General features: G+C 35.6%; 2 pseudogenes; both read right to left on the bottom strand.

Annotated features, from left to right (window-relative positions):
• Positions 1-11,367: 11,367 nt before the first annotated feature.
• On the bottom strand, positions 11,368-12,793 carry LOC143620861 (epi-neemfruitin B 7-O-acetyltransferse L7AT pseudogene; annotated as a pseudogene).
• A 29,491-nt stretch (positions 12,794-42,284) lies between these two features.
• Positions 42,285-43,731, bottom strand: LOC143620863 (epi-neemfruitin B 7-O-acetyltransferse L7AT pseudogene; annotated as a pseudogene).
• Between the last annotated feature and the right edge of the window lie 28,358 nt (positions 43,732-72,089).

Here is a 72,089-nt window from a genome sequence, read left to right on the forward strand (position 1 = left end):
GTCCATGACCTAAACCAAACGACCCGAACCGTCAAAACGATGAACCCACTGGCAAAAAATTGCTGGATCCGCTGCTGATTAAACATGCTTTTGTATTTATTGTCAGTTATGTATGTTTATGTCTGTCTATATATATATATATATATATATATAGGGAGAGGATCAAGAGAAAACTCACCTTTAAAAAGAAAACTAAAAAACTCCTAAAAACTTTTAAAGAATTATTTTTAATTAAAAATAAAAAAATATTTTTAAAATTCTGTTTTAGCCATTATTCTTATATTTTCTTATATTTCACTCAAAAAATAAAAAAAAATAAAAAATAAAAAAAAACTGTTATAATGCACATACGTATTACTATGCGATACCGTTGTATTACACATGTGTATTACTATGTACTTTTGAGTTTAATAGTGTTTTATTGCATATATTCAATATTTGTGTATTGTATATGTGTAGTAGTGTTGTATTATATAGAAAAAAAATAATAATAAAATAAAATCCGATGTGGTGCACATGTGCGTTAATGTTGTATTACACATATGTACTAATGTGTATTCGATGTGTCTATTAGTCTTATATTGCATATATAAAATAGTGTGTATCAAATATGTGCAATAGTGTTGTATTATATGCAATACAAACACTTTTGCATATATGCAATACATACAATTACACATGCGCACTATACCAACGAGGTTATCCACAAGTTATTTTTTTTTTGAACCAATAACAATATATAAAAATAATGGAAAAAAAGAAACTACAAAAAAATTTTAAAAAAAGTTAAAAATAGTTTTTTAGAAGTTTTTATGAGTATTTAAGTTTTCTCTTTAAGAGGAGTTTTTACTAGAACCCACCCCTATATATATATATATATATATATATATATATAGTTATGACGCGTGTTCGGAAAAACTTGCATATATTTGTTGTGTTTTTAGTGTTAAGGAAAATCCAGATTTTTTTATAAAACGAGTCAGATGCCTTTAGCAGCGACAAAGTCGGTGCTATTACTCTTTGGGAGTTCGCCGGAAAAGTATTAGCGGTGACTAATTAGCGACGAATTTGACTTTAGTGACCACACCTTTTAGCGGAGACATTATTAGTGGTGACAGATCATCAATAGCAACTAAGAACTAGCGGCAACTCAACAGCGGCGACATGTTGTCGCTAGTACTTTTAGCGGCTACATTTGGGGCTTTAGCAACGAATTTTGTCGTCGTTAAAACTTAAACGTTTCGTAATGATGTTGACAATAAGGGCACATAACTCCTCAGAAACCGTTATGTGTATGTTTAGTAGTGATGACTCAGGATGAGGCATACTGAGTTTGTTGAAAGGATTGGTGATTGTGTCTTAATGGTTTATGAAAATTCTTTCGAGTCTGTAAGCATCATTCACCAGCTTTAGCTAATGTATTTTAAAAAGTGTTTTCAAGTAATTAGGAGTAAGTTAATTACAAGGATTGAAAGTGAGAGGAATAGAAGAATCTTTAGCAGATACATACTCCTCGTGGTTCGACACCCTACTTACCCTAACTAGTTTAAGGTGGTTAGGACACTGATTTATATTGTTTTTGACTAGATAGCGACAGTGTAGCATCAAAATGGCGCCATTGCCAGGGAGTTAGTGCGCTCAATGTTTTTGTGATTAATTTATTTCTTTGTTTAGTTTAGTTTAATTTAGTTTAGTTTTATTTTCCCGTTTTATACGGGGTGTGTTAGTTGTGCAGGTAACAGGTTTATGCACACCCGCAATTCAAGAAAAGGTTCTCCATTGATTTATGAGCCAGAGATTGAACGTTTAGCTCGGCAGAACCGAGCTCAGATCAGGCAGCCAGACACGGAAGGTCAGAACCAAAACCAGAATTAAAACCAAAACCCACCACCCGAGATCAATATTTTCCAATCCGAGCCTAACCCACCGAATAACCAAAATCCACCCACTAATGACTAGTTACCACCAATAAACACAAATCAGCAACCCCAAAATTCAGCCCGACAATCCAGAAACCAAAACCGAAACCATGACAAACCCGGGCCATCAGCCCCGAACAATACCCCTCGTCACCGACAGCCGATTATTCGAGATTTTGACCATGTCAGTATTCATACTGAATATGAAGAAGAGGGAGATGAGGAGGAATGGGAACTGAGGAATGAAGGCAGTAATGGGGATGATTGGAGAATTAGAAGGAATAACGGGTTTGAACCGAGAAATGAAGACGCGGGTTTGCATGTTGAAGAGGTTGTGGAGGTTGAGGAACTGGTCAGGGTGAGAGGTGACAGGTGGAGGAACATAAACCGAGACAGAGATGGAGTTGGAAGATATCGGGAGGAACGAAGACATCCAATTCAAGTTAACCGACCAGCTTTTGAGGAACCGAGGGCCAGACGAAGGAATTATGGGCCTCCGGTTCAGGGTGTTAATAGTCAGTTCAGACCGGCTATTTCAGATGGTGCCACACCGATTGTCCCACAGGTTCACATACGGGAAAACCGACATTCAAATCTCGTCCGTCCTATATTAACATAGTTCCCCACTTTCACGGACTGGGATCTGAAGACCCGTATTCACACTTGTCAGATTTTTCAGCTATTTGCGGGTCTAGCGGTGACGGTACATACGATTAGGATGAGGTTCGGTTGCGGTTGTTCCAGTTTTCACTAAAAGACAAAGAAAAACACTGGTTCAACTCGCTACCGATGCACAATATTGAGAGCTGGGGTAAGATGCAGCAGGTTTTCCTTAACGAGTATTATTCACAGTCAAAGACCATCGAGGCCCGAATGGAGATTCGACATTTTTCACAGTTACCGAGTGAGTTATTTCATGAGTCCTTTACTCGTTATAAGGAAATGATTAGGAAGTTCCCACACCATCAGATCGGGTTGTGGGAATTGGTTAAGTTTTTTATTGACGGGTTGACATATGAGGACAGAAAATATTTGAAGGCTTCTTGTAATGGTCAGTTGTTTAATCAGCCTGAGGAGGATGACTGGGATTTTTTGGAGTTTATGTGTGAAGACTCCAAGTCAGAGGAAGCTGCAGAACGAAGACGGAAACAGTGGTCACCGGATCAATTAAATCAGCCTCGAGTGAATTAGAGAGAATTGTAGAGTTGGAAAGAGAACTCGCGGGTTATAGACGAGAGAAAAAGAAAGAGGTTGGTAAAGTTGGGGTGAAGTTCCCGGTTTGTGCAGAGTCTGGTGAGTTGGGGCATAAGATAGAAAATTGCCCCGAGTTTGATGAGGACGAGTATCCTGACGAGGAGGAGGTTAGTTATGCGTACGGGGATTCCAAAGGCCAAGGGTTTAATTCAAACACCTATCACCCGGGCCTGAGAAACCACCCGAACTTCAGTTACGGAAACGCCGCGGGTCAGTCAAATCTGAACTTTCAGGGGTCTAGTCAAAACCGACAGCAGAACAGCTACCGTCAGGGCGGTTATCAGTAGGGTTTATACAATCAGAATAGCAGTCGGGAGTATAACAGAGATGTTTACTGGGGTAACAGTTCATCGGTTAATCAGAATGAGGACCAACAGAAGGGTAACTCAGGTAATTCAAATGAGTTGGTACATTCGAAGTTAGATGCGTTGTTGAAGTTGGTGACAGATAATCAGAATGAGATGCAGAAACAGTTCGAGTTGAGAGATAAGTCTTCAGAGGCGATGTCGAAACAGATTGGTCAACTTGCAGAAAATGTGGCGAGATTTTAGAAAAACGCGGGTCAGTTACCGAGCGATACCACAGTAAACCCGCAACACTTCAGTTCAAGTTCAAAGAAAGGAAACAATGTGTACATCAATGCGGTAAGTCTTTTACCTCATTTTGAAATTACTAGTGTTGAAGTTGATGCACCACCACAGTTTTTGAGGGGGTGGTGAAAGAGTTTAGTGATGAGAATAATTATGTTGGTCAAAAGAAAACAATTTTCCAAAATGAATCGAAACTAAAAACGAATGAAACGTCTTTTTGTGAAAATTGTACTTGTGAAAACTATTTAAATTGTAAATTGACCAACAACAGAAATGAGGAGGTGGAGGATAATACTACCTCAGGTAAACTCCAGTACCTGGGAGTGCCATTTTTATCAATTCAAATTGGGGAATTTAAAACTGATTGGGCACTTCTAGATCTTGGAGCATGTGTTAGTATCATGCCCGGTAGTTTATATGATTAGTATGAATTTGGCCCGCTAGAAAGGGTAAACACCACCGTGGTGTTGGCAGATCAAACTTATACACTTCCTCGGGGCATGGCTACTAATGTAATGGTCCAGGTGGATGAATTTTCCTACCCAGTTGACTTTCTTGTACTCGATTATGCTAAAGGAAATCATACACAATCTTCAGTCGTACTGGGTAGGCCATTCCTTGCCACAGCACATGCGGCAATTGATTGTGCTAAGGGCGTTTTGGGAATTAAGTGTGGGAATCGTGATAAACAGTTATCATTATTTGGAAATGCTACTAACCCTTTTGTTGACAAGTGTGAATCCTTGAGAAAGGATCATACAAAAGAGAAATGTTTTGTGACTGACAGGAATGAGCTAAATGGTAGCATGAAGGTGAAAGGACGGAATGAGATATTGCATGGAGTTAGAGATAATAAGGAAGTAGCAACAAGAAAGAGAAAGAATATGAAAAGGAAAGAGGTAAAGAAACCACCTGAATTTGATTTAGAATGGAGGTTGGAAATGTTTGGGCCGGATTCTGGTGTGTTAAAAGATTGGGAGCAACCTCTTGAGGATGAGCTTTTATATAACGAGAAGGCTGCATGGAAACGGGCCAGCCGCCCACCTTGAATATCATAAAATTTTCAAAAGGGTGGTAATTGTACATTTTGTATATTTTTAGTTTGCATTTTTTTTATATTACTAATTGTATTTCAAGCGTACCATCATAGCAAAAGCTAAGTGTGGGGATACCGCAAGGAAAAAGTTGGGATTTTGATGTGTGCGGTAAAGTTATTTCTGAAAACGAGGTTTCAGTTAAGCTACCCAAAGTGCTTTCATGTTCTTTTTTGCTGTGGTTAATCCAGGTACGTGTATATTTTGTTGTATTGGAACTTTGTGGGTGTAGTTCACTATAAACCCTCACGAGACCTCACTCGTCCACCCGGGCTACCGGGGGGTTTAAAGGGCTTGTTGCATAAGCTAAATGCAGCCGTGATTCCTACGAAAGTGAGTTAGGTCTTTTAACATTTTAACTCATTTAACAAAATTTATTATGAAACTTAAATAATTCGGCTCGGTAATAAATTTTAATTAAATGAACTAACACTTCATTTTTTGCAAAATTCTTAAAAGACCTATGTCTTACACACGGTGAGAAGCTTGCTTCTACACGTTTTAAGATTTTGTTGATTCAGTTTTAGTCTTTGGAGAAGACGATTTTTCACAAGGGTTTGCGAGCCATTTTTTTTAGTATTGTCTTATTAGCCATATCAGGTGATTGCAGTTTCATAATCTATTTTGTTATTTTAGTTTACATGTTGAGAGTGTAATTGTAGATTTTTGTGTTAGAACTATCACATTAGAGCCCGATTTTTAAATTGTTAAACATTCAATTTCAACCTCGTCCCTCAAATGTTCGTTAATTATTTTAAAATTTTAACATTGAGGACAATGTCAACCTCAAGTGTGGGGATGAGGGAAATTGAAAATTTTAGCCCGATAGTACCTCGAAGAGTATTCAGAAACCTAAGTTATTAACTGTTAGTTATTGCTATTAATGCCAAGTTAGAGGTCTTTGGTCATGGTTGGTTTTCAGCTTCTTGATAGTTTTCCTGACAAATGTTTTTAAAATGAGAAGTTGAAAATGGAATCGTTTAGGCGGGGATAACGAGTCAAGGGGACGGGTATACATGTTTCATATCGGCAGTCTTTATTTCCAGACATATTGTGAGATTAGCCATATACTTAATACACATATTATATAGTAAATATAAAACATGTCTTGTCATTTATCGAGGGAAACCGGTATGTTTTACATAATTAGAACTTGCTTGTCACATGCTTTTCAAGATCTTAATACCACTACCTGTATGGAGATTAGGACTTTAGAAAACCCGTTCCGTACATATTTCCTCACTAAATAAATTCCTTACCCGACATTATCCCTTAGGAGCCCGTTTGGACCTTATCCTTTTTCGTTTGCTAAACTGAACATTACACACCATTGCAGCCTTGGCCTTTATTTTATTTTAACCCGTGTAATGAAATCCAGTTTGTTATCGAGTCGTATATATATCGAGTTGTATTTAGTCAGACGAGTTGAAAAGTTATAAAGTCTGAGTTGTAATTATTAGTTTAAAAAAAAATCTGAAAAATCAGCAAAAAGACAAAAAGAAATTATCAGTTTAGTATTTCAGTTGTTATTAGCAGTTGAGTATGTAAATAGCAGTTGATTGTGTAATTAGTTCGTTTGTATTCGTGAGTCTGTATATTGGTTTGTTTAACAGGGTTTCATCCACCCGAGTCACTAAATAAGCCTAATCCGCACCCAAACCTAATCCTCAGCAAAACCCTTAGTCCGAGTCTTTATGCAACCGGTGGTTAACGGGTGGAGATAAGACTGACCGGCAAGCTTATTAAGTTGTAACTCATATTAGGTATTTTGAGGGCAGAGACATATACTGGCACATCTTTTGCTAGTCCAGATATTAAACCGAGAGGAGTGTTGATAGTGTGAGAGGTATGAACATGTATGCCCTAACCGGAAACAAAGTAACTTGTCTAGGCTGTTCTAAAGTTTTATTGTAACATTAACTTTTTTTGTGGGTTGTCAATCTAGAAAGTGTCAGTCTGGGAAACTGGGTATGACCTTAAACCTTGCTAGTATTAATGGTGATAATTAATATACCTATGATGGAGGTTGATGTTTACCTTAGAGTTTTGCTTGAGGGCAAGCAAAAGATAAGTGTGGGATGTGATGTTCGGGTATTTTGTATATAGATAGTGTGTTAATTATGTAGTTTTGTTTAGTATATTGTTAGAACTTTGGACTTCATACGTGCTTTTGTTTTTCAGGTCATTGATCGTTAAAGATGCTAAATTGGAGACTTGTACGAGCATGGAATGATATCTTGAGATGACCGGAGCATAACTTGAAGTCTTTGGAAGTATTAGAAGGATTTGGGAAGAGTTTGAATGAGAAACCTAAAGCCGATGCTAAAACTGAACAAGATGTGTTCACAAAAAGCGACCATGAAGTAAAACAAGCATATCCTGGGCTAGAAAATGAGTTACAGGACCCATAATATATGAATTTTGAGTTTCTCGACGAGAAGAATCCAAATATGAGGTTATATTCCATCGCGTAGCGCGATGGAATAGGAATATGGCCATCGCGCTACGCGATGGTCCCTATAGTCGGGAAAGTTAGGGTTTGATGTTTTATTTCGTTTGGACGACCCTAGACGCCATCATTCACTATCCAGGCGATTTTCAGAGCAGAAGAGAGGAGAACCATCACTTCCAGTCGTCTCAAGGTCCCGTGCATGATCCTATCCATCATAACCGAAGCCCGAGAGATGCCGAGACGCGGCTAGATCCTTCGAGTGATACCCGGGATATATAGTTTGTAATCTTTCAGTTATTTTCTCTTGTACTAGAACGATTGATTGTAATTATTTTGATGTTAATCTATGAGTATTGATGTCTAGTATTGTTGTGCACAACGTCAGTTTAGGTTTATTTTGATCAGAACGATTAGTGTGCCAGTTGCTATGATAATTGCTTATAGGATTGTTTTGACCTGTTAATAGCAAGAAAACATATGTTTGCCCTTAGTTGAGTCACACTGACAGAGACCGTTTGATAACCAGTGCCGTGTGTTAGCGAGCATGGATGCCTAAGGTTTAACCGGTTAGTCAGTCTGCAGTTGACATAGGATAGTTTATCTGTTAAGTTGCATGAGATTGCTATTTGATTGCTCACTTGGATTCCCGTGTGTGATTTGCTTTGTTGACTGATTGAATCTTTGATTATTTGTTCGTTTACTAGAAAACCAAACTGTTTGATAGTGTGATCAGCACGTTGTTAATTGAATCACTTCATAATGTTAGGAATCGGTTTCGCTTTACACTGACCACATACTCCTCGTGGTTCGCACCCTACTTCCCCTGACTAGTTTAAGGTGATTAGGACACTGATTTGTATTGTTTTTGACTAGATAGCGACAGTCTAGCATCACCGGTTTCAATGGAGCTTTTCCGGTTTATTTTTTTTGTTGGAAGGTTTTAGCTGGCGGTGTGTGGTTTGTTAGCAATGGCCATGAGGTATTGTGTGTTTTGAGCCTCTTCGTTTTGTAATGACTATTCTGATATGTCGATTTGAGTAAATTGGTTTTATTTTTTCTTTTTTCTCTTTTTTTTTTTTGTCAATATGGTTCTTTTCACAGTTTCGCAACCCGTGAGGTCAAAATATCTCCCGCGCAATGCACGGGTTACAAAACCTATTTAATATAAAATACTATCCAATTTTTAATACTAACTAGTTAATTTTAAAAGATTTAGGTTACTTTGAAGATAGGCGTTTTGCATTAAACATGGACCTATATATGGTGACTGAATTACTTGTAGGAACCAAAATCTTGAGGCTGGAGTACTTCCTGCACAGAACGTCTATTTAAAATATGAGAATGAACCGACATATAAATTGTAAATGAAAAATTAACAATGTGGAACCATGGTCGGGTGGTAAGCAACTCTCTTTTCTTATGAAGCACCTGGGTTCAATTCCCTGTTTTAGTAGTTTTCTAATTTTATATTTCATTTTCTTTTCTAACTGGTTGTATAAGTTTTAGAAAACATCACCCGATAGAAATCAAATTTAATTGATTTCATGAAATATACACATACATCTTCTTATATTTAATTAAGTGGTGTTTGCATTTGTAGTCAGTAAATATATGCTTTCATCATTTTAATGACTATTTTAGTTGAAAAAGTTACAATGACTATTTTAGTTGCAACATAAACAATAAACATCGTCTTTTATTATGAGTGATGAGTATTTGAACAATTTTTGCATTTGTTACATTGAAAGGGAGCTCCTTCAAAAAGTTGCGGTCGAAGATGTAATGCAACGTTTTTGAAAGATGAATAATCATACAGAACAACTATAGAGTGTTATTTTCTTTTTTAATTCAAAAGGACCATCGTATTTATATTATGTGTTTTTTTAATTTCTAATAACGATTTTGTTTTTAGTTATTATGTCATATTTTTTTTATGTCCATGACCTAAATCGAACGACCCGAACCGTCAAAACGACCAGACCTTTGAATCGATACGAACGGTGAACCCACTGGCAAAAAATTGCTGGATCCGCCGCTGATTAAACATGCTTTTGTATTTATTTTCAGTTATGTATGTTTATGTATATATATATATATAGGGAGAGGATTAAAGGAAAACTCACATTTAAAGAGAAAACTAAAAAACTCCTAAAAACTTTTAAAGAATTATTTTTAATTAAAAATAAAAAAATATTTTCAAAATTCTGTTTTAGCCATTATTCTTATATTTTCTTATATTTCACTCAAAAAATAAAAAAAAAAAACCGTTGTAATGCACATACGTATTACTATGCGATAGCGTTGTATTACACATGTGTATTACTATGTACTTTTGAGTTTAATAGTGTTTTATTGCATATATTCAATATTTGTGTATTGTATATGTGTAGTAGTGTTGTATTATATGGAAAAAAATAATACTAAAATAAAAGTCGATATGGTGCACATGTGCATTAATGTTGTATTACACATACGTACTAATGTGTATTCGATGTGTGTATTAGTCTTATATTGCATATATACAATAGCGTGTATCAAATATGTGCAATAGGGTTGTATTCTATGCAATACAAACACTTTTGCATATATGCAATACACACTATTACACATGCGCACTATACCGATGAGGTTACTGACAAGTTTTTTTTTTAAATCAATAACAACATATAAGAATAATGAAAAAAAAAGAAACTTTAAAAAAAAAAAAAATTTAAGTTAAAAAATAGTTTCTTAGGAGTTTTTAAGTTTTCTCTTTAAAAAGTGTTTTCACTAGAACTTACCCCTATATATATATATATATATATATATATATATCAATGGTTATGATGCATGTTCGGAAAAACTTGCATATATTTGTTGTATTTTTAGTGTTAAGGAAAATCCAGATTTTTTTTAAAAAACAAGTTAGATGCCTTTAGCAGCAACAAAGTCGGTGCTATTACTCTTCGGGAGTTCGCCTGAAAAGTATTAGCGGTGACTAATTAGCGACGAATTTGACTTTAGTGACCACACCTTTTAGCGGAGACATTATTAGTGGTGACAAATGATCAATAGCAACTAAGAACTAGCGGCAACTCAACAGCGGCAACATGTTGTCGCTAGTACTTTTAGCGGCGACATTTGGGGCTTTAGCAACGACTTTTGTCGTCGTTAAAACTTAAACGTTTTGTAATGATGTTGACAATAAGGGCACATAACTCCTCAGAAACCGTTATGTGTATGTTTAGTAGTGATGACTCAGGATGAGGCATATTGAGTTTGTTGAAAGGATTGGTGATTGTCTTAATGGTTTATGAAAATTCTTTCGAGTTTGTGAGCATCATTCACCAGCTTTAGCTAATGTATTTTAAAAAGTGTTTTCAGGTAATTAGGAGTAAGTTAATTACAAGGATCGAAAGTGAGAGGAATAGAAGAATCTTTAGGCGATAGATATCTAGTGCCTTGCATGATTTTGTGACTCAATCCTTGTAACTTATGTTTGTAAATTTAATCTTTGTAATCGAACAAAGGGTATTTAATTCCCTTGTATTCACTAATATTTAAATCAAATATTTTCCACTAAACTTTTATTAAATGAAAAATTAACACCAACTAACAGTCATATGTCTCCGCCATTGAGGCACGGTGCGATAATAGAAAAATAGAAACCTAAGCTTAAAAGAGCGGTAAAATAAGCAAGAGAGCTTGTAAAATAATAGAATGCAAGAATCTCTAGTTGATGGACGTCTAAAGGCTCGGATGCCTTTGTAACCAAATCCTTGTAACTTATTTTTGTAAATTAAAATCTTTGTGATCGAACAGATGGTATTTAATTCCCTTCTTGATCAACTAATATTCTCAATCAAATATGCTCCACTTCGTAACACACTTTGATTAAATGAAAAGGCAATACCAACTGACAGTCATATGTCTGCGCCCCTTAGGCATGTTGTGACGACAGGAAAATAGAAACCTAAGCTTAAAAGACGGGTAAAATAAGCAAACGAACATGTAAATTTATTTGCCACAATATAAAGTACTAACAACCAAGACGTTGGTTTTTAAGACAGATCTCTAACTCATATGACATGATCATTTGATAGCGGACTTGGATCCACCGAAGCATACGCTAGTAGCTCCGGATTGCACTGTAGAATCTTCAGTTCTTCTTCATCCAAAGTCACCCATGCTTCAACTCCCTCGCCACATTTTGTATCCATTAGAGTCACTAAATTGAAGAACCCCTTGAATCCTTTACCTATGAGGCCAGACACCCAACTTGGCTTTCCCCAACCAAAATCAATATCATTGAAACCCATCTTACACCAACTTGTAAAAATATAATATTCTGTTGGCCCTACCGAGCCGATTTCTCCCATTTGTTGAAGTAACTTCTGCATTGCGACGTACCATTCATCACCCTGTGCTTCGTTTACAAACTCATCGTTGACTTTTACAATGCTATCATGCACCTTGTTCACCAAGCTATGCAATGTGGTTTCGTCGTTATCTTTGCACACTGCACTTGAGACCCACATCATGTTACCAATCAAGTCTTTTGACGTCTTTGTTGGAAGTTTTTTACGAAGATTCAGAGAGTGGTTTAGCCAAGTAGTTTTCTGGATACCATATGCTTCTTTAGATGCTGCTATTGTACACTTCCATAACAAAGCAGATACCACCTCAACTCGTGTTGGTTGTTGCACTCCATTTCTACTAGCCGCAACTTTTAAAGCAGCTATGGAATCCGAACCAAATACGAATCTTTTTGTGATACAATTGCCTTCCTTTAGCACTGTTTGATAGCTAACCTGGAATATGTCTCTAAGCCACAAGCTCTCAGCAGGAAAAACTAATGGAGAAATTATCTTTGGATAGGTAACTTCTTCACTTTTGGAAGCCATGTTAGCCCATCCTTTTAGAAAAGTGTAGAGTGCAGCCCCATCAAGGATCTTTTGTGAAACACACAACCCGACAGCGATTCCACCACATTTGAAAATGTTCACTTGAACATTTGTGACACGAGAGCCCACACTAGATTGATCAAAACTAGGTTCTAATGGCAAGAACCTGTTAATCAATCCAAGGTCAGGTTTGTGCAAAAAGCCATCAAGACGACCATGAACCAAAACTAAGACATAGTTAGCACCAACGTCGTTACATTCAATTGAATCGCCCTTAAGTGTTCCTGCAAGTGGGTAAAACTGAGTCAAGGTTTCAGATAGTGATTTCTTTAGAACCAATGACCTTTGTAGTGCTTGGAATATGTTATTGTCATTGTCATTGTGATTAGGGTAGTAAAAAACGATTGGTACGTAAGGATATCCAACAAGATAATCTAGGAGAGAAAGATTATATGTTCTCAAGTGGTGCGGTGTTGGGGACGATGGTTTAATGCTCTCTTCGGAAATGATTTCAACTTCCATAGCGTAAGTTAAATGACAGGTTAGTGTTATGGGATGTGTCTAGAAAAGAAGGCAATTGCAATAACTATGCACTTCAAAGTTCCTTTTATAGTTCAATTCGGATATATATTATATTTCTTAAGATTCGATTTCAGTGGTTATGATCAACTAAATGGTTCCGATCAAAACTTATGATACTAAAAAGTTGTAACTTCAAAATAAAAGAAAACGAAACGAACAACCATAATATATTTTTCTGTGATTTTAATCTATAAAACTGATCATGTTTCTCATTTAAAATTTGACTTTGTTTACTGAGAAATCCTATTCCAAAAATTTCTACATAAATCCCACCGACTCCATCATGTCCAACTTAAAAACCGGTCCGTCTGTTTTTCTACACCAATAACCAAGCGTCATGTGTAAAAAACCTGCTAAGAATGTTCTCGGCGGCCGGTCAGTGTTCCGACCTTCTGACAAACCAATCCGCCTAGTTTTCAAATCCAGACGCCGTCTAGTTTATTTTGCAATTTCCAGGCGCTTGCATTTCAAATCTCATTTACAAATGAAAACATCCAGAGGGTTGAGAGCCACATCCAGTGGTTGAAGACGACATTGATAATGTCAAGAAAATAAGATGATATATGTGTATTATAATTGTAAATGTTCATGTTAAAAATGACTAATATGTCTGTTGTTCACAAGATGTCTTTCAATGTCCTTTGATTAAGTTACACTTATATATATTAAGGGGTGCACCCACATAGTAACGGTCGGGGTTCCGGGACCCCAAACATTTTCTAAAAATTTTCTTTGAGACGGTATATAAAAATTTTCTTGGACTCCATAATAATTATTAGATTGAACACATAGTATTAATCTTAACTTTAGTGGAGTGGTTGACGTAGGCTGTCGCGGTTTATTCAAACAATTAATTTTAAGACTTAAATACCTATAATAAGTACGGGTAAGTAAGGTCGTCTCCACAGGAACTCAAGGAAAGTGCTAATTTATTATTACTAATTTAATTATTAAACTAATGCGGACAGACGATATCAAGCGCTTTTTAGAAAAAGATTAATTAAAACTAAACAATTACTTAAAAACTTTGTAAACAATATTAATAAAAAGTATTCATTCTAGGTTTAGGTAATGTGCTAATCAACTTAATCCCAGATTTACTTATCTTGATTTCACAGTAATTATTAGACCTAATAGTTTGATTGTGATGACAAACGATACCCTAACCGAATTATTGACACAATTGAACTCGATCTACACAATTACCAATTTATGTTTTATGATAACTAATTAAGTAACATTGACCGATGATTATTAGTTCAATGACAAGAGCCTAACCCTAAATGTTGATGAACAAACCAAACAAGTGATGTACTAATCAAAAATCGCAAACAAAAATTGTTTGAACAACCAAGCAATAATTGAACAAGATAAAAACAATAAAGTCAAATCAAGTTCAAAATATGAAGCATAATAAATCTGGTCTTAAAAGGATTTACACAAAACCCTATGAACAAATGATTTAGCCGAACATGATCATAATGTCAAAATACTTATCTTTGATGAACATGCAAACCCGCGATGAACCGGAAGCTTCGGGATGGCTGGAAACCGTCTTAGCAAAGCTTTTCTGCCTCTGGAAGTCGATCTCAGCCGAATGGGGAGGTTAAGGGGTTTATATAATGCAAACCTAAATTTTTGGCCGACTTAAGCATCTTCGCGTATCGCGAAGATGACAGGGATGCTTCTTCGCGTATCGCGAAGGACAAAATAGTCGCAGCCAGAATTCTACAACTTCGCATATCGCAAAGTTGCCCTTCTTTGCATCTTCGCGTATCGCGAAGATGTAAAACTTCAGATTTTTCTATCTTCTTTTCTTGACTGCCTCGTGATGCGTGCACTTCCATTCTCTCATTTCCCGAACTTCATTTCAAGCCCGTAAATATCCTCGTTAAGCTCCATAGCTTCCAATGTCCTGAAAACACATAATGCTTGAAGTACCAATGTTCATTCATTTATTTACCTAAACATAACTAATTAATATATAATAATAACTAACTTTTACCCAACCATCAGTGGTAACTTTAGTCGGTGTTCAAGGATTGTTGAACTCCTATTCTTGTTTCACTATTTGCATTTTTATTTTTAATCTTTAAATTCTACCCGATAGTTAATACTGAATAATAACAGTTAGGTTTTAACTTATAAATAAACCTGATAGCCTTGTACTCTCGAACAGAGGCATGTTGCACAGCCAAAGCCCAAACATGGGACACACATCGCAACCTTCAAATGTGATTCGCTTGTCGCCGACTTGCCGCCATCCTCTACTAGCGAGTCGAATGCCATTGTGGGAAACAACTTAAAAGTTGTAATGTTAATGTTTTCTTATTTAGAGTGACAAGCATATTGTGTGTTTCTAATGAGTAATGCACATACTTTTTTTTATTATGATCGATCAGTGGCGAAGCTTGGACTAAGACACCGGGGGACGGACTCAGGTATACAAAAATTCACAAACAATGGGGGCCGGACTCAAATTTTTAGCCGAAAACGCCTAAATTTACACTAAACATAAAAAATTTCGGGCGAAAATGGGTAAATTTACACTACTACGCGAAAAAACCCAAGTAAAGCTTCGCCAGTGACCATGATACTAGCTTTTGAACCCCGTGTATTACACGGGAGTTGTTAAATAAAAATAATAATAAATAAGGTACGCTTTTTTGAAAGAAATGAACAAAATTATAGGTAAGAAGAAAATAAAATATATACTACAAATAATAAGAAGTCTGTAATCTCAAATTTAGAAATTAGAATGAGATAAACCATTATACGTTTACAACAATATACAACATTTGTTAAAATTCTTTTGACACATTACCCATGGATAACTATAATAAATGAGATGAGAGGTTATAAAGTTAGAAGGGAAATTATAACCCGTATGTCAAAATTGTTTTGACCAATGACCCATGGATATGTAGGATAAATAAAATGAGGAATTAGAAAATTATAAAGAAAATTATAGCCCTTTTGCCAAAATTATTTTGACTCATGATCCATCGATAGATAAGATGAATGAGATTAAAGATTAGAAAGGAAATTATAACCCATTTAACAAAATGGTTTTGCCCACCACCCATAGATATATAGAATGAATGAGAAGAGAGATTAGAACAAGAATGAATGTGAAATTACCACATCATTCTCATTATTTTCTTTTATTAGTTAGATTAGAGGTTAGATCAAATTAGATTAGATTAGATTGTTTTTTCTTGTGTTCCTCGTCTCGAGTACCCGACTGAACAACAACCGACCTGAAAAATTTGAACACTGAAAAATGAGACCCCATTAGATAAAAGTCTTAGGTCCGCCACTTTTTATATTAATGACGTGCTTGACCATATTTACATTTTGGTTGGTTTCTTTTAATATCATGTATTAGCTTATGTTATAAAATATTTTAATTATAAAATATAATATCTAAAGATAAGTGAAATTATTTTAGTTTTGAATTTAACCTATTAATTTTGATAAATGTGAAGAAAAATGATAAAAATTTGAAAGTACTAAATCAAATTATTTTAGAAAGGCCCTCGGATATTTTACCTGCTCGTTTTGTTTTCAATATTACCATAGAGACATGTGACGATATAATTTAGTGGAATCAATTGGATTAGTAGGTGTTTGGGTGAGCTTTTAAAACTTGCTTATTTACTTGTTTGCTTTTTGAAAAGCAAAATGTGTTTGGCAAAGATCCTTCAAAAGCTACAAATTGGAGCTTTTCAAAAGTTGTTTTTGCTTTTGCTTTTGCTTTTGCTTTTCAGAAAGCAAATAAGCAAAAACCAATTTAAAAAGCTCAGCCAAACACCCTCTTAATATCCAACTGCCGGTGCGTGGAATTGAAAACCAGGCGGACCGGCTTGTCAAAAGGTTTGAAAATCAGGCGGCTACCGAGAAACATTCTTGGCAGAACTTATAAATGTGGCGTTCGGTTAGTGGTCAAGAAAAAATCGACGGGCCGGTTGATTTTAAGCTGGACATTATGAAGCCAATGGAATTTAGGTCTTCAGAATGAAGAATGATCAAATTGGGCACTTTGATCATTTCCCCCGTTTTAAATGCTTGTTCAACAATAGCCGGATTTTATTAACGTTTAAGTTCTAATGTTTTGATTTGATTGCTTGCTTAGTTTCTTTTATTTACGTTTAAGTTCTAATGGATTATTACATACCGGAAGGGATTATAGCTATAATAAATGCTGAGTTAGCAACTCATGATCAAGTGAAGCAGGTTGAAAAAAAATAAAATAAAATAATTGGGGTGGAACTGTTGTTTGGTATGCAGAAATGAATGAGAGTGGAAATATTTATTATGTGGGAGTGAAAAAATTAATGTTTGGTTGCTTAATGTATGGAATCATTCATTACATATAAATCTCATTCCATCAAAGCCATTCATTCCCACTTTTTTCTTCCTTCACCCTACTTTCTTAACCACCACCACCATTACCATTGCCGCCGCCACCGCCACCGTCGCCACCACCACGGCCGCAACCACCACCACCACCTTACCACCAGCGCTATCACCGCCTCCGCCACCAACGTCACGTAACCACCGTAACCATTCACCGTACCGTTGCCTGACCATCACGTACCACCACCATCACTGTTACCGCCTAACCACCACCACTTGACCGACACCACCTGACCGCCACCACCATCGTCGTTGCGCTACCATCGCCATCACTACCAATGCTACCACTGCCACCTCCCCAGCACCATAACCACCGCACTTGCCGCCTGACCGCAACCACCGCCATCGTCGCCACCGCTACCACCATTTTTGTCACCGAAGCCACCACCATCACCGTCGTCATTGCAGTTATTTTTGTATTTTGGTAAAAAAAAATTATTTTGATGTGCGCTCAATTTTATGTGAATCAACTTTCGGTATGCATCTTGTCCAGTGTTTTATATAATTATCAAGTTCAAATTTTATGATTGTTTTGACTTTTGAGAGACTTGGATTTAATAAGGTGGAGTGACTATTTTCTTCGTATTTTAAAATTTTGTAAAATTTTACACGTTTACAACCTTTTACTTTAACAATTTTTATATCATTTTCGAGTTTTATTTGTTCATGAGATACATCTGCTTAAGTTTCATATTACGTTACAAGTTCATGATTACATATTGTTATATTTCAAATTAATGATTAAAAGACATGCCAAGTTTAAGCCCATGCCCAAGTTACATGTTCATGTTTATTATGAATTAGGTTTTACCAACACCTGAGTTTTATCGACTTATTGTTGCAGCGCCCTATATCGACAATGCTCAGAGTTTACCAACTGAACAAATGTCGTTCTTTTATATTTTAATGTTTTATGTGTAATCAACCGGACCCACAGTAATGCACAACTGCAAACGTGACATAAACATATTCGACCTTTCCGATGCGTTATTCGACTTGCCCGGCGCAACCCACCAGGTAAAATAACTTGTTAAAGTATAGTTTTTGTGAAGCACATCGGTGGAATCAAGGTCAAAGGATCGAAATCTACCCCTTCAACAGAAATCTAGGGCTTACGAGGTAACGTTTGCTTTCTCTAGGATCCTGATTTAGTGGATCGAAATGCATGAGATTTTGAGGGATTGATATTTTTAAGATATGGATTCATACATTTTGTAAATCTAATCGATTCAAGGTTTTAGTTTTGAGATTCGCCATTTGAGCTCTAGATCTAGAGTTCTCAGTTCATCTGGTACGTTTAGTATATTTCATGTAGAATGGACCGTCCAAGTTGTCCACCACATAAATGTGGCATATTTAGAATTGGGCTTCATCGAATACACCGATTCTAATACAAAATTTACGAAAAATAAAGTCCAATCATTAATTCAAAAGCGTGTGCAATGTTAATAGCAAATTATAAATTGATAGAAATATAAACTTCATAAATTGTGTCATAAAAGATAGTGTGAACTCGATATAAAATACAAATGATGTGATTGCTTATGAATATTTGTTTTTCCTAAATGCCATGAGTGTCTACTTTTGAATACATGATAATTAATATATATATATATATATATGCAAGAGATGGTTCATGCGAGAAGTCAAGTTGCAGCGAGAAGTGCGAGAAATTAATCTGGGTCACTCATCTAATTTTTAATCTTCCAATATTAAAATATATGAAAAGAGTATTAAAATAATATAAATATATTCTCTCTCTAATTAATATATATAATTAAACCACATTAGTTGCATCTCTAACTAATATAATTAATCTAATAACAATAACTAAAAGATTTAAAAAATTAATAAACTCATAATACAATAAATTTATCTTTATAATTTTTTACCCTATCTTTTGAGTTCACTCTACACAACTATAATTTTTTCCTACACCTCTTCAAAATTTTCCTACACGTCTTAATTTTTTTCCTACACATTTTCAATTTCTTCGTACCTATGCTTTTCGTCTTACACATGTTCAATTGTTTCCTTCGCATATTCAGTTTCTTCCTACACATCATTAATTTTCTCTTACACATCTTAATTTCTTTCTTACACATATTTAATTTTCTCATACACAATATATTTTTTTTCCTACACAACTACATTATCTTCAGTTATTTCCTACACATATTCAATTTATTCCTACACATCATTAATTTTCTCATACACATCTTAATTTTTTTCCTACACATATTTAATTTTCTCATACACAACATATTTTTTTCCTACACATCTACATTCGTCGTACACTTTTTTTGCGTCCTACACATCTTCAATTTTTTCCTACGCATATTTTTTTCGTCCTACACATTTTCAAAATTTTCCTACACATCTTTAATTTTCTCATACACATCTTATTTTTTTCCTACACGTTTTCAATTTCTTCGTACACATTTTTTTCCGTCTTACACATATACAAATTATTTTTTTTCAAAAGAATAATCAATGATGAAGATACAATTTTGCTTAAATCTTATAAATTAAAAGCTGTTTATTGGTGAAAAAAGAATAAAGTTAGATCTTACACTAACATATAATGAAATAAATAAATTGTAACTTACAAATTATAACTTTATAATATTTGTGCTTTGAACTTTTATTTAGGGATAGATGAGATAAATTGATTAATTAATTATTTTATTCTACCTAAACTAACCTTTTCATATTTATTATAATGTCTTTCAAATTTTATTAATTACAATAAATGCAATAATGTTTCAACCATTGATTAATAATCTAATGGTTGAGATCACTTCTTGCACTTCTTGTTATAAGAATCACTTCTGAAATGAACCTAATCCTATAAATATATATATATATATATACACTAGATTTTATCCCCCGTATTACGGGGGTTATCTTACATTATTCGTTTTTAATATTTATATATGTATATTTGGATTTTAATTATTTTTTGCAAGAAAGTTAATAATTAATATACTTGAGGTTTGATGATAAAATGGTTTCACAAATAAATGATATGTTATAATCCGGTTTAAAAGCTATCTGGGTTTGGTGATATACATTACTCGTTTATTTTCTTTATTATAAAATTGTTTTTTAATTATAAATACTATCTTTTTTAAATAAAATAGGATATTAATTTTTAGTATATCCCTATTTTATAGGATTTTCATATCAAATATTAGATGAGATTAATTTTTAATATAGTGAGATGTTATAACTCGTTTAAGAGCTATCTGGGTTTGTTGAGACATTTACCCGTGAATTCGGGTCAAATGCGTGGGAAACTTTTATTTACAAATAAAGCAATCTGATGGCTTAAGAGATTGGTTGTTTTACATTTTTCGTCTCTTAATATTTATTTTTTATATTTTAATTTTATTTATTATAAGAAAGTTAATAATATACTTAGGGTTTGATAATAAAAGGGTTTCATAAATAAATGATACACTATAACCCATTTAAAAGCTATCTGGATTTGGTGACCCATGACCCACTTTTTTTACTATAAATTTTTTTATTAATTATTAATAATATCTTTTTATTTTTAAATTGAATCTTAAATTTTAGTATATCCCTATTTTATTGGATTTTCATATCAAATAATTGGTAAGATTAATTTTTAATTTAATGAGATGTTATAACCTGTTTAAGTGCTATCTGGCTTTGCTAAGACCCATACCCATGAATTTGGGTTAAATCAATGAGAGGCCTCTAGCTACAAATCAAGCAATCTAGTGGCTTCCATAAAAGGAGGGAGCGACCACATCACGACACATAAGATTTTAGGGTTTTCGTTTATATATATTACTAGATTTTATCCCCCGTATTACGGGGGTTGTTTTACATGATTCGTTTTTAATATTTATATATGTATGTTTGGATTTTAATTTTTATTTATTATAAGAAAGTTAATAATTAATATACTTGAGGCTTGATGATAAAATGGTTTCACAAATAAATGATATGTTATAATCCGGTTTAAAAGCTATCTGGGTTTGGTGATACTCATTACCCGTTTATTTTCTTTATTCTAAAATTGTTTCTTAATTATAGATAATATCTTTTTTTTTAAATAAAATAGAATATTAATTTTTAGTATATCCATATTTTATAAGATTTTTATATCAAATATTTTATGAGATTAATTTTTAATATAATGAGATGTTATCACTCTTAAAGAGCTATCTGGGTTTCGTGAGACCTTTACCCGTGAATTCAGGTCAAATGCGTGAGAAACCTTCATTTACAAATAAAGAAATCTGATGGCTTGAGAGAATGATTGTTTTACATTTTTTGTTTTTTAATATTTATTTTTTGGATTTTAATTTTCTTTATTGTAAGAAAGTTAATAATATACTTAGGGTTTGATGATGAAAGAGTTTCATAAATAAATAATATGTTATAACCAGTTTAAAAGCTATTTGGATTTGGTGACCCATGACCCGCTTATGTTTTTTACTATAAAATTGTTTAGTAATTATAAATAATATCTTTTTCTTTTTAATTTGGATATTAAATTTTAGTATATCCCTATTTTATAGGATTTTTACATCAAATAATTGGTAAGATTAATTTTTAATTTAATGAGATGTTATAACCCGTTTAATGAGATGAACACATGAGAATTGAAAATTGTGTATATATATTCTTTCTAAAATACAAAGGCAATGGCAAGCGGCTAGATACTCAAATTCACCACACAACATGAAACTAACATACAAAAAGCTAACCATACGTTTATTCTTCACTCACCTAATTGGGGCATTATAGGAGCAAAACTAACATACAAAAAGCTAACCATACGTTTATTCTTCACTCACCTAATTGGGGCATTATAGGAGCGTTTTATGGATAGATAAAGCCCGTGCATCATCTCCCAGGGCATTATGTGACGTTATAAAGGCTTGGGCGTTTTTACAATAAAACTCATATGTGTCTTTAAGTGGTAAATAATTGAAGAGTATTAAGAGATATTATATATCCATTTCACAAGCTTTTTTTTAATTATAAAAGGTGATAATTATACAACGGAAAATGCCTCTTAAAGGACATTAACCATTACTCATAGCCTAAACTAACGAGTGTAAACAATCATAAACAATGATATAAGTATAAATTTCTATTCTCTTAGTTTGGTTCTTGCTGTAATTATTATGTGTAAGTACGTGGTAGTCAAAAAACACATAATTAGTTTTGAGATTTTCTATACCGTTTTCTGTTTATTTGTTGTTACGTTATTGATTTCTGTATTAATTCTTCATATCTAAAATTGTGAATCTTAGTATACGGTATTACATGCCCAAAAGTATTAAAGGTCATTACTTTTATAGTTTCTAATCAAATTCATTTGAAATCTACACCTATTCTCAATTTTTTTTTTTTAAAATTTCTGTATTTACCCTCTTTTCTAGCATTTTTTTTTATATAAAAACTTATATATTTTCCTTATAATGAGCTCTATCTAAAGCTTCTATCAACAGTTGTCTGATCTGTAAAAGCAAGAATGAGTTAACTCACGTTGATGTTGTGCATTTGATTTGTAGGGAATTAAGTAATCTAAATAAGAGGAAGTCATATTTGCCATTTGATAAACAATTTTTTATCACTAGAAATGGTAAAACCGTCATGCCTTTTGGATTTAAATTTTATATCACTATGTTAGAAATAGTATAATTACTTCCCATTAAGTTCTTGAACCTTTTCTTTTGTACATGAGTTCTTTGACTTCTTTATAGTGAAGACTAACTGCATTTTTGTGTCTGACACTAACATAATAAGAATTTTAGTTTTGTGACCTTAAAATTATGGACGGATTTGTACAAAATATGTTTCTAGCAATCTTTTTGTTATGAAATTGGATCAATGAATCAATATCAAGAACAATCAACACTACTATTATTATCATGAATTGAAATTACAGACTATTGTGATTGATTACAGAGAAAAACAAGAAAACGAAAGTAAAACCCTAACTACGTGATTAGCCCCCTTTTATCAACCTCTAACAGCTATAACAAACTTAATTACACTATTAACAACATCAGTCCCTGAACTATAGAAAAGTTACACACCTACCCAATACATTTATAACACAATTCTTAAGTTTATGACACACCTGCCCAATACATTTATGACACAACTCTTAACAATCTCTACCTTGTCATCAATGCTCTCCAATGTTTAAAAGATCTAAACAAAATTGAAACTTTGAACCTGGCAACACCTTAGTAAACATGTCAGCACCATTTTCCATTGTATCTACTTCTTTAATCATCACTTCTTTTGCTCTAACAATATCCCTTATAAAATGAAACTTAACATTTATATGTTTAGTTCTTTCATGATAAACTACATTCTTTGTAAACTGCACTGCACCCTGATTATCACAAAAAACTATCGGTTAGACCAAACTACCCCTCAGCTCAGAAATAAAACCTTTAAGCCACAATGCTACTTTAACTGCTTCAGTAAGAGCTACATACTCAGCCTTTGTGGTAGAAAGAGCTACAATCTTCTGTAAGGAAGCTTTCCAACTAATCAAAGATCCCCAAACTGTAAAAGCATAACTTGTCATAGGCTTACCATTATCCAGATCTTTAGCAACGTCTGAGTCTGCATATCCATCAACCCCTTTATCAATAGAACCTTTTCCAAAAATTAAACCAACACCTTTGAAACCCTGCAAATACCTCAATATCCATTTTACAGCCTCCCAATGACTCTTACCAGGCTTTGAAATATATCTACTAACTAGACTAACTGCATATCCCAAGTCAGGCCTAGTACATACCATAAGATACATCAAACTCCCTACAACATTAGCATAAGGCATATTACTCATAAAAACTTCATCCTCTTCTGATACAGGACTGTCCTTATCAGAAAGTTTAAAATGAGTAGCTAATCGAGTACTAACTGCTTTACAATGACTCATAGCACAATTTGACAATACCTTATTAGTATAAGCATTCTGAGTCAAGTATAACAAATCTTGATCTCTGTTTCTGGTAATCTCCATACCCAAAATCCTTTTTGCTTCACCAAGCTCTTTCATGTCAAATTCCCTTTTTAACAAATCTTTAGTATCTTGAATTACTTGTTTGTCTTTACAAGCAACCAACATGTCATCTACATACAGCAATAGATAGACATACTGACCATCTTTATACTCTTTGAAGTAAACACAGATATCAAACTTACTTCTATTAAAACCGTTAGTCACCATGTATTGATCAAAGCTCAAATACCGTTGCCTAGGCGACTGCCTTAACCCATATAAAGATCTTAACAACAAACAAACTTTCCCGTTTTGCCCCTCAACCTCAAAACCTTGTGGTTGATGCATATATATCTTTTCTTCCAAATTTCCATGAAAAAATGTTGTCTTTACATCAAGTTGTTCCAGTTCATAATCTTCTTGAGCTGTTAATGCCAATATTAACCCAATAGAATCTGCAATCTCACAACAGGTGAATAGATCTTATTATAATCTATACCAGCCTTCTGTGAGAATCCCTTTGCTACTAGCCTTTCTTTATACCTAGGCTGCTTTCCTGGCATTCCTTCCTTGATCTTGTAAATCCAATTGCAGGATACAAATCTTTGTTTCTCAGGCTTATCAACCAATAACCAAGTCCCATTCTTATTCAAAGAATTCATTTCTTCATTCATAGCTTGCAACCATTTATCCTTGTCTATTGAATTTATTGCTTCAGAATATGACAATGGTTTAGTTAAACTTTCCTCTTGTGCCACACTAAGTACAAATGCTGATATATCATCAACATCTCTGTATCTTAAAGGAGGAATTACATGCCTTCTTTCTCTATCTCTAGCCAAACTATACCCTGTCTGACTCATATTTCAAGAATTACCCCTGTCTTCATTTTCAGTAGAACTAACTGCACTTCCATGTTCATATACTTCTTTAATGGGCTCCACCTCAACTTGAACCCTTTGATCAATCTTACTTTCACCAGTTGACCCCTTAATAACATCTTTGTAAATAACATCTTCTTGAAACACAACATTTCTACTGACTATAACCCTGGGTCCTTCACCATCAAGTCTCCATAGTTTATATCCTTTAACTTCGTCAGGATATTCAATCATCACACATTTAACAGCTCTTGGTTCCAGTTTTCCTTGGCTAATATGTGAGTAAGCCAAGCAGCCAAAAGTCTTTAAATTACTATAATCAGTTTTAACACCAGACCATTTCTCCGTAGGAACCATCATATCTATTGCACTAGATGGAGTCCTATTAACTAGATATGCTGCAGTCTTCACAGCTTCTGCCCAAAACCCTTTGGGCATCCCTGCAGATATCAACGTACATCTAACCCTTTCAAGTAAAGTCCTGTTCATTCTTTCTACTAATCCATTCTGCTGAGGAGTTCCAGGAATGGTTAAATGCCTTGCTATTCCTCTGTCCTTACAGTAGTTATTAAACTCACCACTACAGAATTCTAATCCATTGTCAGTTCTTAGTTTCTTAACTCTTCTTTCTTTCTGTGTTTCAACTAAAATTTCCCAATCTTTGAACATACTAAAGGCATCAGACTTATTCTTTAGAATATATACCCATACTCTTCATGAATAATCATCAATGATAGAAAGAAAATAAGAAACTCCACCTAAAGACTTATGTTTTGTAGGTCCTTAACAATCAGCATGTACATAATCCAATACTCCTTTGGACTTATGTATCCCTTTAGGAAAACTAACCCTTTTAGCTTTACCTAAAATACAGTTTTCACAAGATCCTACATCACAACGTACAAGATCTTTTATTACCTCTTGCTACTTTAGTTCCATCGGGCCCATTTCACTTACATGGCGAAGCCTATTATGCCACAATTTTGCAATATTGACTGTTTTGCCCTTAGCAACTGAAACAATCCCCAATATTGCAGTCCCATCTAAAACATAGATGCTATTTTCCCCTTTGGATCCATACGTTACAACCATTGAGCCCTTTATCACCCTGGCTTTGCCATTCTTCAAACTCACACCATATCCATTTCTTTCAAATGTACCAAAGGAAATTAAATTTTTGGTTAATGATGGGATATACCTAACATTGGTTAACTCAACCTCTGTTCCATTATCCAAACTTAAAGCTACAATACCATGTCCCTTAATGGAGCATGTTCTATCATCACCTAGCTTTACTACCCTAAGATCCTCTAATTTCAAATCCTTAAAACATTCTCTATTAGGTGTCCTATGGTATGAACACCCTGAATCCATAATCCAACCACCATTACAACTATCCTTAGATACTACACATACATCTGCACTGTCATAACCATCCAAAGGATCATCTACATTGTTACCTTGAGGCTTAGAAGAACCTTCTGCTTTCTTCTTCTTATTTCTTTCAGGACAATCCCTCTTTTAGTGTTTATCCGAATTACAAATAAAACACCTCATGATTCTTTTTGGTTTTGACTTAGACCTTCCTGCACCTTTTGTTCTTTGACTCCTCTGTTCTAGTCTTCCTCTTACAAATAAGCCATCACCCATATCTTCTTGAGTTTCCACCCTTTTATTCAGTTCTTTGGAATTTAGGGCAGCAAGAACATCTTCCATGGATAGTGTATCCCTCCCATACATGAGAGTATCCACAAAATGTTCATAGGTTGAAGGCAAAGATGAGAGAAAGATGATTGCCTGATCTTCATCTTCTAATTCAACTTCAATATTCTCTAGATCAAGAATTATTTTGTTGAATTCATTAGTATGACTTTCTAATGACTTACCCGAAGTCATTTGGAAAGTGTAGAGTCTTTTCTTCAAATATAGCCTATTTGCTAGTGATTTGGTCATGTACAGGGTTTCAAGTTTTGCCCAAACTCCAGTCGCCGTGATTTCCTTTGAGACTTCACGAAGAACACGATCACCGAGGCTTAAAATGATTGTTGAATGTGCCTTCTCTAAGATATCTTTCTTTTCTTCATCTGTAAACCCTTTTGGCATGTTTGGCTCTCCTGACAAGGCATCGGAGATACCTTGTTGAACCAGTAGAGCCCTCATTTTCACCATCTAGAGCGAGAAATCATTCTTACCATCGAATTTCTCCAATTCGAACTTCGTTGACACCATCTTGATTGACTTCAGCGGAACAAATGATCAATTTCTTTAGATTCGAGCCAATGAGGCTCTGACATAGGCTGTCACGGTCTACTCAAACAATTAATTTTAAGACTTAAATACCTATAATAAGTACGGGTAAGTAGGTCGTCTCCTCAGGGACTCAAGGAAAGTGCTAATTTTAATACTACTAATTTAATTATTAAACTAAGTCGGACAGACGATGTCAAGCGGTTTTTAGAAAAAGATTAATTAAAACTAAATAATTACTTAAAAACGATTTGTAAATAATATTAATGAAAAGCATTCATTCTAGGTTCGGGTTATGTGTTCCATGCGTTAATCACATATTCTCTCGTCTTTGGTGCTATAATAATTGCTAGTCCTATGGTTTGATTTATGATGATAAACGATACCCTAGCCGAATTGTTGACACAAATGAACCCGGACTCCACAATTGTCAAATCTATGTCTAGGAAAACAAACTCAATGATAAGGTTTGATGATTTTAGTTCAATGACACAACAGCTTAAACCCTAAATGTTGGTGAACAACCAAACAAACGTTACACAACTCAATAATCGCAAACACAAACTTTAATCAACCAAATAACTAATAAAGCAAGACAAATTCATATAAAATCAATCAAGCTATAACGATTAAGCATAAGAATATGATCATAACAGTATTTCACACAAAACCTTAGCATAGAACGAACAAAAACTTAGCCAAGCATCGACATATTGATTATATCACTTATCTTGATGAACATGCAAACCCGAGATGAACCGGAAGCCTTGGAATGGTGGAAAATCGTCCTAAGCAGCCTCTTTTGCCTTTGGAAGTCATCAAAAACCGATTGGGGAGGTTAAGAGGTTTATATAAGGCAAACCTAAATTTTTGGCCGACTTAAGCATCTTCGTGTATCGCGAAGATGATAGGCGCGCTTCTTCGCGTATCGCGAAGGACAAAATAGTCGCGGCCTAATTTCTGCAACTTCGCGTATCGCGAAGTTGCCGTTCTTTGCATCTTCGCGTATCGCGAAGATGTAAAACTTTAGATTTTTTTTATTTAATCTTCTTGAATGCCTCGTGATGCGTGCACGTCCAATCTCTCACTTCTCGATCTTCATTCAAAGCTCGTAAATATCCTCGTTAAGCTCTAAAGCTTCCAATGTCCTGAAAACACATAACAATGCTTGAAGTACCAATGTTCATTCGATTATTTAACTAAAATTAACTAATTAATATATAAAATAAACCAACTTTTACCCAACCATCAGGCTCTGATACCAATTGTTATGAAATTGGATCAATGAATCAATATCAAGAACAATCAACACTACTATTATTATCACGAATTGAAATTACAGACTATTGTGATTGATTACAGAGAAAAACAAGAAAACGAAAGTAAAACCCTAACTACGGATTGGAGACTTTAACGAGCATGGAATGATATCTCGAGATGACCGGAGCATAACTTGAAGTCTTTGGAAGTGTTAGAAGGATTTGAGAAGAGTTTGGATGAGAAACATAAAGCCGATGCTAAAACTGAACAAGATGTGTTCACAAAAAGCGACCATGAAGTAAAACAAGCATATCCTGGGCTAGAAAATGAGTTACGGGACCCATAATATATGAATTTTGAGTTTCTCGACGAGAAGAATCCAAATATGAGGTTATATTCCATCGTGTAGCACGATGGAATGGGCATATGGCCATCGCGCTACGCGATGGTCCCTGTAGTCGGGAAAGTTAGGGTTTGATGTTTTATTTCGTTTGGACGACCCTAGACGCCATCATTCACTATCCAGGTGATCTTCAGAGAAGAAGAGAGGAGAACCATCACTTCCAATCGTCTCAAGGTCCCGTGCATGATACTATCCATTATAACCGAAGCCCGAGAGATGCCGAGACGCGGCTAGATCCTTCGAGTGATACCCGGGATATATAGTTTGTAATCTTTCAGTTATTTTCTCCTGTACTAGAACGATTGATTGTAATTATTTTGATGTTAATCTATGAGTATTGATGTCTAGTATTGTTGCGCACAACGTCAGTTTAGGTTTATTTTGATCAGAACGATTAGTGTGCCAGTTACTATGATAATTGCTTATAGGATTGTTTTGACCTGTTAATAGCAAGAAAACATATGTTTGCCCTTAGTTGAGTCACACTGACAGAGACCGTTTGATAACCAGTGCCGTGTGTTAGCGAGCATGGATGCCTAAGGTTTAACCGGTTAGTCAGTCTGCAGTTGACATAGGATAGTTTATCTGTTAAGTTGCATGAGATTGCTATTTGATTGCTCACTTGAATTCCCGAGTGTGATTTGCTTTGTTGACTGATTGAATCTTTGATTATTTGTTCGTTTACTATAAAACCAAACTGTTTGCTAGTGTGATCAGCACTTTGTTAATTGAATTACTTCATAATGTTTGGAATTGGTTTCACTTTACACTGACCCCATACTCCTCGTGGTTCGACACCCTACTTACCCTGACTAGTTTAAGGTGATTTGGACACTTATTTGTATTGTTTTTGACTAGATAGCGACGGTCTAGCATCACCGGTTGCAATGGAGCTTTTCCGGTTTATTTATTTTGTTGGAAGGTTTTAGCTGGCGGTGTGTGGTTTGTTAGCAATGGACATGAGGAATTGTTTGTTTTGAGCCTCTTTGTTTTGTAATGACTATTCTGATATGTCGATTTGAGTAAATTGGTTTTATTTTTTCTTTGTTATCTCTTTTTTTTGGGTCAATATGGTTCTTTTCATAGTTTCGCAACCGTGAGGTCAAAATATCTCCCGCGCAATGCACGGGTTACAAAGCCTATTTAATATAAAATACTATCCAATTTTTAATACTAACTAGTTAATTTTAAAAGATTTAGGTTACTTTGAAGATAGGCGTTTTGCATTAAACATGGACCTATATATGGTGACTGAATTACTTGCAGAAACCAAAATCTTGAGGCTGGAGTACTTCTTGCACAGAACGTCTATTTAAAATATGAGAATGAATCGACATATAAATTGTAAATGAAAAATTAACAATGTGGAACCATGGTCGGGTGGTAAGCAACTATCTTTTCTTATGAAGCAACTTGGGTTCAATTCCCTGTTTTAGTAGTTTTTCTAATTTTATATTTCATTTTCTTTTCTAACTGGTTGTATAAGTTTTAGAAAACATCACCCGATAGAAATCAAATTTAATTGATTTCATGAAATATACATATACATCTTCTTATATTTAATTAAGTGGTGTTTGCATTTGTAGTCAGTAAATATATGTTTTCATCATTTTAATGACTATTTTAGTTTCAACATAAACAATAAACATTGCCTTTCATTATGAGTGATGATTATTTGAAAATTTTTTGCATTTGTTACATTGAAAGGGAGCTCCTTCAAAAAGTTGCGGTCGAAGATGTAATGCAACATTTTTAAAAGATGAAAACTCATACAGAACAACTATAGAGTGTTATTTTCTTTTTTAATTCAAAAAGACCATCGTATTTATATTATGTGTTTTCTAATTTCTAATAACGATTTTGTTTTTAGTTATTATGTCATATTTTTTTATGTCCATGACCTAAACCGAACGACCCGAACCGTCAAAACGATGAACCCACTGGCAAAAAATTGCTGGATCCGCTGCTGATTAAACATGCTTTTGTATTTATTGTCAGTTATGTATGTTTATGTCTGTCTATATATATATATATATATATATATATAGGGAGAGGATCAAGAGAAAACTCACCTTTAAAAAGAAAACTAAAAAACTCCTAAAAACTTTTAAAGAATTATTTTTAATTAAAAATAAAAAAATATTTTTAAAATTCTGTTTTAGCCATTATTCTTATATTTTCTTATATTTCACTCAAAAAATAAAAAAAATAAAAAATAAAAAAAAACTGTTATAATGCACATACGTATTACTATGCGATACCGTTGTATTACACATGTGTATTACTATGTACTTTTGAGTTTAATAGTGTTTTATTGCATATATTCAATATTTGTGTATTGTATATGTGTAGTAGTGTTGTATTATATAGAAAAAAAATAATAATAAAATAAAATCCGATGTGGTGCACATGTGCGTTAATGTTGTATTACACATATGTACTAATGTGTATTCGATGTGTCTATTAGTCTTATATTGCATATATAAAATAGTGTGTATCAAATATGTGCAATAGTGTTGTATTATATGCAATACAAACACTTTTGCATATATGCAATACATACAATTACACATGCGCACTATACCAACGAGGTTATCCACAAGTTATTTTTTTTTTTTGAACCAATAACAATATATAAAAATAATGGAAAAAAAGAAACTACAAAAAAATTTTAAAAAAAGTTAAAAATAGTTTTTTAGAAGTTTTTATGAGTATTTAAGTTTTCTCTTTAAGAGGAGTTTTTACTAGAACCCACCCCTATACATATATATATATATATATATATATATATATATAGTTATGACGCGTGTTCGGAAAAACTTGCATATATTTGTTGTGTTTTTAGTGTTAAGGAAAATCCAGATTTTTTTATAAAACGAGTCAGATGCCTTTAGCAGCGACAAAGTCGGTGCTATTACTCTTTGGGAGTTCGCCGGAAAAGTATTAGCGGTGACTAATTAGCGACGAATTTGACTTTAGTGACCACACCTTTTAGCGGAGACATTATTAGTGGTGACAGATCATCAATAGCAACTAAGAACTAGCGGCAACTCAACAGCGGCGACATGTTGTCGCTAGTACTTTTAGCGGCTACATTTGGGGCTTTAGCAACGAATTTTGTCGTCGTTAAAACTTAAACGTTTTGTAATGATGTTGACAATAAGGGCACATAACTCCTCAGAAACCGTTATGTGTATGTTTAGTAGTGATGACTCAGGATGAGGCATACTGAGTTTGTTGAAAGGATTGGTGATTGTGTCTTAATGGTTTATGAAAATTCTTTCGAGTCTGTAAGCATCATTCACCAGCTTTAGCTAATGTATTTTAAAAAGTGTTTTCAAGTAATTAGGAGTAAGTTAATTACAAGGATTGAAAGTGAGAGGAATAGAAGAATCTTTAGCAGATACATACTCCTCGTGGTTCGACACCCTACTTACCCTAACTAGTTTAAGGTGGTTAGGTCACTGATTTATATTGTTTTTGACTAGATAGCGACAGTGTAGCATCAAAATGGCGCCATTGCCAGGGAGTTAGTGCGCTCAATGTTTTTGTGATTAATTTATTTCTTTGTTTAGTTTAGTTTAATTTAGTTTAGTTTTATTTTCCCGTTTTATACGGGGTGTGTTAGTTGTGCAGGTAACAGGTTTATGCATACCCGCAATTCAAGAAAAGGTTCTCCATTGATTTATGAGCCAGAGATTGAACGTTTAGCTCGGCAGAACCGAGCTCAGATCAGGCAGCCAGACACGGAAGGTCAGAACCAAAACCAGAATTAAAACCAAAACCCACCACCCGAGATCAATATTTTCCAACCCGAGCCTAACCCACCGAATAACCAAAATCCACCCACTAATGACTAGTTACCACCAATAAACACAAATCAGCAACCCCAAAATTCAGCCCGACAATCCAGAAACCGAAACCGAAACCATGACAAACCCGGGCCATCAGCCCCGAACAATACCCCTCGTCACCGACAGCCGATTATTCGAGATTTTGACCATGTCAGTATTCATATTGAATATGAAGAAGAGGGAGATGAGGAGGAATGGGAACTGAGGAATGAAGGCAGTAATGGGGATGATTGGAGAATTAGAAGGAATAACGGGTTTGAACCGAGAAATGAAGACGCGGGTTTGCATGTTGAAGAGGTTGTGGAGGTTGAGGAACTGGTCAGGGTGAGAGGTGACAGGTGGAGGAACATAAACCGAGACAGAGATGGAGTTGGAAGATATCGGGAGGAACGAAGACATCCAATTCAAGTTAACCGACCAGCTTTTGAGGAACCGAGGGCCAGAAGAAGGAATTATGGGCCTCCGGTTCAGGGTGTTAATAGTCAGTTCAGACCGGCTATTTCAGATGGTGCCTCACCGATTGTCACACAGGTTCACATACGGGGACAACCGACATTCAAATCTCGTCCGTCCTATATTAACATAGTTCCCCACTTTCACGGACTGGGATCTGAAGACCCGTATTCACACTTGTCAGATTTTTCAGCTATTTGCGGGTCTAGCGGTGACGGTACATACGATTAGGATGAGGTTCGGTTGCGGTTGTTCCAGTTTTCACTAAAAGACAAAGAAAAACACTGGTTTAACTCGCTACCGATGCACAATATTGAGAGCTGGGGTAAGATGCAGCAGGTTTTCCTTAACGAGTATTATTCACAGTCAAAGACCATCGAGGCCCGAATGGAGATTCGACATTTTTCACAGTTACCGAGTGAGTTATTTCATGAGTCCTTTACTCGTTATAAGGAAATGATTAGGAAGTTCCCACACCATCAGATCGAGTTATGGGAATTGGTTAAGTTTTTTATTGACGGGTTGACATATGAGGACAGAAAATATTTGAAGGCTTCTTGTAATGGTCAGTTGTTTAATCAGCCTGAGGAGGATGACTGGGATTTTTTGGAGTTTATGTGTGAAGACTCCAAGTCAGAGGAAGCTGCAGAACGAAGACGGAAACAGGTGGTCACCAGATCAATTAAATCAGCCTCGAGTGAATTAGAGAGAATTGTAGAGTTGGAAAGAGAACTCGCGGGTTATAGACGAGAGAAAAAGAAAGAGGTTGGTAAAGTCGGGGTGAAGTTCCCGGTTTGTGCAGAGTCTGGTGAGTTGGGGCATAAGATAGAAAATTGCCCCGAGTTTGATGAGGACGAGTATCCCGACGAGGAGGAGGTTAGTTATGCGTACGGGGATTCCAAATGCCAGGGTTTAATTCAAACACCTATCACCCGGGCCTGAGAAACCACCCGAACTTCAGTTACGGGAACGCCGCGGGTCAGTCAAATCTGAACTTTCAGGGGTCTAGTCAAAACCGACAGCAGAACAGCTACCGTCAGGGCGGTTATCAGTAGGGTTCATACAATCAGAATAGCAGTCGGGAGTATAACAGAGATGTTTACTGGGGTAACAGTTCATCCGTTAATCAGAATGAGGACCAGCAGAAGGGTAACTCAGGTAATTCAAATGAGTTGGTACATTCGAAGTTAGATGCGTTGTTGAAGTTGGTGACAGATAATCAGAAAGAGATGCAGAAACAGTTCGAGTTGAGAGATAAGTCTTCAGAGGCGATGTCGAAACAGATTGGTCAACTTGCAGAAAATGTGGCGAGATTTTAGAAAAACGCGGGTCAGTTACCGAGCGATACCACAGTAAACCCGCAACACTTCAGTTCAAGTTCAAAGAAAGGAAACAATGTGTACATCAATGCGGTAAGTCTTTTACCTCATTTTGAAATTACTAGTGTTGAAGTTGATGCACCACCACAGTTTTTGAAGGGGTGGTGAAAGAGTTTAGTGATGAGAATAATTATGTTGGTCAAAAGAAAACAATTTTCCAAAATGAATCGAAACTAAAAACGAATGAAACGTCTTTTTGTGAAAATTGTACTTGTGAAAACTATTTAAATGGTAAATTGACCAACAACAGAAATGAGGAGGTGGAGGATAATACTACCTCAGGTAAACTCCAAGACCTGGGAGTGCCATTTTTATCAATTCAAATTGGGGAATTTAAAACTGATTGGGCACTTCTAGATCTTGGAGCATGTGTTAGTATCATGCCCGGTAGTTTATATGATTAGTATGAATTTGGCCCGCTAGAAAGGGTAAACACCACCGTGGTGTTGGCAGATCAAACTCATACACTTCCTCGCGGCATGGCTACTAATGTAATGGTCCAGGTGGATGAATTTTCCTACCCAGTTGTCTTTCTTGTACTCGATTATGCTAAAGGAAATCATACACAATCTTCAGTCGTACTGGGTAGGCCATTCCTTGCCACAGCACATGCGGTAATTGATTGTGCTAAGGGCGTTTTGGGAATTAAGTGTGGGAATCGTGATAAACAGTTATCATTATTTGGAAATGCTACTAACCCTTTTGTTGACAAGTGTGAATCCTTGAGAAAGGATCACACAAAAGAGAAATGTTTTGTGACTGACAGGAATAAGCTAAATGGTAGCATGAAGGTGAAAGGACGGAATGAGATATTGCATGGAGTTAGAGATAATAAGGAAGTAGCAACAAGAAAGAGAAAGAATATGAAAAGGAAAGAGGTAAAGAAACCACCTGAATTTGATTTAGAATGGAGGTTGGAAATGTTTGGGCCGGTTTCTGGTGTGTTAAAAGATTGGGAGCAACCTCTTGAGGATGAGCTTTTATGTAACGAGAAGGCTGCATGGAAACGGGCCAGCCGCCCACCTTGAATATCATAAAATTTTCAAAAGGGTGGTAATTGTACATTTTGTATATTTTTAGTTTGCATTTTTTTTATATTACTAATTGTATTTCAAGTGTACCATCATAGCAAAAGCTAAGTGTGGGGATACCGCAAGGAAAAAGTTGGGATTTTGATGTGTGCGGTAAAGTTATGTCTGAAAACGAGGTTTCAGTTAAGCTACCCAAAGTGCTTTCATGTTCTTTTTTGCTGTGGTTAATCCAGGTACGTGTATATTTTGTTGTATTGGAACTTTGTGGGTGTAGTTCACTATAAACCCTCACGAGACCTCACTCGTCCACCCGGGCTACCGGGGGGTTTAAAGGGCTTGTTGCATAAGCTAAATGCAGCCGTGATTCCTACGAAAGTGAGTTAGGTCTTTTAACATTTTAACTCATTTAACAAAATTTATTATGAAACTTAAATAATTCGGCTCGGTAATAAATTTTAATAAAATGAACTAACACTTCATTTTTTGCAAAATTCTTAAAAGACCTATGTCTTACACACGGTGAGAAGCTTGCTTCTACACGTTTTAAGATTTTGTTGATTCAGTTTTAGTCTTTGGAGAAGACGATTTTTCACAAGGGTTTGCGAGCCATTTTTTTTAGTATTGTCTTATTAGCCATATCAGGTGATTGCAGTTTCATAATCTATTTTTTTATTTTAGTTTACATGTTGAGAGTGTAATTGTAGATTTTTGTGTTAGAACTATCACATTAGAGCCTGATTTTTAAATTGTTAAACATTCAATTTCAACCTCGTCCCTCAAATGTTCGTTAATTATTTTAAAATTTTAACATTGAGGACAATGTCAACCTCAAGTGTGGGGATGAGGGAAATTGAAAATTTTAGCCCGATAGTACCTCGAAGAGTATTCAGAAACCTAAGTTATTAACTGTTAGTTATTGCTATTAATGCCAAGTTAGAGGTCTTTGGTCATGGTTGGTTTTCAGCTTCTTGATAGTTTTCCTGACAAATGTTTTTAAAATGAGAAGTTGAAAATGGAATCGTTTAGGCGGGGATAACGAGTCAAGGGGACGGGTATACATGTTTCATATCGGCAGTCTTTATTTCCAGACATATTGTGAGATTAGCCCATATACTTAATACACATATTATATAGTAAATATAAAACATGTCTTGTCATTTATTGAGGGAAACCGGTATGTTTTACAGAATTAGAACTTGCTTGTCACATGCTTTTCAAGATCTTAATACCACTACCTGTATGGAGATTAGGACTTTAGAAAACCCGTTCCGTACATATTTCCTCACTAAATAAATTCCTTACCCGACATTATCCCTTAGGAGCCCGTTTGGACCTTATCCTTTTTCGTTTGCTAAACTGAACATTACACACCATTGCAGCCTTGGCCTTTATTTTATTTTAACCCGTGTAATGAAATCCAGTTTGTTATCGAGTCGTATATATATCGAGTGGTATTTAGTCAGACGAGTTGAAAAGTTATAAAGTCTGAGTTGTAATTATTAGTTTAAAAAAAAATCTGAAAAATCAGCAAAAAGACAAAAAGAAATTATCAGTTTAGTATTTCAGTTGTTATTAGCAGTTGAGTATGTAAATAGCAGTTGATTGTGTAATTAGTTCGTTTGTATTCGTGAGTCTGTATATTGGTTTGTTTAACAGGGTTTCATCCACCCGAGTCACTAAATAAGCCTAATCCGCACCCAAACCTAATCCTCAGCAAAACCCTTAGTCCGAGTCTTTATGCAACCGGTGGTTAATGGGTGGAGATAAGACTGACCGGCAAGCTTATTAAGTTGTAACTCATATTAGGTATTTTGAGGGCAGAGACATATACTAGCACATCTTTTGCTAGTACAGATATTAAACCGAGAGGAGTGTTGATAGTGTGAGAGGTATGAACATGTATGCCCTAACCGGAAACAAAGTAACTTGTCTAGGCGGTTCTAAAGTTTTATTGTAACATTAACTTTATTTGTGGGTTGTCAATCTAGAAAGTGTCAGTCTGGGAAACTGGGTATGACCTTAAACCTTGCTAGTATTAATGGTGATAATTAATATACCTATGATGGAGGTTGATGTTTACCTTAGAGTTTTGCTTGAGGGCAAGCAAAAGATAAGTGTGGGATGTGATGTTCGGGTATTTTGTATATAGATAGTGTGTTAATTATGTAGTTTTGTTTAGTATATTGTTAGAACTTTGGACTTCATACGTGCTTTTGTTTTTCAGGTCATTGATCGTTAAAGATGCTAAATTGGAGACTTGTACGAGCATGGAATGATATCTTGAGATGACCGGAGCATAACTTGAAGTCTTTGGAAGTGTTAGAAGGGTTTGGGAAGAGTTTGAATGAGAAACCTAAAGCCGATGCTAAAACTGAACAAGATGTGTTCACAAAAAGCGACCATGAAGTAAAACAAGCATATCCTGGGCTAGAAAATGAGTTACGGGACCCATAATATATGAATTTTGAGTTTCTCGACGAGAAGAATCCAAATATGAGGTTATATTCCATCGCGTAGCGCGATGGAATAGGAATATGTCCATCGCGCTACGCGATGGTCCCTATAGTCGGGAAAGTTAGGGTTTGATGTTTTATTTCGTTTGGACGACCTTAGACGCCATCATTCACTATCCAGGCGATTTTCAGAGCAGAAGAGAGGAGAACCATCACTTCCAATCGTCTCAAGGTCCCGTGCATGATCCTATCCATCATAACCGAATCCCAAGAGATGCCGAGACGCGGCTAGATCCTTCGAGTGATACCCGGGATATATAGTTTGTAATCTTTCAGTTATTTTCTCCTGTACTAGAACGATTGATTGTAATTATTTTGATGTTAATCTATGAGTATTGATGTCTAGTATTGTTGTGCACAACGTCAGTTTAGGTTTATTTTGATCAGAACGATTAGTGTGCCAGTTGCTATGATAATTGCTTATAGGATTGTTTTGACATGTTAATAGCAAGAAAACATATGTTTGCCCTTAGTTGAGTCACACTGACAGAGACCGTTTGATAACCAGTGCCGTGTGTTAGCGAGCATGGATGCCTAAGGTTTAACCGGTTAGTCAGTCTGCAGTTGACATAGGATAGTTTATCTGTTAAGTTGCATGAGATTGCTATTTGATTGCTCACTTGGATTCCCGTGTGTGATTTGCTTTGTTGACTGATTGAATCTTTGATTATTTGTTCGTTTACTAGAAAACCAAACTGTTTGCTAGTGTGATCAGCACTTTGTTAATTGAATCACTTCATAATGTTAGGAATCGGTTTCGCTTTACACTGACCACATACTCCTCGTGGTTTGCACCCTACTTACCCTGACTAGTTTAAGGTGATTAGGACACTGATTTGTATTGTTTTTGACTAGATAGCGACAGTCTAGCATCACCGGTTTCAATGGAGCTTTTCCGGTTTATATTTTTTGTTGGAAGGTTTTAGCTGGCGGTGTCTGGTTTGTTAGCAATGGCCATGAGGTATTGTGTGTTTTGAGCCTCTTTGTTTTGTAATGACTATTCTGATATGTCGATTTGAGTAAATTGGTTTTATTTTTTCTTTTTTATCTCTTTTTTTTTTGGTCAATATGGTTCTTTTCACAGTTTCGCAACCCGTGAGGCCAAAATATCTCCCGCGCAATGCACGGGTTACAAAACCTATTTAATATAAAATACTATCCAATTTTTAATACTAACTAGTTAATTTTAAAAGATTTAGGTTACTTTGAAGATAGGCGTTTTGCATTAAACATGGACCTATATATGGTGACTGAATTACTTGCAGGAACCAAAATCTTGAGGCTGGAGTACTTCCTGCACAGAACGTCTATTTAAAATATGAGAATGAACCGACATATAAATTGTAAATGAAAAATTAACAATGTGGAACCATGGTCGGGTGGTAAGCAACTCTCTTTTCTTATGAAGCACCTGGGTTCAATTCCCTGTTTTAGTAGTTTTTCTAATTTTATATTTCATTTTCTTTTCTAACTGGTTGTATAAGTTTTAGAAAACATCACCCGATAGAAATCAAATTTAATTGATTTCATGAAATATACATATACATCTTCTTATATTTAATTAAGTGGTGTTTGCATTTGTAGTCAGTAAATATATGCTTTCATCATTTTAATGACTATTTTAGTTGAAAAGGTTACAATGACTATTTTAGTTGCAACATAAACAATAAACATCGTCTTTTATTATGAGTGATGAGTATTTGAACAATTTTTGCATTTGTTACATTGAAAGGGAGCTCCTTCAAAAAGTTGCGTTTGAAGATGTAATGCAACGTTTTTAAAAGATGAATAATCATACAGAACAACTATCGAGTGTTATGAATAATCATACAGAACAACTATAGAGTGTTATTTTCTTTTTTAATTCAAAAGGACCATCGTATTTATATTATGTGCTTTTTTAATTTTTAATAACGATTTTGTTTTTAGTTATTATGTCATATTTTTTTATGTCCATGACCTAAATCGAACGACCCGAACCGTCAAAACGACCAGACCTTTGAATCGATACGAACGGTGAACCCTCTGGCAAAAAATTGCTGGATCCGCCGCTGATTAAACATGCTTTTGTATTTATTTTCAGTTATATATGTTTATGTATATATATATATATAGGGAGAGGATTAAAAGAAAACTCACCTTTAAAGAAAAAACTAAAAAACTCCTAAAAACTTTTAAAGAATTATTTTTAATTAAAAATAAAAAAATATTTTCAAAATTCTGTTTTAGCCATTATTCTTATATTTTCTTATATTTCACTCAAAAAATAAAAAAAAATAAAAAAAAACCGTTGTAATGCACATACGTATTACTATGCGATAGCGTTGTATTACACATGTGTATTACTATGTACTTTTGAGTTTAATAGTGTTTTATTGCATATATTCAATATTTGTGTATTGTATATGTGTAGTAGTGTTGTATTATATGGAAAAAAAATAATAATAAAATAAAAGTCGATATGGTGCACATGTGCATTAATGTTGTATTACACATACGTACTAATGTGTATTCGATGTGTGTATTAGTCTTATATTGCATATATACAATAGCGTGTATCAAATATGTGCAATAGGGTTGTATTCTATGCAATACAAACACTTTTGCATATATGCAATACACACTATTACACATGCGCACTATACCGATGAGGTTACTGACAAGTTTTTTTTTTTTAATCAATAACAACATATAAGAATAATGGAAAAAAAAGAAACTTAAAAAAAAAAATTTTAAGTTAAAAAATAGTTTCTTAGGAGTTTTTAAGTTTTCTCTTTAAAAAGTGTTTTCACTAGAACTTACCCCTATATATATATATATATCAATGGTTATGATGCATGTTCGGAAAAACTTGCATATATTTGTTGTATTTTTAGTGTTAAGGAAAATCCAGCTTTTTTTTAAAAAACAAGTTAGATGCCTTTAGCAGCAACAAAGTCGGTGCTATTACTCTTCGGGAGTTCGCCTGAAAAGTATTAGCGGTGACTAATTAGCGACGAATTTGACTTTAGTGACCACACCTTTTAGCGGAGACATTATTAGTGGTGACAAATGATCAATAGCAACTAAGAACTAGCGGCAACTCAACAGCGGCAACATGTTGTCGCTAGTACTTTTAGCGGCGACATTTGGGGCTTTAGCAACGACTTTTGTCGTCGTTAAAACTTAAACGTTTTGTAATGATGTTGACAATAAGGGCACATAACTCCTCAGAAACCGTTATGTGTATGTTTAGTAGTGATGACTCAGGATGAGGCATATTGAGTTTGTTGAAAGGATTGGTGATTGTGTCTTAATGGTTTATGAAAATTCTTTCGAGTTTGTGAGCATCATTCACCAGCTTTAGCTAATGTATTTTAAAAAGTGTTTTCAGGTAATTAGGAGTAAGTTAATTACAAGGATCGAAAGTGAGAGGAATAGAAGAATCTTTAGGCGATAGATATCTAGTGCCTTGCATGATTTTGTGACTCAATCCTTGTAACTTATGTTTGTAAATTTAATCTTTGTAATCGAACAAAGGGTATTTAATTCCCTTGTATTCACTAATATTTAAATCAAATATTTTCCACTAAACTTTTATTAAATGAAAAATTAACACCAACTAACAGTCATATGTCTCCGCCTTGTGCGATAATAGAAAAATAGAAACCTAAGCTTAAAAGGGCGGTAAAATAAGCAAGAGAGCTTGTAAAATAATAGAATGCAAGAATCTCTAGTTGATGGACATCTAAAGGCTCGATGCCTTTGTAACCAAATCCTTGTAACTTATTTTTGTAAATTAAAATCTTTGTGATCGAACAGATGGTATTTAATTCCCTTCTTGATCAACTAATATTCTCAATCAAATATGCTCCACTTCGTAACAAACTTTGATTAAATTAAAAGGCAATACCAACTGACAGTCATATGTCTGCGCCCCTTAGGCATGTTGTGACGACAGGAAAATAGAAACCTAAGCTTAAAAGACGGGTAAAATAAGCAAACGAACATGTAAATTTATTTGCCACAATATAAAGTACTAACAACCAAGACGTTGGTTTTTAAGACAGATCTCTAACTCATATGACATGATCATTTGATAGCGGACTTGGATCCACCGAAGCATACGCTAGTAGCTCCGGATTGCACTGTAGAATCTTCAGTTCTTCTTCATCCAAAGTCACCCATGCTTCAACTCCCTCGCCACATTTTGTATCCATTAGAGTCACTAAATTGAAGAACCCCTTGAATCCTTTACCTATGAGGCCAGACACCCAACTTGGCTTTCCCCAACCAAAATCAATATCATTGAAACCCATCTTACACCAACTTGTAAAAATATAATATTCTGTTGGCCCTACCGAGCCGATTTCTCCCATTTGTTGAAGTAACTTCTGCATTGCGACGTACCATTCATCACCCTGTGCTTCGTTTACAAACTCATCGTTGACTTTTACAATGCTATCATGCACCTTGTTCACCAAGCTATGCAATGTGGTTTCGTCGTTATCTTTGCACACTGCACTTGAGACCCACATCATGTTACCAATCAAGTCTTTTGACGTCTTTGTTGGAAGTTTTTTACGAAGATTAGAGAGTGGTTTAGCCAAGTAGTTTTCTGGATACCATATGCTTCTTTAGATGCTGCTATTGTACACTTCCATAACAAAGCAGATACCACCTCAACTCGTGTTGTTGTTGCACTCCATTTCTACTAGCCGCAACTTTTAAAGCAGCTATGGAATCCGATCCAAATACGAATCTTTTTGTGATACAATTGCCTTCCTTTAGCACTGTTTGATAGCTAACCTGGAATATGTCTCTAAGCCACAAGCTCTCAGCAGGAAAAACTTATGGAGAAATTATCTTTGGATAAGTAACTTCTTCACTTTTGGAAGCCATGTTAGCCCATCCTTTTAGAAAAGTGTAGAGTGCAGCCCCATCAAGGATCTTGTGTGAAACACACAACCCGACAGCGATTCCACCACATTTGAAAATGTTCACTTGAACATTTGTGACACGAGAACCCACACTAGATTGATCAAAACTAGGTTCTAATGGCAAGAACCTGTTAATCAATCCAAGGTCAGGTTTGTGCAAAAAGCCATCAAGACGACCATGAACCAAAACTAAGACATAGTTAGCACCAACGTCGTTACATTCAATTGAATCGCCCTTAAGTGTTCCTGCAAGTGGGTAAAACTGAGTCAAGGTTTCAGATAGTGATTTCTTTAGAACCAATGACCTTTGTAGTGCTTGGAATATGTTATTGTCATTGTCATTGTGATTAGGGTAGTAAAAAACGATTGGTACGTAAGGATATCCAACAAGATAATCTAGGAGAGAAAGATTATATGTTCTCAAGTGGTGCGGTGTTGGGGACGATGGTTTAATGCTCTCTTCGGAAATGATTTCAACTTCCATAGCGTAAGTTAAATGACAGGTTAGTGTTATGGGATGTGTCTAGAAAAGAAGGCAATTGCAATAACTATGCACTTCAAAGTTCCTTTTATAGTTCAATTCGGATATATATTATATTTCTTAAGATTCGATTTCAGTGGTTATGATCAACTAAATGGTTCCGATCAAAACTTATGATACTAAAAAGTTGTAACTTCAAAATAAAAGAAAACAAAACGAACAACCATAATATATTTTTCTGTGATTTTAATCTATAAAACTGATCATGTTTCTCATTTAAAATAAGCACATGTTAGATGATTGAAAAAAATGATATGTTAATATTTTAAAGATGATCAAATTTGACTTTGTTTACTGAGAAATCCTATTCCAAAAATTTCTACATAAATCCCACCGACTCCATCATGTCCAACTTAAAAACCGGTCCGTCTGTTTTTTCTACACCAATAACCAAGCGTCATGTGTAAAAAACCTGCTAAGAATGTTCTCGGCGGCCGGTCAGTGTTCCGACCTTCTGACAAACCAATCCGCCTAGTTTTCAAATCCAGACGCCCTCTAGTTTATTTTGCAATTTCCAGGCGCTTGCATTTCAAATCTCATTTACAAATGAAAACATCCAGAGGGTTGAGAGCCACATCCAGTGGTTGAAGACGACATTGATAATGTCAAGAAAATAAGATGATATATGTGTATTATAATTGTAAATGTTCATGTTAAAAATGACTAATATGTCTGTTGTTCACAAGATGTTTTTCAATGTCCTTTGATTAAGTTACACTTATATATATTAAGGGGTGCACCCACATAGTAACGGTCGGGGTTCCGGGACCCCAACATTTTCTAAAAATTTTCTTTGAGACGGTATATAAAAATTTTCTTGGACTCCATAATAATTATTAGATTGAACACATAGTATTAATCTTAACTTTAGTGGAGTGGTTGACGTAGGCTGTCGCGGTTTACTCAAACAATTAATTTTAAGACTTAAATACCTATAATAAGTACGGGTAAGTAAGGTCGTCTCCACAGGAACTCAAGGAAAGTGCTAATTTATTATTACTAATTTAATTATTAAACTAATGCGGACAGACGATGTCAAGCGCTTTTTAGAAAAAGATTAATTAAAACTAAACAATTACTTAAAAACTTTGTAAACAATATTAATAAAAAGTATTCATTCTAGGTTTAGGTAATGTGCTAATCAACTTAATCCCAGATTTACACAGTAATTATTAGACCTAATAGTTTGATTGCACAGTAATTATTAGACCTAATAGTTTGATTGTGATGACAAACGATACCCTAACCGAATTATTGACACAATTGAACTCGATCTACACAATTACCAATTTATGTTTTATGATAACTAATTAAGTAACATTGACCGATGATTATTAGTTCAATGACAAGAGCCTAACCCTAAATGTTGATGAACAAACCAAACAAGTGATGTACTAATCAAAAATCACAAACAAAAATTGTTTAAACAACCAAGCAATAATTGAACAAGATAAAAACAATAAAGTCAAATCAAGTTCAAAATATGAAGCATAATAAATCTGGTCTTAAAAGGATTTACACAAAACCCTATGAACAAATGATTTAGCCGAACATGATCATAATGTCAAAATACTTATCTTTGATGAACATGCAAACCCGCAATGAACCGGAAGCTTCGGGATGACAGGAAACCGTCTTAGCATAGCTCTTCTGCCTCTGGAAGTCGATCTCAGCCGAATGGGGAGGTTAAGGGGTTTATATAAGGCAAACCTAAATTTTTGGCCGACTTAAGCATCTTCGCGTATCGCGAAGATGACAGGGATGCTTCTTCGCGTATCGCGAAGGACAAAATAGTCGCAGCCGGAATTCTACAACTTCCCATATCGCAAAGTTGCCCTTCTTTGCATCTTCGCGTATCGCGAAGATGTAAAACTTCATATTTTTCTATCTTCTTTTCTTGACTGCCTCGTGATGCGTGCACTTCCATTCTCTCACTTCCCGAACTTCATTTCAAGCCCGTAAATATCCTCGTTAAGCTCCATAGCTTCCAATGTCCTGAAAACACATAATGCTTGAAGTACCAATGTTCATTCATTTATTTACCTAAACATAACTAATTAATATATAATAATAACTAACTTTTACCCAACCATCAGTGGTAACTTTAGTTGGTGTTCAAGGATTGTTGAACTCCTATTCTTGTTTCACTATTTGCATTTTTATTTTTAATCTTTAAATTCTACCCGATAGTTAATACTGAATAATAACAGTTAGGTTTTAACTTATAAATAAACCTGATAGCCTTGTACTCTCGAACAGAGGCATGTTGCACAGCCAAAGCCCAAACATGGGACACACATCGCAACCTTCAAATGTGATTCGCTTGTTGCCGACTTACCGCCATCCTCTACTAGCGAGTCGAATGCCATTGTGGGAAACAACTTAAAAGTTGTAATGTTAATGTTTTCTTATTTAGAGTGACAAGCATATTGTGTGTTTCTAATGAGTAATGCACATATTTTTTTTATTACGGTCGATCAGTGGCGAAGCTTGGACTAAGACACCGGGGGGACGGACTCAGGTATACAAAAATTCACAAACAATGGGGGCCGGACTCAAATTTTTAGCCGAAAACGCCTATATTTACACTAAACATAAAAAATCTCGGGCGAAAACGGGTAAATTTACACTACTACGCGAAAAAAACGGGAGGGGGGGGGGCGGGGCCACCCCCGACCCAAGTAAAGCTTCGCCAGTGACCATGATACTAGCTTTTGAACCCCGAGTATTACACGGGATTTGTTAAATAAAAATGATAATAAATAAGGTACTCTTTTTTGAAAGAAATGAACAAAATTATAGGTAAGAAGAAAATAAAATATATACTACAAATAATAAGAAGTCTGTAATCTCAAATTTAGAAATTAGAATGAGATGAATCATTATACGTTTACAACAATATACAACATTTGTTAAAATTCTTTTGACACAATACCCATGGATAACTATAATAAATGAGATGAGAGGTTATAAAATTAGAAGGGAAATTATAACCCGTTTGTCAAAATTGTTTTGACCCATGACCCATGGATATGTAGGATAAATAAAATGAGGAATTAGAAAATTATAAAGAAAATTATAGCCCTTTTGCCAAAATTATTTTGACTCATGATCCATCGATAGATAAGATGAATGAGATTAAAGATTAGAAAGGAAATTATAACCCATTTAACAAAATGGTTTTGCCCACCACCCATAGATATATAGAATGAATGAGAAGAGAGATTAGAACAAGAATGAATGTGAAATTACCACATCATTCTCATTATTTTCTTTTATTAGTTAGATTAGAGGTTAGATCAAATTAGATTAGATTAGATTGTTTTTTCTTGTGTTTCTCGTCTCGAGTACCCGACTGAACAACAACCGACCTGAAAAATTTGAACACTGAAAAATGAGACCCCATTAGATAAAAGTCTTAGGTCCGCCACTTTTTATATTAATGACGTGCTTGACCATATTTACATTTTGGTTGGTTTCTTTTAATATCATGTATTAGCTTATGTTATAAAATATTTTAATTATAAAATATAATATCTAAAGATAAGTGAAATTATTTTAGTTTTGAATTTAACCTATTAATTTGGATAAATGTGAAGAAAAATGATAAAAATTTGAAAGTACTAAATCAAATTTTTTTAGAAAGGCCCTCGGATATTTTACCTGCTCGTTTTGTTTTCAATATTACCATAGAGACATGTGACGATATAATTTAGTGGAATCAATTGGAATTAGTAGGTGTTTGGGTGAGCTTTTAAAACTTGCTTATTTACTTGTTTGCTTTTTGAAAAGCAAAATGTGTTTGGCAAAGATCCTTCAAAAGCTACAAATTGGAGCTTTTCAAAAGTTGTTTTTGCTTTTGCTTTTGCTTTTCAGAAAGCAAATAAGCAAAAAAGCAATTTAAAAAGCTCAGCCAAACACCCTCTTAATATCCAACTGCCGGTGCGTGGAATTGAAAACCTGTAACGATTCCGACGAAACCCGGTATACCCTAACCGGAAGACAATAGTTACGTCATATTTAATGTCGGATACATGAGTGACCATAGCAATTATACAAGAATACATGGTTCACTGTATTGATTGTACATGAATATATAATTCATCGTATTGAATATGCGATTAATCGATCGATAGTTCTTGAAACCCGAACGAATCGAGGGTTCAATTATAGACGAGATATATGATATTTAGTGATGTTTACGAAGTATTAAAGCTTCGGGATAAGTAAAGTACGGCACAGAAAAAGAATTTCGATTTAATGTACGTCGGTACGTTAAACGAAACATTTAATACCAAACCGAGCAAGAGATGATCGATCAAGCCGAAAAAGATGCGCGATAACTAATGATATGATGTTTTAAGTTAATAAATGTCATGGTTTAAGTTTTTAAAGTTTTTAAATTGGTTTTATATAAATTTTATTTTTAAGCCGAAAACGACCGTTTTAACCTCGTTTTAAGCCGAATTAGACATTTAACCGAAAAACGAACTGAACCAGATTATCCAAAACATTATCCGGATTACAAGAATCCAAATATGTGGCTAATATTGGAGAGGTGGGTCCCACCCCACCCCTCTACTAACTCCGATCGGAAATGGGGGATCTCCCCTAGCCCTTTCATTTCTTTTTTACAACAAAAATCTCTATGAACTTCAATCCTCTCCACATCAAGATCATAAAAACTGAGATTTTATCAAGAAAACCGAGGTAAAAAGTCGAGTTATTTACGTTTCCATCTTCGTTTCTTGAGTTTGTTTGCAAGAAAATGAGGTTTCAAAGATGAAAACCGATTCTTGCATGATCAAGTGATGTATACGGGTTATACAAGGGATCTTGGTCCAAGAAAGGAGTTAAACGAACCAAAAACGAATTTTTAGTGTTAAATCTTTGTTTTTAAAGTAATAACCGAAACTATAGTGTAAGAGGCTTGATCGTGAGTGTAACTTGCTTGGTATTGTGGTATGTTGGTTGTAGGTTCTGTGTTTAGTGGTAGATAAGGCGGAAAGACGAGTTTGTAGCTTGTAGTGGCGGAAAACGAAAGGTATATTCGGTTATGTTCGGTTTTGGGAAATTTGGACAGATTGTTGATGCTTCGGAGTTAGGTCATGAAATTTTACAGAGGTGTTAAACACATGAAAATATGAGTTCTGTGAATTTTTGGTAATTTTTGAATAAAGGATGAATATTTGGTGAATTTAATGCTCGGTTTTGGCCAAAAATGGTGAAAAATAGCTAAATATCATGAAAAATTCTGAAAAATTTCAGATAAGCTTTATATATCATGTATAAGTCACACACAAATTTTAGTTCAGTTGGAGAAGTCTAAGTAGGCTTTTCGGTTAAACGAGTTCTAGGGTGTTCTAGCTCGGTTTTAGTAAAAATGGCATGTAAAAGAAGATTTTTGTTCTGGAAAAATTACAGGGGACTATGTGGATGGCAGGGGACATCCAGAAAAAATTTGGGATTTTTCTAAGATCTTTGGTATTTACGACATATTTAGTGTTTAAATGGTGTTAAAAAAATAGATAAATAAATTATAAATATAAGAAATAATTCTGGAAATATTTTTATAAAATTCCCCACTGTTAAAAAGTGATTTGTGCAATATTTCAAGATCCGAGAGTAAACGGATAATTAATTGTGCTAATTATCAAACTTTTAAAGTTAAAACGCGTAAACCGGTGAAGTTCACTTAAGTGAGCTGACTGGTGTATAAAAACCCTAGAAATGAACTATTTTCATATAAATGAGTTAAACAAGTAAAAAAATAAATCATCCGAAAATAATTCGGACGATTTGAGTAATTTTTGTCCGATTTAACAGTTTCCGGTACGCTAAAGACGGAAACGGGTCCCGCGGCCAATTGAGGCGTTTAAACCGAGCTCAAATTTCACAACTCTAACTAAATTATCAGTCAACAACTATTTTCGGGTCGTGTGTGACCAAACTCATTTTTGAAACGTAAAAACGGATAACCGCAAAACGAGAAAAACGATTAATAATGATTTTGACCATTGAACTCTAAACGAAATCATAATCTGAGTCCGGAGAAGTGTTCTGGGTTAACATTGCCCCCGGAACGGGTACAATACTGTGTTAACAGTGTCCCCAGATGTACCGGTTAACGCGGTTAAAGTTATATTAATAATGAGTGTATAGTAACGATCGTAGGGATCATATTACAGATTGGACGTGTTAACTGATAATGATTGTTGTTACCTGCTTGCATGTGCTAAGGTGAGTTTCACGAGCCCCTTTTTCTGAATTGTTTTCAAATATTTTCCCGGGGCAGAAAGCATGTTACTATTGAAATGATTAAATACATACTGAACGCATGGATTTGCGTGTATTTATAAATATTTGATTGTACGGGAATCGTATGGAATGTGTACATTACTGGGTTAACTGTGTCCCCAGATGTCTTTGGAAGTGTTACTGGGTTAACTGTGTCCCCAGATGTCTTTGGAAGTGTTACTGGGTTAACTGTGTCCCCAGATGTCTGTGGAAGTGTTTCTGGGTTAACGTTGCCCCCAGAATGAGTACAGTACTGGGTTAACAGTGTCCCCAGATAATATTATATTATGATATGGATTTATCATGGTTTATTCAAATTGTGAAACTCACCAACTATTCGTAGTTGACCCGTTTTCTCACATGCTTTTTCAGGTACAACTAAGATGAAGTGATTGCTTACGTGCTAAGTGCTTGATGTGTGTAAGATTTTCGTGCGGAATGTTAGGACACATTATAATAAATAGAATTATGTATCGTATTGTATGATGTGTGTATCACCTAGATGGTAATGAAATACAAATAATGTAATTTGAAGTATATTAATATATTCAGTTTTCTTTATAAACAATGTGGTTGATATCAGACGAGTCTGTCGCACCCGTTCACGTTTCCGCTGCGGTTGCGGGGTGTTACAGAACTTGGTATCAGAGCCATTGGTTATAAAAGAATTAGGATGTCTTTAAAAGATACCTAAAAATATAACCAGTAGCTCAAGTATTATAGGATCTGAATATCGACTAATAATATATAGTGACGGGATCCGGATGAACTTGAATGGACAAGTGAGTTATTATGGTCCGGAACATAATAACAGACTTGTCTGCACGAGGGAATTCAGGGGAAGTCACTGGGTACATTAATAGGTAAAAATGGCAACATATGTGTAAAGTATGTAATATTATTTATACGTGCTAATGTGTATATATATATGTACATATCTTGTGGGTACATGTATTGAGAAATGGGACCCGGATAAGGAACCGGGGGATGAAATAATAAAAGTACCGAGGATGCTGAAATTTCTAGAGCATCGGTTGATGATAAGTCTGACTTATCGGGCTATAGTTATGATAGTGCCAAGTTAGATCTCCTGTTTGACATTAACCAGAAATATCTAGTAACCGTCACTCCCAACCAAAATTGATAAATCCCTTACCCTACCAACACCGGTACCGTATATCCTAATAACCCCATATGTTCACCCGAACCGCCGACCCTCACGTACGGACGGACCTGTACCTGAACCCATTATTGTTCCATTAAAATAAAAATAAAATAATAATAATAAAATGGATAATAAATGAGCAGATAAAAATAATTTATAGAAATATATATATATGTATTGCTCACTCTCAAACATATGAGACATACCACCTCCAGATCGAGAATTACTGATTTTAGCAAACCTAGAACTCCTGAGGACATTGACTGAGCAAGTGATAGAGTTTCCCCTAATAGTAATTAATAATATTTGAAGGCAACCCATGTTGCGCGATTACCTTGAACCTTGCAACTCCCTATGTTAACCTTACATCCGTTAGATGCCTATACCCATGTATACTCGAATAGAATGATTACCCATACACAAAGAGGTGTTGAAATCATTATAGCATAGTTGGTTATTCGTTCGTAGGTGGTATACCGTGTATGCCGGATATACGAATAGACACGGATATTATAACTCCGTGGTACGTAATCGTTTGGTGCTCACGGTGAGCATGTATCGGCTATGCTGACATGCAAAAGGATATTGAAATCAAGTATATTAAACATTAACCTTTGTTGAGAAAGATCTATATGTCAGTTGGTGACAAGGATTATGAAACATATTTGAACGTTAACCGACGTCAGGTTAAGTCCATATGTTATTATACTTGTGGGACTTATATACTAGATACTGGTATGTGTAATATGTATGATAATATTTGGTGTGTATGTGTACCTGTTGTTATGATTGAGCTGGTAACGAGTTATACAGTGAGATTAGTATTGATTACTGCGTACGGGATGAGTACGGCAGATTGACATAAAAAGAGTAACTCCAATGATGGAGATTGATATGATTCAGATGATGATACCGAATGTTGTATCACAGATCACTGCTAGTGTTGATGCAAATGTGATCGCAGAATTATAGATTGAGCAATCACATGATTATGGATATTTCAATTCTTAGTGTTATTACTAAGAGTGTTAATGTCCCATCGAATACTATTATGACTACAAGTATTAGTTATAAACTAATCATGAATAGTAGTCGTAATGAATTAGATCCGGTATGAAGGATACGTTTATCGGTTGTGTTAAGGAAATTATTAATAGTCCACTGATGGTAAAGGGAGGAATAGATTAGCGAGTGGATAGAAAAAAATCGAAATGGTTAAGGATATTGGTAAGAGTCTAGAACACTGTGTAGTGAAATATGCTACAGATATGTTGGTAGATTATGTTGTATCGTGATGGAACACGATTGTACAAAATTACAGTTAGAAAATTATTACTCAGATGATATGGTCGGAATTTAAAATTCTTGTGCTAGAGCACTTTTATTCGAATAATTAAGTTCAGAGATTGGAAACTGAGTTATGGAAGATAGAAATGTTGTGTGCTGATCACATAGAACACGCTAATCGTTTGAAGGAATTGTCATGTCTGGTAACATGGCTAATTACTCCTGAAACTAAGCGAAGTGAGCGCTATATTGGGACTAACTCCATCGATAAGGAGTATAGTCAACCCTGTAAAATATACAACATTTGGAAGGCTTGTGTCACAAGCCAGCATTGATATATTTGACTTTATGGGAAGCAGAATGGAAGGACGTTAGGTGAGACGTCGAGTGCTAAAAAAGAGAAATGATAAATGTATAGTGCAAAATAGACTTGTGAATAAGTAGGTATGCCCTACAATCCAGAATTATACCAAGACTAGTTCTGGTGTGAAAACATGAACCGCATGAAGGGTCCTTCCCTAAATGTGGAAAATATGGTTATCGGCAGGAAGAAGAATATCGAGTGATAGTAGGCCACAGGTGTGGTAAAGATGGAAGTAATGCCCCAATTGTAGAACCAATTGAAGCCATGTGAACCGGCAACCCCAACCCATTCGTGTACAACCACTCCGAACCTAACAACTTCAATAATAATCCATCCAAAGAAATCAAATTATGCCAAACAGTTGTACTTGCTATGAATGTGGCAGTACAGAACGTTTCAAGAGAAATTGCCCAAAGTTGAACCAAGGTGTCGTTGGAAGACGAACCTCATGACGAGCATCAACCTCTGATCAAGCAAGGAGCCGTGCCTTTGTGAGTAATTCCAATAAAGCACGTCATGAACCAAAGGTGGTATTAAATACGTTGTAGTTTTAAATCAATGGGCTTCAGCGATATTTTTACGGTCGTCGATAGAAGTTAGTTCCTGTTAACCTCCTATCATTTGGAAAGATACCGATTAGTGAAACTATAGAACCCTATACTATAGAATCGCTAACGATGAATCCCTAATGGTTAACTAAATTGTTCGGAATTGCCATATTATTCGGAACGATTAATCCTTTCCTTATTGACCTACGACCAGTAAAGTTAAGAAGTTTTGACGTAATAGTTAACATGGATTGGCTAACTCAACATGAAGCAGAAATCAAATATGAAAAGAAGATGATTAGAAGCTCTCTTTCGGACGATGAAGCGATTAAATACAGAGAAAAGTGTACGGTATTATGTTACCATTCTAATCTCATCTTGAGATGTTATAATATTTACGACAAGAAGCGTGGTGTATTTAACAAACGCGATTGCCAAAGTATTTAAAAGAAAACATATTGAAAATATCCCGGTGGTACGCAAATTTCCACAAGTTTTCCCAGAAGAACTTCCTGGATTACCGCCAACCCGACAGGTCGAATTCAGAATCGATTTAATGTCTCAAGCTGGCCCTGTTGCTAAAACACCCTACCGACTTGCACCGCCCGAGATGCAAGAATTATCCAGTCAGTTACAAGAATTGTTGGATAAGATTTTATACGACCTAGTTAGTCACCATGGGGTGCACCAGTTTTAATTGGGAAATGAAGGACGGAAGTGTTTGGATATGTGTTGATTAGGGAGAATTGAATAAAGTGACGATCAAGAATAGGTATTCACTTCTTCAAAGTAAATGATCTGTTTAACCAACTGCAAAGGGCGATTTGTCTTTAGAAAATTGATCTTATATATAGTTATCACCAAATGAAAAATCCAAGAGGAGGACGTTGCAGCAACAGCGTTTCGGACTCACTACGGCCATTATGAATTCTTATTCATGCCGTTCGGGTTAACAAATGCGCAGGCAGTATTCATGGAACTCATGAATCGAGTCTGTAAACCTTACTTTGACAAATTTGTCATAGCATTCATTGATGATATTTTGATATATTCGCAACGTAAAGAAGAGCACGAACGACGGTTAAGGAAAATTGTGGAAGTGTAAAAGCAAGAGGAGTTAGACGCGAAGTTTTCGAAATTTGACTTTAAATACAGAAAGCATAGTCCCTTGGTCATGTTGTAAAGCAACAAGGATTTCACAAAGATTCAAATAAGATAGAAACCATTAAAATTGGCAGTCACCCAAGGCACCAAAGGGAATGCACCAATCTTTAGGACTAGCCGGAGGCTATCAACGGTTTATTGAAGAATTTTTAGCATTACCCAACTCATAATCCTTTGTACGACGCAAATGTACAAATTTTATAGAAGATAAGAGACCGCAGTCTCATACTCATCGAAGATGGGTTGAGTTGTTAAGTGATTATGACTGTGACATCCGTTATCACCCCGGCAAGGCTAACGTCATAGCCGATGCCTTGAGTAGGAAAGATCGGATTAAGCCATTGCGAGTGCGAGTGCTGGGGATGATAGTCCAGTCGAATCTTTTGGACCTGATTCGAGTCGCTCAACGTGAGGCGTTGGAAGAGGAACAATTGGAAAAGGAGGGACTTTACGGCAACGAGAAGAATTTCGAACAGCGCGTAGACGAAATTCTCTATTTCAAAGATCGGGTTTGGATCCCGACCCTCCATGACCTTCGTGAATTAATCATGGACGAAGCGCATAGATCGAAATATTCCGTACATCCGGGATCGGATTGGACTATTGATGATACGAATATCTGAAAGGATTTTGTTAATGACCGAGTGTGGAGAAAGATATGGTTACGTATGTTGGTGAAAATTTAAGTTATGCAAGAGATAAGGCTGCATACCGAAAACCCTTGGGAACGCCACAACGACAGAAAATTCGTCAATGATAGTGGGAATAAATTGCAATGGATTTCGGGACGCAAATTCTCATGATATATCAAAGGCATGAGGTAAATTGGGTAATCGCGGATCGATTAACCAATCCTCGCATTTCATCCCAATCCATGACGATTACCACAATGAATTCTCGCTCAAATTCATGATGGTGAAATGGTATCTCGTCGTGGAGTACCATTTTCAATTATCTCAGATCGAAATAGTCATCCTACTTCCATTATTGGAAGGCGGGGAAGGAGGCATCGAGAGTTTGAAGCTTTCTATGGGTGAAGTAATTATCACCAATTTGTTAAATTAAAAATGGGCGTCAATCGAGCCGTAATATTAGAATTGATTCGAGAATCAACCAATCGGATTTATAATATTTAAGATAAGTTGAAAGCAGCGCGAGATTGGCAAATGATTTATGCCAACATTCAAAAGAAACCATTGTCGCTGGAAAGAGGTGACAAGGTATTTTTAAGGCATCACCTTAGAGAGGTGATATGAGGTTTGACAAAACCGAAAATAACTCCTTAATATATTGGACCTCATGAGACTATCTCCATGATTGGTCATTTAGTTTATCGATTAAAGTACTCCAGGGACTAAGTACTATATATGATGTTTTGCCATGCATGCGGATTGAAAAGTGCCTAAGCGATGAGGCAACGAAAGTACTAGTAATAGAGGTACTCATAGAAGACATGCTTGATATCATAACTAATTCCGTAGAGATAGTAGACGGGAAAACTAAACAGTTTGGACATACCAAGCTTTATTGAATAAGTTTAAGTGGAATTCACAGCGAGGACCAGATTATACCTGGTAACGCGAGGGTGAATTCTGAAGGAAAAACCCCCCACCTTTCTCTCAGAAAGGGATAGTGGGCGTGTAAAATTTCGAGGACGAAATTTCTTAACGGGGGGAGAATGTAACGATTCCGACGAAACCCGGTATACCCTAACCGGAAGACAATAGTTACGTCATATTTAATGTCGGATACATGAGTGACCATAGTAATTATACGAGAATACATGGTTCACTGTATTGATTGTACATGAATATATAATTCATCGTATTGAATATGCGATTAATCGATCGATAGTTCTTGAAACCCGAACGAATCGAAGGTTCAATTATAGACGAGATATATGATATTTAGTGATGTTTACGAAGTATTAAAGCTTCGGGATAAGTAAAGTACGGCACAGAAAAAGAATTTCGATTTAATGTACGTCGGTACGTTAAACGAAACCTTTAATACCAAACCGAGCAAGAGATGATCGATCAAGCCGAAAAAGATGCGCGATAACTAATGATATGATGTTTTAAGTTAATAAATGTCATGGTTTAAGTTTTTAAAAGTTTTTAAATTGGTTTTATATAAATTTCATTTTTAAGCCGAAAACGACCGTTTTAACCTCGTTTTAAGCCGAATTAGACATTTAACCGAAAAACGAACTGAACCAGATTATCCAAAACATTATCCGGATTACGAGAATCCAAATATGTGGCTAATATTGGAGAGGTGGGTCCCACCCCACCCCTCTACTAACTCCGATCGGAAATGGGGGATCTCCCCTAGCCCTTTCATTTCTTTTTTACAACAAAAATCTCTATGAACTTCAATCCTCTCCACATCAAGATCATAAAAACCGAGATTTTATCAAGAAAACCGCGGTAAAAAGTCGAGTTATTTACGTTTCCATCTTCGTTTCTTGAGTTTGTTTGCAAGAAAATGAGGTTTCAAAGATGAAAACCGATTCTTGCATGATCAAGTGATGTATACGGGTTATACAAGGGATCTTGGTCCAAGAAAGGAGTTAAACGAACCAAAAACGAATTTTTAGTGTTAAATCTTTGTTTTTAAAGTAATAACCGAAACTATAGTGTAAGAGGCTTGATCGTGAGTGTAACTTGCTTGGTATTGTGGTATGTTGGTTGTAGGTTCTGTGTTTAGTGGTAGATAAGGCGGAAAGACGAGTTTGTAGCTTGTAGTGGCGGAAAACGAAAGGTATATTCGGTTATGTTCGGTTTTGGGAAATTTGAACAGATTGTTGATGCTTTGGAGTTAAGTCATTAAATTTTACAGAGGTTTTAAACACATGAAAATATGAGTTCTGTGAATTTTTGGTAATTTTTGGATAAAGGATGAATATTTGGTGAATTTAATGCTCGGTTTTGGCCAAAAATGGTGAAAAATAGTTAAATATCATGAAAAATTCTGGAAAATTTCAGATAAGCTTTATATATCATGTATAAGTCACACACAAAATTTTAGTTCACTTGGAGAAGTCTAAGTAGGCTTTTCAGTTAAACGAGTTCTAGGGTGTTCTGGCTCGGTTTTAGTAAAAATGGCATGTAAAAGAAGATTTTGGTTCTGGAAAAATTACAGGGGACTATGTGGATGGCAGGGGACATCCAGGAAAAATTTTGGATTTTTCTAAGATCGTTTGGTATTTACGACATATTTAGTGTTTAAATGGTGTTAAAAAATGGATAAATAAATTTTAAATATAAGAATTAATTCTGGAAATATTTTTATTAAATTCCCCACTATTAAAAAGTGATTTGTGCAAAATTTCAAGATCCGAGAGTAATCGGATAATTAATTGTGCTAATTATCAAACTTTTAAAGTTAAAACGCGTAAACCGGTGAAGTTCGCTTAAGCGAGCTGACTGGTGTATAAAAACCCTAAAAATGAACTATTTTCATATAAATGAGTTAAACAAGTTAAAAAATAAATCATCCGAAAATAATTCGGATGATTTGAGTAATTTTTGAACGATTTAACAGTTTCCGGTACGCTAAAGACGGAAACGGGTCCCGCGGCCAATCGAGGCGTCTAAACCGAGCTCAAATTTCACAACTCTAACTAAATTATCAGTCAACAACTATTTTCGGGTCGTGTGTGACCAAACTCATTTTTGAAACGTAAAAACGGATAACCGTGCTAGGCACGCAAAACGAGAAAAACGATTAATAATGATTTTGACCATTGAACTCTAAACGAAATCACAATCTGAGTCCGGAGAAGTGTTCTGGGTTAACATTGCCCCCGGAACGGGTACAATACTGGGTTAACAGTGTCCCCAGATGTACCGGTTAACGCGGTTAAAGTTATATTAATAATGAGTGTATAGTAACGATCGTAGGGATCATATTACAGATTGGACGTGTTAACTGATAATGATTGTTGTTACCTGCTTGCATGTGCTAAGGTGAGTTTCACGAGCCCCTTTTTCTGAATTGTTTTCAAATATTTTCCCGGGGCAGAAAGCATGTTACTATTGAAATGATTAAATACATACTGAACGCATGGATTTGCGTGTATTTATAAATATTTGATTGTACGGGAATCGTATGGAATGGGTACATTACTGGGTTAACTGTGTCCCAGATGTCTTTGGAAGTGTTACTGGGTTAACTGTGTCCCCAGATGTGTTTGGAAGTGTTACTGGGTTAACTGTGTCCCCAGATGTCTGTGGAAGTGTTTCTGGGTTAACGTTGCCCCCAGAATGAGTACAGTACTGGGTTAACAGTGTCCCCAGATAATATTATATTATGATATGGATTTATCATGGTCTATTCAAATTGTGAAACTCACCAACTATTCGTAGTTGTGTTGGTACATGTGTGTCAGTAGTTCATAGTCTAGCATTTGTAATCGAGTCTGTAATGTAATTATGTTTATGATTATGTTTAGGTTTATGTATGTTCGAAGTTGTCAACAAGTTCGCTTTGGCGAACTTGTCAAACAAGCGAAGTTGTCAACAAGTTCGCTCTGGCGAACTTGTTGAACAAGCGAAGTTGTTAACAATTTCGCTCAGGCGAACTTGTTGAACAAGCGAAGTTATGGACAACTTCGCCTGAGGCGAAGTTGTCGTGATTATATAAACTGTTCACCGTAACAGTTTAGGGTTAGCTTGTTGGTTATTAGTTTTGTACGTTTCAGAGTTCAGTGAGCGTGTGTGATCATTTCACGTGTCTAGAGTCTGTAATAGTGACCTCGAGTCACGTGTTCGGTTATCAATATAACGTGTTTCCGTTATTGCTCGTGTGTTTGATTTATACGTATTCTGCACTCGTATCTAACTACGCAGGGATTCCGCACCTGCACAGATAGCGACATCCCGTGTACGATCCGACCAGGAACCTACAATTGGTATCAGAGCTTAGGCTCGATTGTGAGGTTCGGGATTTCACGCGGGTGTAGAAAACGTCTCGTTTGACCTATTCGCGGGACGAGTTTTCGTTGGGATTGTGTTATACTCACCTGTTACAGTCATTTTCAAGCCATTACATCGATCGGAAACTGCTAAATCGATGAAATCATATCTGAACAGTTTCAGTGTTCATCGGGCGAAGTTATCGTTCTTCAGGCGAAGTTGCCGTCACTGGAAGTAGGGTTTCGGCGAAGATATAAGGATTAAGCGAAGTTAACCACAACTTCGCCTACCTCATAAGTTCGCCTAAGCGAAGTTATCCACAACTTCGCTTACCCCCCAAGTTCGCTTAACCTTTAGCGAAGTTATCCACAACTTGCTTACCTTCCAAGTTCGCTTACCTTAAGCGAAGTTATTCTTAACTTCGCCAAGTCAAGCGAATTTAAGGATTTTCCAGCGAAGTTAACTTTCAAGCGAAGTTATCCTCAACTTCGCTTACCTTCTAAGTTCGCTTCTTCTTAAGCGAAGTTATTATCAACTTCGCCTAGTCAGGCGAATTTAAGAGTTTTTCAGCGAAGTTAACAACTAAGCGAAGTTATTCTTAACTTCGCCTACGGTATTGTTTGGAAGATTTTGTTTTGAACTTTCGGGTTTTCGAGTTTTCGCAAAGATGTCGTCAATTAACATCTCTGAATTAGTCAAGATGGAAGTAGAAGCGGGGTCAGCCACTAAGGCCCCGAGGTTGATGAAAGGAACTGACTTCGTGGCATGGAAGGATAGATTCATCCAATATATTAAATACCAGGATGCTAAAATGTGGGTGTGCATACAGGATGGATATATTCCTCCGACTATGCAATACGAAGGTCGTGATGTGGTGAAGAAGTACAGCAAAATGGAGGATGAAGAGAAGAAAATGTACGAGGCCGAGAGCAAGGCCCATGCCGCAATAACTATGGCACTTCCTCAAGAGGTTCTCCGTACGTTCCGAAAGTACACTTCTGCACGAGAGCTTTGGGATGCTCTTGAAAATAGATTCGAGGGGAATGTGGGTATTCGTGCCTCAAAGATTAAGTTGTTAAAGACCCAGTTCTCCGTTTTCAAATATTTGAAAAACGAATCGCTAGATGATATTATCACAAGATATTATCATCTGATGACAGAGCTGAACAATTATTCGATTGCTTACAGAGAAGAAGAAATTGTTGAAAAGCTTCTCGATGCTCTCCCACCGAAGTGGGAAATGTATACAGTTTTAATGAGGGAAGACAGAGACTTTCCTAATTATGATTTGGAAACTGCAGTAAATAAGCTCAGAACCTTTGAGCTTAATATGGTTCGAAAAGAAACACCAACAGATCAGATACAAGACCCTGGTATGTATGGTGCAAAAGTTAACTCAGGCTCAAGTTCGAAGCCTGAATCTGCTGCGTATTACTCCAAAGGAGAGTCAGGTTCTGACTCTTCTCATGAAGGAAATGTTTCTGTAAACTTGAACGGTGATGTCTGCTTCGTTGCTGGAGGATCAAGTACTTCGAAGCCTCAAGCATCCACGAGTGGTTTCTCTCCAAATGCTTCAAGCAATAATTATTCCAAGATGCCTATGAGTGTCAAATCTGCTGAAGAGCAGTTTGCAGTCTATGCATCCTTTATTGCTTCTTATGAAAACTACATCCAAGGGAAGATTGTGGACCCTGCTGTTTTGGATGAGGATTATGACCAGATCGATGCTGATGATCTGGAGGAGATGGATTTGCAATGGCAAATGGCAATGATAGTGAGGCGAGTAAAACGGTTTATGAAGAAAACTGGGAGAAAGTTTGTTGGTGGTAGGCCTGGTTTTGACAAGTCTAAAGTAAGGTGCTATAATTGTCAACAAAACGGGCACTTTGCAAAAGAATGCAGAAATGAGAGAATTGAACGTGGACAAGGCCGGCCTACACAGCACACTGGAGTAAATAGAGAGATTAATGCCATGATGACCAGAGAAGCAGGTGAATACAATTGGAACCTGCATTCGAATGAAACTGGTGAGCAGGCAAACATGGCTGAGTTTGAGGTTGAAGAATGTGAGAGGTCTACTGGAGAAGAGAAAGCTACCGAAAAAGAAACAGCTTTCATGGCAGATGACAATAATAATCGCTCCGAGGTAAGTACTAAGAATATTTGTACTAGTTGTGAGAATTTGTCTGAGCAACTTACTACGATAACTGATCAGTACGTCCGTTTAGATGCTGAATTTAAAACTGTTAAAGAAGATCATCATTTTATAAAAGCAAGAGAAAACAGTTATAAAATTAAAATAAAAGCATGTGAAAAAGATGTTCAAAGCTTAAAAACAAAACTTGCTGAGAAAATCGAAATAATTGATCTAAGTTATGAAGTTTTAGAGGAAAAGACTAAACTGATTGCTGATCGGGATAAACAGATTGCTGACCACCAGGTGAAAGTGGTGGAACTGAACCGCAAACTTGAGCAGTTCAGGAATTCCTCTGCTATTCTTGATCACCTCGTCAGTGATCAAGGGTCCTCACCTAAGATGGGAGGAATTGGTTACCATGAGGTTCCACCACCATACAACCATAACTATACTTTCAATCCTAGTGCTCATGAATCTGTTAATTTTGTAGCTGATCAGACAGGTACGGCTGAGGAAACTGGTAAAGTACCAGAAGTTAGTAAAGGCGAAACAAGTTCGCCTGTTTAAAAAATTAAAATTTCAAGTCTAGTCTCATCTGATTCGGATAAGTCATCCGAGTCAGGTAAGACAAAGGAAAAGGAAGTATTACCTACAAGTGGAGTAAATGCTAAATCAACTAAAAAGAGTACTCCACTCAACCCATATGTCCCACCTTATGTGAGACGTATGGTTAGTAATACTGCCTCCACATCTAAAACAACTGCTGACAGGAAAGCTGAATATAGATGTTGTTTTAGGTGTAATCAAACAGGGCACCTTGTTGCTGATTGCCCTCTGAAGCAAAGCTTCAGAGAGGTGAGGCCCTCGAAAACTGAGACCAAGGTTTTTAATAATCGTTTAAATGTTAAAAATGAAAACCAATCAAATTTGAGAAATAATACAGGTTTTCAAAGAAACACATCTCGTTTTCATACTACTCATAACCAAACCAACTGCTATAATTCTTTTAATTCTCTAAATGTTCGTCGGTTTGGTAGGCCTCACTATCAGTCTCCAAGGAGGTATCCTGTTAGGACTTGTGAAAATTTTCCTCATGCTAACTTTGCTAAGCCAAGGTGTGTGAGTTCTGCTAAAAAGGTTAATCGACCCAAGACCAAGAGGTCTTGGGTATAATTTTTTTTTGTTTGTGCAGGAACAGTTGAACAGGGCTTCCAATAATCTTTGGGTTGTGGACAGCGGCTGTTCTCGGCACATGACTGGTAACAAGAATTTGTTACAAGACTTAAAACCTGTTCAGGGAGCGAGAGTTAGTTTTGCTGGTGAAAGCGGAGGAAGAATAACTGGTAGAGGAACAGTGTCAAATGGGAGAATGACACTTGAGAATGTGAATTTTGTGGAGGAATTGAAGCACAATCTGCTGAGTGTGTCGCAGATTTGTGATAAAGATTACACTGTCCATTTCACGAAGAATGAAGCGATCGTATTGAAGCCTGGTTTTCAGATACCAGACGAATGGATAGTAATGAAAGCTCCACGTGAAACAAATACATATGTGATGGATATGAGGTCTACTGAAATGGCCACGGGAGAATCTTGTTTAATGACAAAAGCAAGCGAATCAGAATCAGAATTGTGGCACAGGAGAATGGGGCACATTCATCTTCGGAAGATGAACTTCATTGTCAAGAATGGGCTTGTGATGGGCGTTCCCTTAAAAAGTTTTAACTTTGAAGACAAATGTATAGCATGCAAGAAGGGAAAGCAACACAAGAAATCCCATCTCACCAAGAAGGTCAACTCTATTGCTGGTACTCTAGAACTACTTCATATGGATCTCTTCGGTCCCGTGAATGTAAAAAGTCTAGGAGGTACTTCTTACTGCTTGGTGATCACTGATGACTACTCGCGATATTCGTGGGTATATTTTCTGAAATCGAAAGATGAGACGGCTCAAATGGTGAAGAATCTAATTACAAAAGTTGAGAACGTCATGAGTAAATCAGTTAAATACATCAGAAGTGACAATGGGACAGAGTTCAAGAACTTTGAAATGGAGATCTTCTGTCTTCAGAAAGGAATTGAACATCAATACAGCGCTCCGTATACTCCGCAACAGAATGGAGTAGCTGAAAGGAAGAACCGAACTCTAATTGAAGGAGCCAGAACTATGCTGGCAGATTCGAAGCTTCCTGTGATGTTCTGGGCTGAAGCAGTTGCTACAGCCTGCTATGTTCTGAATAGGGTGTTAACCGTTAATAGACTTGGAAAAACATGTTACGAGCTTATGCATGGAAGGAAGCTCAACTTGAGCGGTCTTGAACCATTCGGGTCTCCTTGTTCGATTTTTGAAGACTAATTCGAAATTCGGGTCTCCTTACCGCCTAACCACCACCACTTGACCGACACCACCTGACCGCCACCGCCATCGTCGTTGTGCTACCATCGCCATCACTACCAATGCTACCACTGCCACCTCCCCAGCACCATAACCACCGCACTTGCCGCCTGACCGCAACCACCGCCATCGTCGCCACCGCTACCACCATTTTTGTCACCGAAGCCACCACCATCACCGTCGTCATTGCAGTTATTTTTGTATTTTGGTAAAAAAAAAATTTATTTTGATGTGCGCTCAATTTTATGTGAATCAACTTTCGGTATGCATCTTGTCCAGTGTTTTATATAATTATCAAGTTCAAATTTTATGATTGTTTTGACTTTTGAGAGACTTGGATTTAATAAGGTGGAGTGACTATTTTCTTCGTATTTTAAAATTTTGTAAAATTTTACACGTTTACAACCTTTTACTTTAACAATTTTTATATCATTTTCGAGTTTTATATGTTCATGAGATACATCGGCTTAAGTTTCATATTACGTTACAAGTTCATGATTACATATTGTTATATTTCAAATTAATGATTAAAAGACATGCCAAGTTTAAGCCCATGCCCAAGTTACATGTTCATGTTTATTATGAATTAGGTTTTACCAACACCTGAGTTTTATCGACTTATTGTTGCAGCGCCCTATATCGACAATGCTCAGAGTTTACCAACTGAACAAATGTCGTTCTTTTATATTTTAATGTTTTATGTGTAATCAACCGGACCCACAGTAATGCACAACTGCAAACATGACATAAACATATTCGACCTTTCCGATGCGTTATTCGACTTGCCCGGCGCAACCCACCAGGTAAAATAACTTGTTAAAGTATAGTTTTTGTGAAGCACATCGGTGGAATCAAGGTCAAAGGATCGAAATCTACCCCTTCAACAGAAATCTAGGGTTTACGAGGTAACGTTTGCTTTCTCTAGGATACTGATTTAGTGGATCGAAATGCATGAGATTTTGAGGGATGGATATTTTTAAGATATGGATTCATACATTTTATAAATCTAATCGATTCAAGGTTTTAGTTTTGAGATTCGCCATTTGAGCTCTAGATCTAGAGTTCTCAGTTCATCTGGTACGTTTAGTGTATTTCATGTAGAATGGACCATCCAAGTTGTCCACCACATAAATGTGGCATATTTAGAATTGGGCTTCATCGAATACACCGATTCTAATACAAAATATACGAAAAATAAAGTCCAATCATTAATTCAAAAAGGGTGTGCAATGTTAATAGCAAATTATAAATTGATAGAACTATAAACTTCATAAATTGTGTCATAAAAGATAGTGTGAACTCGATATAAAATACAAATGATGTGATTGCTTATGAATATTTGCTTTTCCTAAATGCCATGAGTGTCTACTTTTTAATACATGATAATTAATATATGTATATATATATATATATATGCAAGAGATGGTTCATGCGAGAAGTCAAGTTACAGCGAGAAGTGCGAGAAATTAATCTGGGTCACTCATCTAATTTTTAATCTTCCAACATTAAAATATATGAAAAGAGTATTAAAATAATATAAATATATTCTCTCTCTAATTAATATATATAATTAAACCACATTAGTTGCATCTCTAACTAATATAATTAATCTAATAACAATAACTAAAAGATTTTAAAAATTAATAAACTCATTATACAATAAATTTATCTTTATAAATTTTTACCCTATCTTTTGAGTTCACTCTACACAACTATAATTTTTTCCAACACCTCTTCAAAATTTTCCTACACGTCTTAATTTTTTTCCTACACATTTTCAATTTCTTCGTACCTATGCTTTTCGTCTTACACATTTTCAATTGTTTCCTTCGCATATTCAGTTTCTTCCTACACATCATTAATTTTCTCTTACACATCTTAATTTCTTTCTTACACATATTTAATTTTCTCATACACAACATATTTTTTTTCCTACACAACTACATTATCTTCAGTTATTTCCTACACATATTCAATTTATTCCTACACATCATTAATTTTCTCATACACATCTTAATTTTTTTCCTACACATATTTAATTTTCTCATTCACAACATATTTTTTTCCTACACATCTACATTCGTCGTACACTTTTTTTCGTCCTACACATCTTCAATTTTTTCCTACGCATATTTAATTTCTTCCTACACATTTTCAAAATTTTCCTACACATCTTTAATTTTCTCATACACATCTTATTTTTTCCTACACATTTTCAATTTCTTCGTACACATTTTTTTTCCGTCTTACACATATACAAATTATTTTTTTTCAAAAGAATAATCAATGATGAAGATACAATTTTGCTTAATTCTTATAAATTAAAAGCTGTTTATTGGTGAAAAAAGAATAAAGTTAGATCTTACACTAACATATAATGAAATAAATAAATTGTAACTTACAAATCATAACTTTATAATATTTGTGCTTTGAACTTTTATTTAGGGATAGATGAGATAAATTGATTAATTAATTATTTTATTCTACCTAAACTAACCTTTTCATATTTATTATAATGTCTTTCAAATTTTATTAATTACAATAAATGCAATAATGTTTCAACCATTGATTAATAATCTAATGGTTGAGATCACTTCTTGCACTTCTTGTTATAAGAATCACTTCTGAAATGAACCTAATCCTATAAATATATATATATATATATACACTAGATTTTATCCCCCGTATTACAGGGGTTATCTTACATTATTCGTTTTTAATATTTATATATGTATATTTGGATTTTAATTATTTTTTGTAAGAAAGTTAATAATTAATATACTTGAGGTTTGATGATAAAATGGTTTCACAAATAAATGATATGTTATAATCCGGTTTAAAAGCTATCTGGGTTTGGTGATATACATTACTCGTTTATTTTCTTTATTATAAAATTGTTTTTAATTATAAATACTATCTTTTTTAAATAAAATAGGATATTAATTTTTAGTATATCCTTATTTTATAGGATTTTCATATCAAATATTAGATGAGATTAAGTTTTAATATAGTGAGATGTTATAACCCATTTAAGAGCCATCTGGGTTTGGTGAGACATTTACCCGTGAATTCGGGTCAAATGCGTGGGAAACTTTTATTTACAAATAAAGCAATCTGATGGCTTAAGAGATTGGTTGTTTTACATTTTTCGTCTCTTAATATTTATTTTTTATATTTTAATTTTATTTATTATAAGAAAGTTAATAATATACTTAGGGTTTGATAATAAAAGGGTTTCATAAATAAATGATACACTATAACCCATTTAAAAGCTATCTGGATTTGGTGACCCATGACCCACTTTTTTTTACTATAAATTTTTTTATTAATTATTAATAATATCTTTTTCTTTTTAAATTGAATCTTAAATTTTATTATATCCCTATTTTATTGGATTTTCATATCAAATAATTGGTAAGATTAATTTTTAATTTAATGAGATGTTATAACCTGTTTAAGTGCTATCTGGCTTTGCTAAGACCCATACCCATGAATTTGGGTTAAATCAATGAGAGGCCTCCATTTACAAATCAAGCAATCTAGTGGCTTCCATAAAAGGAGGGAGCGACCACATCACGACACATAAGATTTTAGGGTTTTCGTTTATATATATTACTAGATTTTATCCCCCGTATTACGGGGGTTGTTTTACATGATTCGTTTTTAATATTTATATATGTATGTTTGGATTTTAATTTTTATTTATTATAAGAAAGTTAATAATTAATATACTTGAGGTTTGATGATAAAATGGTTTCACAAATAAATGATATGTTATAATCCGGTTTAAAAGCTATCTGGGTTTGGTGATACTCATTACCCGTTTTTTTTCTTTATTTTAAAATTGTTTCTTAATTATAGATAATAACTTTTTTTTAAATAAAATAGAATATTAATTTTTAGTATATCCATATTTTATAAGATTTTCATATCAAATATTTTATGAGATTAATTTTTAATATAATGAGATGTTATCACTCTTAAAGAGCTATCTGGGTTTCGTGAGACCTTTACCCGTGAATTCAGGTCAAATGCGTGAGAAACCTTTATTTACAAATAAAGAAATCTGATGGTTTGAGAGAATGATTGTTTTACATTTTTTGTTTTTTAATATTTATTTTTTGGATTTGAATTTTTATTATTGTAAGAAAGTTAATAATATACTTAGGGTTTGATGATGAAAGAGTTTCATAAATAAATAATATGTTATAACCAGTTTAAAAGCTATTTGGATTTGGTGACCCATGACCCGCTTATGTTTTTTACTATAAAATTGTTTAGTAATTATAAATAATATCTTTTTCTTTTTAATTTGGATATTAAATTTTAGTATATCCCTATTTTATAGGATTTTTACATCAAATAATTGGTAAGATTAATTTTTAATTTAATGAGATGTTATAACCCGTTTAAGAGTTATCTGGTTTTGGTAAGACATATACCCATAAATTTGGGTTAAATCAATGAGAGACATCCATTTAAAAATTAAGCAATATGGTGGCTTCCATAAAAGGGGGGAGCGACCATATCGCGACACGTAGGATTTTAGGGTTTTGGTTTATATATATTATAGATAGATAGATATAGATATATTCATCGAATACACCGATTCTAATACAAAGTTTATGAAAAATAAAGTCCAATCATTAATTCAAAAAGCATGTGCAATGCTTATATAATAGAAAATTATAAATCGATCATGGAAGATTAATGTCGAAACACGAGATGAATCTGACCTGATCCATGACGATGTTTCCGCGGATTTCGAGATGAACGAACCACGTCTTGATCTTCTTCTCCGGCTGGTTGGGATCTGCAATGACTTTTTGGGGGTGTGGAGGTGACCGCTAAGAAATCTCCAGGATCTCTTGTTCACAGACACAAAAATATGGTGGCGGCTCTTATTGAGAATGACCAACCCCTAATAAGGAGGTGGAGACCTCCTTATATAGGGAGCCTCATGGCCACCATCATGGTACCCTAATGGGCCTAGCCCAGTTAGGGTTACCTCCACAAAAGCCCCTCAGCCCAATAACATTGTATTAGTCCCTATAATAAAATAAGCCAAACATAATAAATTTAGGGTCGTAAAACCGGGTTTAGTACCATACCCCTACAAGCCCCCCAAGTCCAGCGTTGCTCCTGGGCGCGCAAGCGTTTAGGTGGAGCGCTGGACTTTATGAGGTGTGTTAGGGCGTGAGGCGGTTTTTTCCCTTTTCTTCGGCCTTATCTTTATTGTCTTTGAGTTTTGGGAGGTTTTCTTCATGATGGTGACGTGTTGTGGTTTTTTTGATAATGATGGTGCACTAGCATGAATAAGATAGCACGCCGAATAATAAAAGCCTGCGCGCGAGGCGACTTACGAGCTATGAGAATAATAAAGCTTGCGCGCGAGGAGACTTATGAGCTATGAGAATAATAAAAGCTTGCGCGCGAGGCGACTTACGAGCTATAATAATAATAAAGCTTGCGCGCGTGAGGCGACTTACGAGCTGTAAAAATAATGAAGCCTGCGCGCGAGGCGACTTATGGATCTATGAGAATAATGAAGCCTGCGCGCGTGGCATCTTACGAGCTATAAGAATAATAAAAGCTTGCGCGCGAGGCGTCTTACGAGCTATAAGAATAATAAAAGCTTGCGCGCGAGGCGTCTTACGAGCTATATGAATAATAAAGCTTGCGCGCGTGAGGCGACTTACGAGCTGTAAAAAATAATGAAGCCTGCGCGCGAGGCGACTTACGGATCTATGTGAATAATAAAGCTTGCGCGCGTGAGGCGACTTACGAGCTGTAAAAATAATGAAGCCTGCGCGCGAGGCGACTTACGGATCTATGAGAATAATGAAGCCTGCGCGCGTGGCGTCTTACGAGCAATAAGAATAATAAAAGCTTGCGCGCGAGGCGTCTTACGAGCTATAAGAATAATAAAAGCTTGCGCGCGAGGCGTCTTACGAGCTATATGAATAATAAAGCTTGCGCGCGTGAGGCGACTTACGAGCTGTAAAAAATAATGAAGCCTGCGCGCGAGGCGACTTACGGATCTATGTGAATAATAAAGCCTGCGCGCGTGAGGCGACTTACGAGCTGTAAAAATAATGAAGCCTGCTCGCGAGGCGACTTACGGATCTATTAGAAAAATGAAGCCTGCGCGCGTGGCGTCTTACGAGCTATAAGAATAATAAAAGCTTGCGCGCGAGGCGTCTTACGAGCTATAATAATAAAAGCTTGCGCGCGAGGCGTCTTACGAGCTATATGAATAATAAAGCTTGAGCGTGTGAGGCGACTTACGAGCTGTAAAAATAACGAAGCCTGCGCGCGAGGCGACTTACGGATCTATGAGAATAATGAAGCCTGCGCGCGTGGCGTCTTACGAGCTATAAGAATAATAAAAGCTTGCGCGCGAGGCGTCTTACGAGCTATAAGAATAATAAAAGCTTGCGCGCGAAGCGACTTACGAGCTATAAAATGATGATAATGACTGGCCCACAAGGGCCTCCTCCACGCAGGATGAATATCCCGGCCTGTTTTCAAAATAATAATGGAGGCACAAATGGCCAGATAATAATAATGATGTCATAGGTGTTTGTGCGGCTCGTAGCCGAACCTGCAAAAACATGTCAACTAAAAGTGGATGTATTGCATGGTTCCTATCCTCGGGCAAATTATGAGGTGTGCCCAACCTTTAAGCTTGGCGCGTGGCCTATGGGTTTATGAGGATTCCCAACCTTTAAGTTTGGCTCGTAGCCATATGGGATATTATGAGGATTCCCAACCTTTAAGTATGGCGCGTAGCCATATGGGATATTATGAGGATTCCCAACCTTTAAGTATGGCGCGTAGCCATATGGGATATTATGAGGATTACCAACCTTTAAGTATGGCGCGTAGCCATATGGGATATTATGAGGATTCCCAACCTTTAAGTATGGCGCGTAGCCATATGGGATATTATGAGGATTCCCAACCTTTAAGTATGGCGAATAGCCATATGGGATATTATGAGGATTCCCAACCTTTAAGTATGGCGCGTTGCCATATGGGATAATATGAGGATTCCCAACCTTTAAGTATGGCGCGTAGCCATATGGGATACTATGAGGATTCCCAACCTTTAAGTATGGCGCGTAGCCATATGGGATACTATGAGGATTCCCAACCTTTAAGTATGGCGCGTAGCCATATGGGATATTATGAGGATTCCCAACCTTTAAGTATGGCGCGTAGCCATATGGGATATTATGAGGATTTCTGCAACTTCTCGTATCGCGAATTTGCCGTTCTTTGCATCTTCGCGTATCGCGAAGATGTAAAACTTTAGATTTTTTTTATTTAATCTTCTTGAATGCCTCGTGATGCGTGCACGTCCAATCTCTCACTTCTCGATCTTCATTCAAAGCTCGTAAATATCCTCGTTAAGCTCTAAAGCTTCCAATGTCCTGAAAACACATAACAATGCTTGAAGTAACAATGTTCATTCGATTATTTAACTAAAAATAACTAATTAATATATAAAATAAACCAACTTTTACCCAACCATCAGGCTCTGATACCAATTGTTATGAAATTGGATCAATGAATCAATATCAAGAACAATCAACACTACTATTATTATCACGAATTGAAATTACAGACTATTGTGATTGATTACAGAGAAAAACAAGAAAACGAAAGTAAAACCCTAACTACGGATTGGAGACTTTAACGAGCATGGAATGATATCTCGAGATGACCGGAGCATAACTTGAAGTCTTTGGAAGTGTTAGAAGGATTTGAGAAGAGTTTGGATGAGAAACATAAAGCCGATGCTAAAACTGAACAAGATGTGTTCACAAAAAGCGACCATGAAGTAAAACAAGCATATCCTAGGCTAGAAAATGAGTTACGGGACCCATAATATATGAATTTTGAGTTTCTCGACGAGAAGAATCCAAATATGAGGTTATATTCCATCGCGTAGCACGATGGAATGGGCATATGGCCATCGCGCTACGCGATGGTCCCTATAGTCGGGAAAGTTAGGGTTTGATGTTTTATTTCGTTTGGACGACCCTAGACGCCATCATTCACTATCCAGGTGATTTTCAGAGAAGAAGAGAGGAGAACCATCACTTCCAATTGTCTCAAGGT

Source organism: Bidens hawaiensis, unplaced genomic scaffold, assembly GCF_021521415.1.
Source record: "Bidens hawaiensis isolate Kalapana, Puna unplaced genomic scaffold, B.hawaiensis_p1.1 tig00002717_1, whole genome shotgun sequence".
In the NCBI taxonomy this organism is placed as follows: domain Eukaryota; kingdom Viridiplantae; phylum Streptophyta; class Magnoliopsida; order Asterales; family Asteraceae; genus Bidens; species Bidens hawaiensis.